The 64,523-nt window shown below is 42.3% G+C and overlaps 3 protein-coding genes across 14 annotated transcripts in view; 2 read left to right on the top strand and 1 right to left on the bottom strand.

Moving 5' to 3' along the window:
• Positions 1–5,357: 5,357 nt before the first annotated feature.
• On the top strand, positions 5,358–7,758 carry myog (myogenin). Its single transcript, XM_047582901.1, has 3 exons — positions 5,358–6,070; positions 6,714–6,813; positions 6,903–7,758. The coding sequence occupies exons 1-3, from the start codon at positions 5,540–5,542 to the stop codon at positions 7,019–7,021; spliced, it is 750 nt and encodes a 249-aa protein (XP_047438857.1). The 5' UTR covers positions 5,358–5,539; the 3' UTR covers positions 7,022–7,758.
• Positions 7,759–7,816: 58 nt separating this feature from the next.
• Positions 7,817–59,670, bottom strand: ppfia4 (PTPRF interacting protein alpha 4). 11 transcript variants are annotated; one of them, XR_007112607.1, is made up of 32 exons: positions 59,027–59,670; positions 58,549–58,844; positions 24,517–24,618; positions 24,239–24,394; positions 23,499–23,573; positions 22,901–22,972; positions 21,583–21,804; positions 20,765–20,899; positions 19,793–19,927; positions 19,542–19,625; positions 18,729–18,860; positions 18,555–18,617; positions 17,947–18,038; positions 17,709–17,838; positions 17,057–17,253; positions 15,403–15,631; positions 15,274–15,309; positions 15,061–15,182; positions 14,808–14,920; positions 14,640–14,721; positions 14,463–14,544; positions 14,068–14,268; positions 13,479–13,541; positions 13,127–13,153; positions 12,278–12,453; positions 12,067–12,164; positions 11,281–11,456; positions 10,655–10,723; positions 10,372–10,558; positions 10,138–10,235; positions 8,899–9,413; positions 7,817–8,657 (listed from the first exon to the last, which is right to left on the bottom strand). XR_007112607.1 is itself a non-coding variant. In XM_047582890.1 (31 exons), the coding sequence occupies exons 2-30, from the start codon at positions 58,804–58,806 to the stop codon at positions 10,177–10,179; spliced, it is 3,573 nt and encodes a 1,190-aa protein (XP_047438846.1). In that variant the 5' UTR covers positions 58,807–58,844; positions 59,027–59,670; the 3' UTR covers positions 7,817–9,413; positions 10,138–10,176. The 11 variants fall into 11 exon arrangements, 10 of the variants coding, with proteins under 10 accessions (XP_047438846.1, XP_047438848.1, XP_047438847.1 ...); XM_047582890.1 differs by having other exon boundaries at positions 7,817–9,413; XM_047582892.1 differs by having other exon boundaries at positions 7,817–9,413; positions 17,057–17,232.
• Positions 59,671–61,128: 1,458 nt separating this feature from the next.
• tmem183a (transmembrane protein 183A) overlaps positions 61,129–64,523 on the top strand; it is a 4,040-nt gene continuing 645 nt past the window's right edge. Inside the window, exons 1-8 of one of the 2 annotated variants that reach the window (XM_047583933.1) lie at positions 61,129–61,339; positions 61,637–61,726; positions 61,852–62,022; positions 62,116–62,275; positions 62,719–62,899; positions 63,141–63,221; positions 63,355–63,507; positions 63,986–64,523. The exon at positions 63,986–64,523 is cut by the window's right edge and continues 645 nt beyond it. In XM_047583933.1, the coding sequence (XP_047439889.1) occupies positions 61,276–61,339; positions 61,637–61,726; positions 61,852–62,022; positions 62,116–62,275; positions 62,719–62,899; positions 63,141–63,221; positions 63,355–63,507; positions 63,986–64,171 (1,086 nt within the window). In that variant the 5' untranslated portion in view covers positions 61,129–61,275 and the 3' untranslated portion in view covers positions 64,172–64,523. Of the gene's footprint in view, positions 61,340–61,636; positions 61,727–61,851; positions 62,023–62,115; positions 62,276–62,718; positions 62,900–63,140; positions 63,222–63,351; positions 63,508–63,985 lie in introns of both variants that reach the window. The other variant, XM_047583932.1, reaches the window with a different exon arrangement.

The raw sequence follows: 64,523 nt of genomic DNA, 5'->3' as shown, positions 1-64,523 counted from the left end.
TCTGTGTCATGTCTCTCTTCCTTTCCTGTGTCCTTCCCGCATACCTCCAGGATGGTGAGCCTCGACCTGCTTACCCTCCTCCACTTTCTTCTGGTTGTGTGTCTGGGCATCTGTAACTGTATCTGTGCGGTCAGGACCTTTGCTTTCTCACCTCCATACTGATACGCACATTCCCTCTGTTGTGTCCGACTATTTGGTCGCTCCAGAAACCAGGCCGCTAAATTTGTCCCACTGCTGACATGGGAGAAGGTCATTGGAGCCAGAGAAAAACAAAGACAGGAATACAGACGGAGGCATGTAGATATAGAGAATTTGAAAATAGGAGTATAAATGGGGGTAACATGGGAAATAATAGAGATGTGACGACGAGGAAAGGAAAGCAGCAGAGGTAGTCCTTCCTGGTGACTGCAGCAGGAAGACTGCTAAAACATGATACAGGGAATAATTTCCACAAGGCCATTCACAGAAATTCTCCACGGATGTATTGTCATTACAAACTGAATTCCACGGGCCATGTCGAAGTGTAAACTGTTCTCAGTTTAACCAGATAAAGTTTATTATTTAAGGTCTACACTGTCAGATTCTTGTAAAGCCTGTGGAGTCTGCTTTCAGCACAATGCAGCCTGTGGCATTAATGGAATATATGTCATGTAAATAATCCAGTGGTTTGCAGCATTGGAGCACAGATTATTTACAGTAAATAACTTTAGGGCTACCATGTGCTGTATGGTATGTTAGTGGGAAGTGGGTTATATACTAGAGTTTGTGTCTGTGAGTGGGGATGCCAGTGAAGGGAAGGGCAGCGGATGGCTCAGAAGCTCAGTCCATTCCTGCGATTTAACATGACACCACTTGCACTAAGACTGCAACAGCTGCATATGCACATGCCGGCCATTCTGTTTGTTGTAGGGGATTACTGTGCGATAAAAGCCCCAGTGAGCAGCAGCGTGGCTGGACTACAGAACTACTGTCCCCCCTCCTCCCTGACTTAGAAAGCTTTCTCCAGGCCTCCAGAGCCTTGTGAAAACACAGGTGGGGCACTTCATTCTGAACAGCAATGAATGGGAGTATTCTCCTGATGATTACCCAGGCCGTAGTAGTGTCACATCACCTTTAGGCATCTGTCAAACGCGACAGCACGGAAGCTTATGTAAGGTTCATTACTCAACAGAAATAGAGCGCACTGGTTCAGTAATCAGTTCTAACAGCTTCCATTCATTTTCCTCCACAACATTTGATTTGTTTGCTTTTATTTTTTTAAACTTACTGATCATTATTATTATTATTACTGAGGACGAGACTGCTTTGTCGTCTTTCACTGAAAATGTTATAAAATCTGTGTAATCTGGACGAGAAGATCTGATATTAAATTGTTCAGTAATGGATGGGCAGTTATCATGGAGACAGGAGAGAAACTGATGACAGATTCTCTTGCCGTCACTATGGTGACCATATCCTCTCCCAAGGGCACTTAACAGCTACATAATGTTGTTGCCCAGGCCTGGATTTCACACAGAGTACTGCTTTCCAATTTCCAGTTTCCAGAGTTTTTGCCTAAAAATTAGACATCATACGTAAAAATGTATTATTTTCCTGCTGCTTTTTCTCCTTAAAAATTCCAAATTGACTCCACACTCCTACCACAACTAATTACTCCTGTCTTGTTATTGAGCACGGTCAGGCTCACCTCAAACATTTATTCACTGTGAAGGATTACTGAGCTAATTACATCCCCGTAAATTGCTTTAAGAGAAAATATGTAAAATAAATAAAATCATCGCAAAAAATTAAGTACAGCTAATTACCCCTCCACCCCCACACACAAAAAGTAAAAAATTGAAAATAAAACATAATCAGAAACGTGTGTTTGAATCGTGTGTCCTGTATCTCATATCTTGCGCCCTCCTCCACTGTTTTGTTATTCTCCTCTTACATATCTGAGATTTCCAGACTGTGTTCAGATGACAGTTCTCCAGGTCAGCGATGATCATGAGACTAACCTGGGCTGAGGAGGACTGATCCCCCACCCCCTCCCTCCCTGCTCCCCCAGGCTCAGCTGTCCCACAATGTGCTGCTGCTTGTCACAGAGGAGAAGTGGACCAGTGTTGCTAGCGACGGGGCAATCCCTGCTGCATTCAGACAAACATGCACACACACTCAAATAGTTTGGCTTCTACATTTTTAAACAGTTATCCCTGATTCAAACTGGGTTTACTGCTGCCTCTGATATGCTCTGTGATGTGTTATTTATTTCCCCAATAGAAGCCATATTTAAAAGTAAATTCAAATCTGTCACAGTTATATATATTAAAATGGGTTTGAAATTTGTGGAGAGTATAGGCAATCATCTGTAAAGATTTAAAGTGAAAAATGTATCTGCTCTGTGTTCAGTTAGTCTCCCTTGAATCTCACACAATATCTGCAAATATTAAGCAAATACTCGATCTCCTCTGTTAAACTGTCTCAAGTGCTCACTTAAATATGCTGAGGGGAGACTTGTTCCTCCAACAAGTGTGTTGTCTGCTGCAAAACACACTCACACACACGCACACACACACACATTTCTCTAGTTCTGCTGACAATGGGTTAAGATGACAGAAGGTTATGAGTGACTCTGACACACTGCGGACCCCCTCCCGGCTGTACCCCTGGGTCCAACACAGGCGTCTTTGTACTCACTCTGCCATCAGTGGCTATCCATCACAGACTAACCTGACAGCCCACCGCAGCCCTGTGCCAAGCTATGGCTGCACACACTTTTGGCCAAACCCCAAAATCAGAGCCCAAACCTGAGGGCTAGACACCGGCGACCAGCCGGGGCCTAAACCCCGCGCTCAGTCTACTGTTTAATTTCATTTAACCATAAGTTACATAATTATGCTAACGTTCTGTTGTTTCTGTATTAAATGTTTCAATTTTAGGAAAAGAATAGGGCATTCTAGGCTCTAGCCAGTAACTCATTGAACCAGTTTGAGCCAGCATCACCCTTAAATGTAAAGCAGCTGCCATTAATGATCTAAATTACATCTGTTCTTTTCAGAGTATGACGCAAGACATGTGTCACTTCAAAATGCACCTATTAATGTGTCCTGTAAAATTGTAGTGCTGGACACCAATAACCATAAACAAGAAAGATTTCTGTTTAACAAGCTGCTTTCTATCTCCTAAAGATCACCTTACTTAAATTTACTGGCAAATTTCATAGTTGTCACAAAATTACATTGTGTTGTGCGGTAGGACTATTCTACCCCTGGCCTGTAGTGTTTATATGGAGCATTTTCATCCGATTTGGGCTTCTAAACTGATTGTAATCGGAATATATGGCTCCATGTAAACCCAGCTAGTGTCACCAGAGATTCAGAGAAGTTATATCTTACTCAATCAAAACAGGAAATGTATGAGTGAACGATGTGAGCAAACAGTACCAACTGTTGAAATTTTCTTACTATTATGTTATAATAAACACAATATATTAATATTTAATGGATGGTTTGGGACTTCACAATTGGGTGAGACTAGGCTTTGGCCTGTTTGACTATTTATAAAGCCTAAAATAAATACATGTGTCCTCAATTCTATGTTTTCTCCACACAACTTCTATTGAAGGTGGTACATTAGTGGTTAGTACTGCAGCTTCTGGGTTCTGTTCTGTGTGGAGTTTGCATGTTCTCCCTGTGTCTACATGGGTTCTCTCCATGTTCTCCCCAGGTATGAGTAACAATGGTTGTTTGTCTATGTGTTAACCCTAAGATGGACTGGCGACCTGTCCAGGATGTACCCCACCACTCACCCAATGACAGCTGTGATAGGCTCCAGCCCCCCTCCTGAGTACAAGTGCTTACAGAAAAAAATTAATGAATGAAGTTTTACTACAATTACTTACATACTTACTTATATTGCAGACTTCTTTTCAGAATCCATGGGCAGTAGGCTATATTTCTTCCGATTATATATTAGTGAGATAAAGAAACATTCAAGATGGTCAAATTCTACAACAAGGGAAGGAGGACAAAGGGAAAGCTAGAAAAAAACACATAATGCAAAATGTTTGTCGCATAATAATAAAAATAATTAACAAAATAACATCATATTTAATATAATTAGAACAAATCATATAATAATACAAAAACTAAGTACAAATATGGCTAGCATTGTACTGGGTCTTTTAGAACAACTAATAGAGTAGTTATAGAAAGGGAAAGGAAAACATGTGCCAAATGTCTGCGCTGACTTGCTGCGTCACTGACAGTGGTATGTACCACACACTAGGACACAGTGCATTTTATAAACTGTGGCCACCAATCAATAATATTTTTGCCACAATGTGCAATAGTGTGATAAACCGATGGTAGTGATACACAGGGATGCAACACATTTCACACTATGGCAATCATTGCAAGCCACCACTCTGCTGACCGAGGTGTGTGTTTTGGCTCCATGTCCATGCCAGCGGAAGCCGGGCCGAATTAGCTGGTGAGCTATGAGGTGAGACATGTCCTGGAAGGATTAACACCCGGTGGCTAGGCTAACACTGCAACTGGCTGGAAGAGGTCAGGACAACGAAGGCTGTACCCTTTGCGTGGTTGTCTCATTATTGTCCCCTTCATTTCCGAAAGTAATGTGAGCTAGTGTCAACTTGGCCCTTGACTCACTGAGCTGTACATTCAGACCTGTTCAGACCTGCCTGGGTCACTTGCGACCCACTGTGCAACCATCTTAGGAAGGAAACACAGTGGACACAAATGCCGTTACATAAAGCCTGGCACAAACTTTTATGTCAAACATTTAAACATTTAGTTTTGACCTAGCTGATCATTATGAATTGCTTTACGGTAGTTACATACATGTACAAGTGTTCATCTGTGACGTAGATTGTAGTAAACAACAATCTCTGGCCTCATGTACTTCCCATCAAATACACAGAGCCCAACAGCTTTGTGTCACTGCATGTCGCTGGCTCCCAGTAGAAGTGACAGCTGTCTCCAGACTGTCCCTACTAGCCCCCCACACCCCTCATAGCGGAGCACTTCATGTATGGTGTCATAGAGAGGGGACGCAAGTCTAGGATTATCTCATTAAGATCCCATGTCTTTGATCTGAGGTTATCTCTCCCATTTCCACGGCAACCCGATCACATCCTGGCCTCTTAAGACACACATCAGCGAACAAACCCAGAGAAGGGCACCAACACATACACACAAATGGTCCTTAAAGCCCTAGAGAGCATGGGCCCAACAGAGATGTGAAGTGTAGATGTGCAGCAACAGCTAAACGTCGTGTCAGATTTCTGGGGCTCGTGCTAAATTTAACCCTGTGATCCTGCAGCAAGCAGAGGGGTTTAAATGCCAGCCTACAGTTGCTCCACACCAGTTGTTCTCCACACGTCTTCCACTCATCACAAACTGAGGCCAGGAAGAAGACAGTCACATACAGTCGAACACACGTTCCAGACATAGGACCGAAGACCACAAAGTGAAGACCAGTTCCAGGGGAAGCAGGGATCTTTGCCCCTTACATTTAGACCACAGCGTTGTCCAGTATGGAGCTTTTCGAGACCAACGCTTACTTCTTTCCTGACCAGCGCTTCTATGAAGGAGGGGACAGCTACTTCCCCTCTCGACTGCCTGGGGCGTATGACCAAACCGGCTACCAGGACAGGAACTCCATGATGGGCTTGTGTGGGAATCTGTCTGGGGGTGTTGGAGTTGGGGTGACAGGTACAGAAGACAAAGCCTCTCCATCCAGCCTGTCCCCTCACTCTGAGCCTCACTGCCCAGGTCAGTGCCTGCCTTGGGCCTGTAAACTGTGTAAAAGGAAGACAGTGACCATGGACCGTCGCAGAGCTGCCACACTGAGGGAGAAGAGACGCCTGAAGAAGGTGAACGAGGCCTTCGATGCTCTGAAGAGGAGCACCCTGATGAACCCCAACCAGAGGCTGCCGAAGGTGGAGATCTTGCGGAGCGCCATTCAGTACATCGAAAGGCTGCAGGCTCTGGTGTCCTCCCTTAACCAGCAGGACACTGAGACGGGACAAGGACTGCACTACCGACCCACTGCAGGCCAGCCTAGAGTGAGTAGGACTTAGGTGGGATAAGGAGAGGTAGAAGGTCACTGAGGGATTAACTGAAAGGCTAACAGAACAGACAGGAAAAAAAATAAGCCCTCAATGGACTATTTAGAAAGTGGCAGCAGATGAAGTTGAATGAATGAAAGATATATATTGCATGTATGTAAAATGTGACTTGAGAGAATGACTGAAGTCTCTACTTGTTCTACTCTAAAACTAGTTTTGGAATAGATTGCTCTGGGTAAGTTGTGAGGTTTTACTTGGGGAAACAAGCTGGTGTATGTGTTTAGTCATCAAATGCACATAAACACATATAATCAGATGTTTTCAGTAGTTCTTAACAATCAACAAAGTTTCAGAATATTCAACAAACTGTTACAGGTGCTAAAACACATCAAGAAACTGACCTGTGTAAATGTCATAGTCCTTATGTTTTTGTTTTATTCCCGTCAATGATTTTTGATGGGAACGTCTTGTTTATGTTTTACATTTGCCTCTGAGGGGTCATATTATGTATAGATGGTGTATGTGTGTGGTATTACCCCGTACTGTAGTGTCAGTTGAGTTTTTTTTATGTGGGGTGGTGCGCTGTATTGTAACAGAGTGACTGACAGCAACTTCTGTGTGTGTTTCTCCATGGTAACAGGTGTCGTCGTCAAGCGAGCCCAGTTCGGGCAGCACCTGCTGCAGTAGCCCAGAGTGGAGCAGCACTCCAGAGCAGTGCACGCAGAGCTACAGCAGCGAGGGTGAGTAGCACCTTGTCTGGTTAGACAGCGAAATAAATCTATTCATGCACCGTCACAGATACTGAGCGTGTGGCTGGGTTTCTCTACAGAGCTCCTGAGTGCTGCTGAATCTCCAGAGCATGGGAACATGCATGCCTTAACCTCCATTGTGGACGGCATCTCTCCGGCTAACGGACCTATGGCCTTTCCTGTGGACATTCCCAAATAGACCCTCCAGTCAGCAGGCCCATAGGTGCACAGAGAGCTCTGAGAGAAAAAACACAATTGGCGATAGTGCGGACAACCAATCCTGAATTTTGTTAATTAACTGACTTTGTGCGTCTATTGACCTGTGTCTTATACTAAATTTTATGATTGAACAGTATTTTAGTATTGATCTAAGGGCTTGCTAACCAAAATGAATTCCTCCTGTTCACAATGAGGCCTTATTCCCTTTGTTAGCTGCCTTATCCCGTGGTCCAGAATGGTCTGTCAAAGACACAGGAGCTTAATCTAACTAGATATTTAAGGACTTTGCTGCATGACCCCAACAACTAGTTTCTAGAGTGGATCTCTATTAGGCTTGCGTCCAGAACGATAGAGCCACAGAGGAAAGACAAAGCCTGTTTTTTTTCCTTACTTAATTTAAGTGTTCCTCTTTTCAAAATCTTTCCCTGATCTTTCATTCTTTTTTGTGTGAGTTTCAATGCTTAAAAACCATGAGTTTATTTGTGGGGCCAATATGTACCGTGGCAGTTTTGACCAAGATCTGCTTAATTTAAACTGGTTATGAAAGCTAGTGATGTAAATACGTTCCCTTTTTCTACAGAGTGGTTTTGCCATTTTATTTTTTATTTCTTTGCTAACTTATTTTTGACTTTTATAACTAAGATTGTTGTGTATTTGTAGATGTTCTGAAAAGTGATATTTTCTGTTTAATTCTTGCAATAAATACCATTTTCGATACACTGTCTAATGTTGCCTTGACCTGACAGTAACTACGAAAGGAACACAACAGCCAAACTTTTTATAAAACAGCTTTACTTATGTCTATATAGTGTCATAAATACAGTACACTTTTTTTCAATAGCCAAATAATAAAATCTTGATTTGTCAGCATTGTTTCACACCTGGAATAAAGACACAGTACTCATAGCTGCCACATAGCACGTTACACCTTTTAGACACCTTGGAAAAACTGTCAAATAAATAAAATAAAAAAAGATTGTACAACCATCCAGCACTTCACTGGTTCATATGCTGTGTTCTCATTGGATGAGGAATTGGTCAGCCATGAGTACTGACTACTCACCGGCAAGTCTCCATGGCAACTAAATGGGAGGTGACAGACGAGAAGACGAGATGAGTCCGTCCCTTTGAGCAGTTTATGTGAATATCATTGGCTGATGTTGAGCAGCAGTTTACAGTTTGATTTGAGAGAAAGTAAGGAACCAAGAAAGAGGAGCTACAGTGTTCACACTACCATCCACAGAGTTAAATCATGGTCACATGGCTGGGGTCGACCTTTCGCACACAACCTCTCTACAAGTCTCGAGCAGACTCATTCGCTCACCATCACATCACACACACACACACACACACACACACAAACACACGCACACACTCAGCTTTCATATTAAAGGATTCTCTCTATTCTAGGCTACATAGTGTCATACAGAAGGCGAGAGAGGTGGAGAGAGGAGAGGTAACAGCTACATCGTGTCCAAAGAGAAGGAGGAGGGAGGAGGAAAGAACGGGAGAAGAGGAAAAGAGAAGAAGTTTGAAATTGGACCCATGAACCTGTGAAGAGTCCTTGTAGAAACGCACACCTCCCTTAGTGAGTCCCCTCCCACCAGCGTCACACACTTACAGCATACAGCAAAAGACACACAAAGGTCCGACACAGAGAGAAAGAGAAAGAAAGAGAAAGAGAGAGAACAGTCACTATCGAATACAGGGCATTGGGTTTCATACAGTAATATCATATTGTTTTTCCATATATATTTCCAATATATATATATATATATATATTTATATATAATATTTCTATAAAAAACATAGGTCATCCATTTTATGTACAGAGACGATAAATGAGTAGCCTAATACCTTGCATAACCGGTAGAGGGGTAATGTGCAGTGGGATCTGCCATTTATACAAGTATTCATCATTCCCAAATCCAAACCAATGACTGGTCACCACCCCCTCCTTCAAATGTTCAACTGTGTGCGAAGGACTTGATGACACAGGAAGATTGGTTTGGACCCGGCCATGTTGAGACTATTAGAACCAGGACAAAAACCCACAGCTGACCAAGGGAGCAGGAACACAACACCACAACAACAAGGCTACTGGGAGCACTGGGGTAAACCGGGAGAGACCGGGACGAGCCTCCTTTACAGCAGCGAGCGCAGCCAATGGGCACTCTCAAGAGTTCAAAGGTCAGAGTTGGCCTCTGTATTGCACGTGTCCGAAGGAGAGGTGAGAGGTGAAAGGTGGGAGGTGAGGCTGGGCAACAAAGGGGTGAAGCTTCCCCCAAAGGCACCCAGGTCTCCCTCTCCAGATTTGGCATATCACTCTCAAAAGGCCGCAAGCATATGTCCGTATAGGTAATGAGAATGCACTGGAAAAGAGACAGAAAAAAAGAGAGAAAATGAGGAAAGTGAGACAAGATACTACAACTATTGGAACTTAGTATAACTGTGGCATAAACAACACTAGCAGATATGACTTCATTTTAAATTAGACCATCTGCTGGAATATACTTTGAATCTTCGTGTAACATCAACTACTGAATCAAAATCTAGAGAAAAGAAGAGATTGTGTTAAATATGAGCCTTGGTATCTTGACGTATTATAGGTTTAATGTGCTCGGACAGCTTGAAACAATTCATGTCTTTTACTATGATTATCAATCAATTTCACCAAAAAGACTAAAACCAGTGGTTGTTCAACATAAAACAGTAGCCTGCCTTCTCTATGGCACTCAGATTAAAGTCAGTTTAAATCATCTGATGATGTAAAGGTTAAAAAGGTTAAGCAACATGCTAACAAATCTGGGCACTGAAGTTTGACCCAATATTGCTGAAACTGGAATAAACAGATCTATGGTGTATGTGGAATTGGCTTAAAACAAACTAAAGCTTTTGGGAGTTGTTGGCAATCAGGGAAAAAATATATTCTATTTAAAGACCATGTTTATATTCAAATGTCACTGTCCTTTTATCTCTGCTTTGGTCTCAACCAGAAGTTAGTGTCACATTCCTGCCACACAGCTGAGCAAAGCTGGTTAAAAGCATACTAACCTGATAGGTTTAGCAGTTTCAAGCAGTATTTTGTTAGCTTACCTGTTAGCATTAGCGCTCCTGTTAGTAAGTAGAGTGTAGTTAGCATGAATAGGTCCGCACTGTTGAGGGGTCGAGTCTCGGGGGCGCTGGGGGAGGAACTTGAGAGCAGGTGGTACAGTGGCACAGCAGGACAGACAGGACAAGGCATGCAGTTAGTCAGTCAGTGCGGTCAGACAGAAGCACACATACATACAGAAAAATACATAGGTCACTTTTGTTAGTGTTGGAACATACCTTCCGGCTGGAGCTGTTTCTTAGATGCTAAATTCATAGAGGGTGGTATGGACATGGAGGGCATTCGGAAGCCAGCAGGCAGCGTTTCCATGGAGCCCGCCATCATCCCCAGACCCGCTCCTCCCTCACGCGCCCGAAACCTCTTGCGCCATGATGGAGACCGTCGAAAAGACTTGTCATCTCCACCCTACAGCAGCAGAGAGAGGGAAAGCAAGTTAGCAGAGGTGGCCTCCCCCCCCCAACAATATCTTATTTGATCAAAGCAGCAGCTTGATGAGGTCACCTCTTCTAGTCGGCGGTCAGTCCCCAAGGCTAACAGGTTGTTGAACTCCCTCTCTAGGACCTGGCGTGCCTGAAAAACAAACACAGCGGCTGTGAGCAGAGACTTCAGTGGAACTGTGAAAAATACATAGAATACATAGACAGTAGCTAATGGCAAATATTCCAAGTTTCTGTCAAGCATCCAGTAATTAGTAGGTAATCTGCACTGAAGCCTGGCAAGGAAATACTGGAACAACAGAGTACTTTTGATCTGAGTGACACAGAAACTGAAGCAGCAGTGAATGTTGGCAGGCAGTGGAAGGAAATGCTGACTGCACACAAACAACTATGTCACCAAAAAGTAAATCAACCAATCCCATTAAAATAACTGACTGCTGGATGATGGACTGGTTACAGATACGCGAAAAGGGCTGATGTCAGCTTACAGTACGAGAACAAGGGCTGTGCCAAATGTGGGGGATGTTATTTAAAAAAAACCAAACACATTTCCCTGCTTTTAATTTGGAGTTTTAGTTAATTTTCTACAATTAATAATAAACAAAATTTTGTTTATTCCATACAACACTTGCTATCTGCCTCTTTGTAGTTTGAGTGTATTGCGAGTTGTGTATGTTCTTCCATCACCACCTGTGTGCTCTGCATAGGGATCTGCAGGATGAGTGCTAGGCTGCTGTAGTCGAAGGTCTCATCCAGAGAGATAAGTGCTCCGTGAACGCCGCTCTCTAACAGGTTGCCGCTATACTCCCTTAAACCAATGGACTGGACCCAGTGGATCACCTGCTCATTCGTCCACACCAAAACATCTAATGCGAAACAAAGAGATTTTAAATATGATTTAACATGGTCAAGAAACCGAGGCAACATAATTTAGAGAACGTGTATGAGAGAGAGGGAGAGAGAGAGAGATAAAGAGATAATGTGCATGTCCACATAGTGTCAACTCAGTGGCACACTCCCTTTGTTCATTTAAAGCGCAGCTGTCAGCCAGCTTTCCATGTTGGAACAGGCGGAGTGTGTGCGTGTGCTCGTGTGTGTGAACAGGACAGGGTTCTGATTTGGGACGACAGCTGAGTCAAGTTCATGTGCTGAACTCAAGGTCAAAAGGGCGAGAGGGCTGGCTAGACCTAAGTGTGTGTGTGCGTGTGTGTGCCTGGACGACTCTTGCCAAGTGGAGCTTTAGATCAAGACTGTAGGCCTGCTTTGGTTGGACTTTTGACAGTCGAGGGAGGAGCAGCTGGTCACTGTGTAGTCCAAATTGAAAATCTCAGATAAGACCACTAGGTGGTACTCTGGCTTGACGAGGCTGCCGATGTGTACATGCATGTGAACCATTGTCTAAACATGTCTTATACGCATGTGATGGCTATTTTCTTTTAATAAGCGTGCATGCATCGTGGTGTGTGCAAAGTGTACCTTTCATGTCATGCTGGCTGTCCTCTCTCCGTCGCTCCAGGTCTTTCCTGTCATAATTGAGTCTCTTCAAGCACATAATCCCATACTGAAGACTAGCCCTGTTTCACACCCGCACACAGACAGGCAAAGGCACATAATCATCATTAGCCTCCTAATATCTTTATCTGTTAATGTATCCAGTTAGTGCTTGGACATCACCATAGCAGCGAACCTATGGAAGCTGTCCACCATCTTGAGATGACTCCTCAGGTCCTTCTTGGTCAAGTGGTCCAGCATGCGTGCGTCCACCAGACACTCCATGAAGTAGGAGCGGTACTGAGGCAGGCCGAGGCTGGGCAGCCATTCGTTCCCTATCCACTCGTGATTCATGTCTCCGTACGCCAACGTCTATAGTGAGAATAGCATGAAAAGTAACTGATGTGTGCAACCAGAAAAAAAGACAGGCTCACAGCTCCTTTTGTACAAATGAATACAATTTAAGATGTGTTTATGTCAAAATGCACTGTGACACATGATTATCAACAATGATAAAACTGAACGGAGATCCAGAGGCATGCCGGCACACTTTCACGGCTTTCTGGGACACTGGGACATTAAAATAGAACAGGGCTGTTTTTAATGATAGGTAACACCTGTGCTTTTAGGTCTATGAAGGTTCTCTGCTTTTACATCAATGACAGGCCGTGTTATACCAGTATCTATAGATTATTGTGCAACTAGTCCCAGGATATTGATGTGTATATTCTGGCTAAACTGTACAGAGCAAACCAAATATTTTGCTTTCCAGTCTTTTAAACGCTCTTCACAGCTGATGATAATGAACATGTTGTTCTAACTGACAGGTATGAGAAAACTAACAAGAGACTGAAGGACAATGAATATTTTGCTTCTACCTAACAACAACTAGCTTTCAGAGTGTAGAAAGCTCAGGTTACGGCTCATCATAATATAAATCTGAAGGTGAGGTTGACCTTATTCAGGTAATTGTGTGTGTGTAGAGAGAGAGCTGGTACACTTTGACTGTGTGTGCCGACAGATGTTCAGAGATTAGCGGCCTCACCTGCGCCCAGCTGCCCTCCTCATTCTCCTGAGTGGCAGCATGGCAGGGACATACATACACAAGGTTAAAGAAACCGGGGTTGATCAAACACACATTCAGAAACCCACACACATATACATACAAGATTTTACTTTGCAACAAACCTCTAGTTAACATTAATTACCCATCAGCACTCATACTAATAGTTGAACTTAGTTGAATCAGCAGAAACAAAAAGCATATTAGTGTGTGACGGATATTTAAAGGGGGTCTTCCGGGAGAGGACATATGTGTATCGCGGCGGGGACGGCGTGAGCGTGAGAAAGTGTTGGGTGGGGGATAACGAGGAGGGGAGCACCCAGATGGTACTGACCGCTTTAGTGGAGGAAGCCAGGTTCTCCATCTCTTCATGAGTCACCCACACATTTCCGGAGGACTGCTCAGAGGACGAGAACACACCCAAACGGAAACATACGTACAAACACACGCACACCCAGGCACGCACCATAAAAAAAAAGAAAAAAAAAGAAAAAACACATCCAAGAATGCACTCATGTGTATATTTTCACACATACCATCCACACACACGCACACACAAACACACATAGACAAACATTGTGTTGAGTGATGCCAAGTGAGGGAGTGTATTTCAGGCAGGTAGCTTGCAGCTATATTTGGCACTATTTGTGTGTTGATTTCCCACAGTAACCCATGCACTATGATGAACTCTGTGGCAGGTGAAAAGGACAAGGCCTGAACAAAGCCTCTAGTGTGGCAGAAGAATAAAACAAAAAAGCAAAATAAGGGCGATAAGGCATCATGTGAGGGTGCAATGTGAAGGTTAATGCTAACAGTGGAACAGTGTGGGGGGTCAGTTGTTCATGTACTTGTTGTTTTTGTATTGTATTTACATGCTCCTGTAAAAACATGTCCATGGAGGTGAATTGGTTGTATCTGTTTACCGTTCTGGACGTGAGTGGCGCCGAGGGGCTGGTGAGGGAGACCATCTCCTGGATGGCCAGGCGGAGTTTGAGTCGGTGGAGAGGGTTGCTGATGCCAATCTCCCTCTGGATCTCTGTGTCGGACAGAGCTGACATGATGGCTCCGCTCTTCACGTTGGCACGACAGGCTGCCACATACCAGGCTGGCATACCGACCCACAGCTGGTGAGAGCAGTCAAGACATTCAGTGTCAGCACCATTGTCGCCATAAATGGTCGTAACGAAGGAGAAGGGGGTGCAGATCAGGCTGTGTGGTCAGTCCGGTATTTGATATTACTGCATTCCTCTGTATGTTATACACAATAACAGGTTTATAGTTTTATAGAAACGTCATGTTGTTAAGTGGAGTTGAATACCTCTAGCCATGAGACGACGGTGGGGCCGTCCCAGTGAGCAAATGCCAGACCTCTTTTTCTTGCATCTTCTAGAAGCTCATGTCTAAAAAGCAGATTTTAAAAAGCAAAGAGTTTAGTTCTAATCAAGGAAAACTGTAATATAAATGTGTAACAACAAGAAAATGTATTTTCTTTTACTTTTTCTTCATCCTGCGGTCCCTCTCAGCCTGCGTTCCCAGCTTTCCCAGAGTCATAGTGTCACCGATGCCCATCTCAAAGTCTAAAATACAACGCATATGCGTCAGTCTCTGCCTCTGTAAATCACAACCACACACAATGTACGGGGTTATGTAGCGTAATGTGTACCTGATAAGGCTGGTAGAGGCTGCCCCTCCCTACCAAGAGTCTGCTCCATTCGTCCCTTCTCTTTCTTCCCAAACAATCGGCCGATAGACGACTTGATTCCTTTCTTCGGTTTACTACAATCAATTAAAGACGACCAACAGAAATGACTCAGAGTTGGTATGGAGCACAGGCTGATACTTGTTAAAATGCAGTTTTTGTCCTATCCACTGTCACCATGTTTGTCACACTCTACTAGTTGTGTGTCTGTATTTACCCTCGTCCATCCTCCAGACTGCCTGTAAATTGGGCAAAATTGGTTTCCAGGCGTAAACTGCGGGGGGAGGAGGGAGGCGATGTCTCACACTTGATGGTAGCTTTGTCCACTTCCACTGGAGACTGAAAGAGGCACAAAATCCATTTAGCTCAGTTATGAAAGTCATGCTTAGACAAAACAAACCAAAAAACCTGTAGGACTTTGCACACTTACAGCTACTTTCCTCCTGTGTTTTCTCAAGTCACTCGGCTGTGAGACAGAAATCAGCACACTGTGATTAACAAACTCTTCCCTTAAAAGCATCACGTTTTTATGACAAAGTTAGTGTGTGTGCTCTCTGACCAGGGTCATGATGCCCAGATGGTGGCTGGCGTTGCGTCCGTGATGTTTCGGTGTGGAGTGGCCACTGGTGGGCGGGGAGGAGGACGATGCCAGGGACTGGGCAGTGGCGGAGGTCGGCAGGGCCCGGGGTCGAAGGGTAACGTTGAGGCCGTCCATGCTGCCGCTGTTCACACGAGACTCGATCTCGTCCGAGCGCAGGTCAGCTGACTCTCTCTCTACCTGGATCATCCTGCAGGCAAAGCCACACACAGTGCACAGCCTAAGCCTGCCGTCCTTCATTTGCATACACTCCCTGGAATTGTTTTAGTTGCTTTGCAACAAGCTTTTCTGTAATATTTTCAGCATCTGTAGAGCCATGACTGTAATGCTTTGACAGAGTCTGACTCCGCTGCAGCATAATCAGCCGCTCTTTTGCATTTTTTTTCCCGAAGCATATTCTGAGGTGCCACAAGAGGACCCTGTTAATGTAAACTGCAATAAACAGCGTCCTCTTCCAGCAGGAAACTGAGCCAATGAATAAAGGTCCACATGTGATAATGTAATATTACCATCAGTTATTTTGTGCAGTTTTCTGCCTGTAATTTCATTCACTGTACATGTACTGTGTACATGGAATGTATACATATGGGTTAGGTTAGAGTTAGAACATTAAACATTCAGATATACAAGAAATAAATAAGAGAGAATATTCGAGATGTGTTGAAAGTTATCTTATAATAATAATGATAATTTTTTTTATAAGCGCTTTTACATGGTACTCAAAGACACTTTACATTTTTTACAAAAATCATAAAATAGAGCAAGTCAAAAATTGTGATTATATATGACATTGTGGCAAAAGGTTTTCACCGTGTGACTGTTCTGTTTTGTTTTTAGAAATTATATTGCAAAATAGTATTTAATTTTTCTTTTATCCAGAAACACCTTAATTGATGTCCTATAAGATCCTTTATTAATAAGCATGTATTCATTTTGTTAGCGTTAAACTTACATCCTGGTATTTCTTCCTCTGTGAACACAAACAAGGACGTAGTTAACACTTTTCTCAAAGCATGTCAAATAAAGGTGCATTTACCCGAGCCTGGGTTTTAGAGACTTTTTATAGAAATAATTATAAAATCAATTTCTACTATCTTGCATTAACCCATAGTAGTTGGTCAAATCCTTCTCTCTATTTGTAGCTAGGTACCTGGTGCTTTCTTAAAAAAAACTTACTTATTCTGATTGTGCTATTTATTTAACCATAACCATAAAAATTAACTTTGGTCAACTTGATGTGTTATGGTATGTGACTTTAATATATTTTTATTGTAAACTGCCAGATTTGTTCTTAGTCGTTTTTGTTATATTGGAAACTGTGTCTGTATGTGTCTTTTTACATCTATTTTAACCAAGTATATTTCTATCTAATGCCACTATCAGTCCTTGTGCATCCTTTCTGGCCACAGGCCTTTATGTATTGCTTTAACAAGATGAAGCAGCAGTTTCTGTAGGATCTTCCAAATGTTCCATTTCTGGTAATTATTTGCGTGTTATCTTCAATATTCTCTCCTTGTATCCGTATCCTGTTTCTTGTTGCTGCACTGACCCAATTTCCCCACAGGGATCATGAAACTGTCATGTGCTGTAATGTAATGTGCCTGTAATATGCCACCTTATCTCTTCATTGATAGCGTCAAGCTGCTTCTGCAGCATGAGAGCGAGAGTCTGAGCGTCCGATTGGCCGCTGGGGGAAAGCATGGCTGAGCTAACGTCATCATCCATGTCGGACTCTGCATCGATGTCGCTGCCGAGGAGGTGGCTGACGCTGCCACGCAGAGATGGATAGTCCTGTTCGAACACCGCACACACCTAAACACATTATATAAACATGAGCTTTATGTTTCAAGTCTTCTTTTAAGAGAAACTGAACCAGAAGGCACAGCATGGATGAATTCTGACTAAATGCCTACATGTATAAAACATGACACTTAAATAAATCGGTGGAGAGTAAATATTTGTTATGAGAAGACATGGATGAACAGGAAACTTACATCACACAGCATGTCCATGGCAGCAGGTGAGAGAGAGACAGGAAGACAGAGAGGTTAGTAGAGAATGGGACGTCAAGCGTGAAGCACCGACACTTACTAGCAAAGCAGACATGAGCCTGGATTTAGCACTGGTAGGAGCTGCATGTGGTTAGAAGAATAGTGGAAATGTCCTCTTGTACATGGTTAGCAATCCTGACCACTGTATGTGTGTGTGAGTGTGTGTGTGTGAGGAACTGTGGAGTTGCTTTGGCCACATAAAAACATTATAAGCACCTTGTTTGGGTCATCTCGTAGCGCTGACAGTCTGCCCTTCTGTGCCCGTCTTATCACTGTTGTGCTGTAGTGGCCGTCTTGGCCCTCCACCATGGAGAAGCGAAGGTCGCTGGAGCTACCTAAGTGAGCCCTTTTTTATAACAAACACAGAACACATGACCATCAACAATGAACATGCTAGGGTGTAAGCAGAAATGTTATTGTTGGTACGCTTGAGCTGAAGAACTTCTGCATGTACCATGGGTGGGTTCCATCTCCAAATGCCCCACTGCGGCGTTTCAAATGGTCAATCTCGTTCCTCAGCTTCTCTATCTCTCCAATCAGCCGTTCCTAAAAGAAAGTAGAGGTGCATTCAGGGCAGTGGTAAAATTAAATTAAAGATGTTTTAATAAAGTAAGGTAAAAGCTATTTGGCACATACTTTCAGCATTGTATTGGTTTGTTAGTGCAGATGCATTGAATGAATAATTAGCCATTTTTGGAAATACTTTTTTTGACTTTCTTGCAGTGGTTTGATGAGAAGCTTGACACCACTGTCAAAAGGTTTTAGGTTTGCACAGCAAACAGACATAGACATTGTGTGAGACTTTCTTCTGTGCCTATTTCCGGTCTTCATGTTAAACTACGGCAACTAGCTGCTTACAGGTCTAAAACACAGCATAGAGATATTTTCCAAATTTTGGACTATATCTTTACGGTGTTACGGTGGCAGTTAGAGTCACAATGAGGCCTCTGTACTTTAGTTTTAGTTTGAAATACTCAATGTAAGGGTAAATGTAAATAATTTCGGTAAATGTATTTGGTTATGGGGGCATGTAAGTTGCACAGGGATCCTTGTCTTACTGACCCTGGTGTGGTGGAATTCCTCAAGCTGTTTCTGGCAGTTCTCGAGGTCTTGAATGAGGGAGTTCTAGACAAAAAAACAAATCATGAACCTGGGTCAAAACAAGTCCAAATACTTTTCATTTGGTCTGTGGGGCAGACCCAGCTGCTAAGATGAATGCATGTGCACAGGCCTTGCCTTGTCCTCCAGGGCGGCCATGCGTTCTTTCAAATGGAGCTGCAGTCTCTCATTGGACTCCGTGAGCAGACGATCCACAGTGTCGGATAAACGTTTGTTGTGTTCCTCGTTCATTTTCTCCCTCTGACGAGCCTGATGAGCAAGGGGTCCAGACAAGGGAATGACATGATCAAGTTTTTTCTTTGCTACACACTCCATGTGGGTGTATTTATGCAGCTAATTAAGCGTCTATACATGGATCAAAGGATGAAGTGTGTATTTAGCCGTGGATCACCAGCTGCCAGATATAGGTTGTCTTGGCCAACAATGGCTCTCGCTGCCAGGATGATTTAATTACAGTGATTTACGGGAGGATGAAAAACAGTTAAACGGCTTCTCTTAAATGGGGATCACTGTGTTTAATATGTGTTCTGCAGTAATTTCATTAAAGTAAATTAAGACCCACACATCTGCATCCTCAGAGAGCACATCCCACCTAAATATAGCAATGAGATCGCAGTGTGAGAGGGAGAAATTAGTCGTGCGTGAATTATTCAGAGTCTAAAGATAGCAGCCAATCAGTTGAACGGGGGATGGGGGATGGGGGTTGCGTTTGTGTATATATGTGGATTTGGTTAGGATTCATGCAACAATGCACTGGGTAAATGAAGAACTCTTCTCGTTTCCTGTGTGTTTGTGTATGTGCATGTATGCATGATGGAGAACAGAGCCAAGAGTCAAGGCGTCCAAATAATGTGCAGCATCAGCCCACACATACACTCATCAGAGGTCACAGAGACCCTGCAGGGCCAGGGCACACTCATGCACACACACCCTTCCCAGCTCCTGGTTCTTCTCCTCCAGTTGCGACTCCAGCTGTCTGAGCCTCTCCTCCACATTGCCATGGCGCTCCTCAGCCTGCAGGGGGAGACACCCACATATGACTTCAACTGCCTCAAAGAGATCTGTGCGTGTTATGCATCTATCTGAATCTGTGTCTTATGTCTGTAAATTAATGACTCCTATTTTATATTCGTCAGTGTTGTTTGCTATAACTTCCGCAGCTGTGTGTACATGCGTGTTACCTTGGAGAGCGCTGCCACTCTCTGTGCCAGTTCAGCTTCCACCTCTGGCAGTGTCTCGGCCTTCCTCATGGTCTGAGCCAGCCTCTGCTCTGCCATCTCCAGCATCTCCTGCAGCTGGCGCACCTTCTCCTCGCTCTGACACACAGACACATTCAAATAAAGAGGAGGGACTTTATTGCAATCACAAGAGAGGCATAATCAGTGTAGTGCAGCCAGCGCGTAGCAAGGACACGACACATGGGCACTCATTGAGGATGTTGCCGTGCATCCCTCGTGAAGCTGAACTCAGATTCACCCTGAACTACACGTGAACCTTTGAGCAGCATGTTCCTGCTCCTCATTCACTGAGTAGAACGACTCCTCAATACCTTAAATACATCAGTGCAGACAGCTGAAGCATGAAATATTAAAACACTGCCGAAGAAAAAGCGCAAAGAGAGCAAACATTAGCCTGAATCCACAAGTCGTATATCACTGTGCATCAAGACAAATGGGATTACTCTGGTATCACTTAACAACACGTTAGCGTTGTCACACAGTCAAAAAAGGTTGAATCTAGAAGAGTGATGAAACAACACATTTGTAAATGCCTTTTTTTAGCAAGTCAGTTTGTTACCATATCAATAAAAATACCAATGTGTTTGCTAGAAAAGCTGTTTTTCCTTCACGTTCTTACAAACACGTTCAAATATGACTTGGGTCATTTTGCTCTTACGTTAAAGAAATACCGTTTTTTGTCACTGATGTGTTGCTTTTCAGATAGTGGGGGCTCATTTATTTTAAATGAAATATGAGGGTGACATTAACTGAGACAGCATCAAAATTGAACAACTCATTCAATTTGTTAAACAGCTGACTTTTGAATGACTGTGAATTTACTATTTAGAATGATAATTACGCGCCCAGCAAGAAGTAAGGCCCATTGCATCCGAAGCGATCCATTTATTCATGTGTAATAATGAGGTGTGTTACCTGTCTGTGCAGGGAGTCCTTGGTGGCCAGTTCATTCTCCAGTTTGTCGTTGAGGTCGTGGATGTGCGTGGTCTCCCGCTGAGCTGCCAGGTAGCGTTTCTCTAATGTCGTTATCCTTTCCTCCATGTCTTCTCTCTGCGGGTGCAGAGACACACCATGAACAAGTCAAAATTATTTATTACAGTGTTAAATGTACTGGATATTTATGAATGCTTAAACCACCGTTTTATGGTTAACATAAAACATACTGTATCTTTATAATGTTTGACTGGCATACAAGACATTTTTTGTCTTTTATTGGTTTTGATGACAGAAAACGAAATGCACATCAAGCATGTTTTTATACTGGGTACAATCACTGTCAATCTGTCAAGTTTTCACCAAAAATATTTAGCCAATTTAAGCTAAAAACTTAACTTGGGTATCACAGTAGGTTGAGACCTTGAAGCTTTACTAAAGAAGGACCTGGTTACTGCTTATACATCTGTCCTGTCATTGCACATCTGTATTATGACTGTTTTTAAGCCCTTAACTTGGTAAATGGCCTTGTTTTTATATAGCACCTTTCTATCTACTGGCACTCAAAGTGCACAGACACATCTACCCATTTGCTCACACAAGCACACATAGCTTGAAATAGATTTATATAGTGCATTGTCAGTCCATCATAGCTCTCTGTTTCTGCCATGGCCATGTGTAATTAAATAAGAGCTAATATAGTGTAGTTCACAAATTTGAAATCTATAATGTTTTAAATTTTTTTTTTTTTTTTTTACCCTCAGAACCATGTTTATTCTGATTCGATCCTCTACTCTTACCTCTCTCTGTTCCCTCTGTTGTTTGATTGACAGCTCCTCGCTGCGGCTCAGCTCTCGGCGTGCATTGGCGAGCTCGGCCTCCAACTCGGCCACACGGGCGTTAACAGTGACAGAGTGCTCGCGGGTCTGAGCCAGCTCCTTATTGGTCCGATCCAGCAGCTCCTGAAGCTCAGAGACCCTGCTGCCATCATCATGGGCATCTATAGAGCCATTGGGCAGTCTCTGTAAGGTGGATGCATCAAATTAACAGACATGTACGCAACATGTATCGCAGGACTGAACTGCATGCTTATGTACACACTATTATTGGCAGAAGATATTGGGAGCTGTAGAATTTTGTGTGCCCCAGATTAAAAAGTGGTGGCTTTTGTGCACACGGGGATGGGTTATGTGAGGTTAGGTGGCCCTTTGTTGTTTTGAACTTGTTTCTCTACTCAACAGAGCTCAAAGTGCAGTTAATTCCAGAGCTCTGATTAAAAAAACCTTCAGGGACACATATTCAGACAGGCAACACAGTGGGCAACCAATGCTAGCAGGACCCCCTCTGCTCCCTCATGTTCTCATTTTGCCTGCTCATGAAGACCTCGCAGAATAATAAACATACTCAATACTGGGGGAAATAGGGCTAAATGGTGCGTGACTGTGTGATAAAACACATGTGGTGATTTGCTCAATTGTGTATATAGCCAGTTTGGCCATACAAACTCATTAAATGACTGTGGAAAGTGGATTATACACTGACAATGTGCAGTAATCTCTGGGTAAGACATGATCCCAAGTTGGTATTGGTAGGAGTTCCTGCCAACAACTGAGTATTTTCATTTGGTGGTGCTTAGGATAAAAATATCCCCAAAGGTTTCTACATCTGGGAGCAATAACTTAACACCGTGGTATCTAAACAACACTTTTCCTCCCAATGGTTCAATTATCTTCTCTGCGGCCATTTTTGATCATTGTGTCACATTTTCGCCCTTTCTTAACAGTAAGTCATTTTAAATGTCTTTTCATGAAAATAGAATGAGACATGACTCTGCTGTCTAATCATGGGGATGTTTGTTACTTGGGACAGACCCCAGCTAAATTTGTACTCGTTTAAAGCCTGCCATTAAACCGTGCAGGACAGAGCTGGAACTAATGCTTTCCTGTGACCTTTAGCTTTTTTACCACCTACTGTGTGTATGTTATATATGTGTGTGTGTGGGTGTGTGTGTGTGTGTAGATGTTAACATATAGGAGGAAGACAGAAAATCCGACAAATACTACAGACAGACATAAAATAAACCACAGAGCAGAAAAACAATCACACAGCCAGGAAGACCTTCCATGTAGGTTTGGATCCATCTGTTCGCTCCATTGAGTCACCGTCCTTCCTCTGCCTCGCCAGGTTCAACTGCAATATAGATTTTAAAAAAAGTACTCACAAAAACTCACAAATTGCCTCCGGTTTCTTTTCTCTTAATCAAACCAAGAAGAAAACCCTGACTCCTAAAATGAAACATGGCTTTCAGGCTGCCGGCATACTTCACAGAGGATGGAGGGATAGTTAGCTCCAGTGAAGGTCTGCTCCTCTTTTAAAACTCTGTGATGAGTGGAACTTAACAAGCTTTGGCTTTAAATCCCATGTTACCTGACTGCTGGTATTCTGCTTCAGTTGAGCCTGCTGTGAATATTTAACCTAAATATATCTTCAGATTTTTTCCCTCGATGACATTTTTATGTGTGAATGTTTTATGTGTGTGAACAGAGGGACTGAGAAGACAGGGCCTCTCACCCAGCGTGGGACTTGAAAGTGTATATGAGATCGGGCAAGAGGCTTCAACAGATGTCGGCTAGGGACTGAGCAGATGTTTCACCTCTGATAAAGCCACACATAAAGAGCGCGCAGTCACATACATGCACATGGCTGCACAGCTCACCTCTTGCGTGGTAGCTGCTAACTGTCCCTCCAGGGTGGCCACCCTCTCCAGAGCCACCCGGAGCCTCTCGCGCACCTGAGGAAGCATATCAAGACACTTGTTTAGTCCCGCAGCTCATTTCCTAGTGAACTCCTGTTACGATTAAGGGCCGCACAGTACAATTTATACTAAAAAAACGCTCAAATAATAACTAAACTACACAGTGTAATATCTTATTCGTGTGTAAACATATTGTCACATCAGATTTAGACTTGGACAGACTTGTCACACACTGCTAGCAAAAAAGAAATCTAGGTTTAAAATTAAAGTTAAATAAATAAAGTGCAATTGTATAAGCAAAATAAATAGATTTACATATATACAAATCTACAAGAAACAGAAGCAGAAGTAGCTATACACTATACATAGGAAGGATAAATATATCATATTGGTGCAATAATATGGAAATAATTGTTGTACTTTCATTTAGGTTGCCGTAAATTGTTACACAATTTCCTTATGTGCCCTACATTTGTCTCAAGTTAAAAGCATTTCAGCAACCATCTCTTCCATTTGATGGAGCGTTTTATTCCTGAGTTCCCTGAGTTCAAAAAGCAAAGAAGACCATTGATTGGAAGAAGTAAGAACTGAAAAGTTTTGGAAATACCAAGTCATGAAGTGAGGCAGTTATTTTATCTTCATTTGTTTTTAAGCACGGACCTCCGTCCTTGTTGAATGGGTGTGTGTGTGTGTGTGTCCACCTTTTCGTCCAGAGCCTTGTGGTGTTCAAACAGTGACTTCAGAGCTTTGAGGACCTCCACCTCACTGGAGACTCCAGGTGGCTGTCTCTTCACCACTGTCATCCTCAGACTGCGTTCGTGACGAGCCACCAGACACTCCAGGTGCTCCAACAGCAGCTACAGCGCACACACACACTTATATGAATTCATGCAGGGCCAAAGAGAATGCTAATTTCCACCTTCGAAACATTGTTTGTTTTCATCAGCATCACCACACACACACACACGCATACACATACCCTGGTGTTGTTCCTTTCAGCTTTCAGCTCCGATATTTCTTCCTCCTTCTCCAGCAGCTGCTCCCGGCATATATTCAGCTCCTTCGTCAGGGTGGCAAACTCCTACACAGCCGACACACGCATAACACACACAGACACAAGTTAGTACTGTTTTCACTGATAAACATAATGGGCACAACTTTTGTGCAACTGAGAATAAATACAGCTGCAGTCTCTCGGTGGAACCATATGTGGGTGTGTCCGGTCGATTTGGTGGCCAGACGCACGCACCAACGCCCAAGGTTTCTGGCACAGAACAGCCCTGCATGAGGAGTCTGCTCACACCTGTGTATCAGCAGGTGATGTTAAGGCAGTCTTAAATAATGTGCAGTCTGGGAAGGCTTCTTCAAGGAGAAAACTGTTCTTGTGAGAAAGATGCTCTCTGACGATAAGGAGGGAGGCTACTCCAAAACAAATTAGGGACCAAAATGGAACCAGGGTATCTGTCTCGCAAAAACTAAATCTGAGCTGTTCTCCCCTGCCTTCTTGTTCTCCATATATGATGCTGACCGATCAGTGCGGCCACTGATAAGATGACAAGCTATCTGATCAAGTGCGGCACCAGAAGTGAGACACACTAGGTGGAGCTGGTTGTCCAGCAGCCAGAGGGTTGGTGGTTCCAACCCCAACACGTGGATCACATGCTGTAATGTCCTTGAGCAAGACACAGAACCCCAAGTGTGAATCTTTGTACGCTTGTGTGAACGTGTGGGTAAATGTGAAATTGTGGGTGTGAAGTATTTTGGATGCAAATGTGAAGAAAAGCAAAAGCTAATACAAGTACATCTGGGATAACTGAGAACAGCAAGTGTCACTTTACTGTGTTTGACAATCAAATACATCCAGTAAATTCAGAAGAGAAAATGCTGTTTCTTTTTATTAATCTAAACAAATTATTCAAAATGAATTCCAACCACTGTTGGAAAAGTCTGTTTCCCTTGTGTGACAACTGGTTTATTGATGTTCATTCGTCACACTCCTATAGTTTTGACAGAAGGCAGTGCACTTTACCAAAGCTTTTAAGCTCTTGCAGCTCCACAGATGACAGAAAAACAAGACCAATGACTATGAGTGACTTGAAGTTGACCTGCAATGTTTTCTACTTGGTCTCTCAGTCTCTCAGAGAAAAAATACTGGAAGCACAACATACCAGAGAAAAAGCTTGGAATTTAAGGAAATGATTTGCTTTCTTGACAATAGTTTAACGAGAGGATTTATAAAACTGTCATTCATTCATTTTCTTGTCGCTTGTCCTCCGGAGGGTTACGGGGGAGCTGGAGTCTATCCCAGGGCTAACACAGAGAGACAGACAACCATTCACACTCACACCTACAAACAATTTAGAAACACCAGTTAACCTAACGATCGTGTCTTTGTGGGAGGAAGCAGGAGTACACAGAGAGAACCTACACAAGGAGAACATGCAAACTCTGTGTGGAGTTCTTCTTGTTGTGTGGCATCAGTGCTGCGCTCTACGCCACCCATCAAACTCTCATAGAAGTTTAAATTTGAATTAATACTAGAAACGGGCTTAACTGTCTGTGTCCAGTTTGCATCACTAACTCTGTTTAACCTGTCATGGCCTGTTTAATTAGTGCACTTTACTACTAGAATATGCTGTAGGTGTTTTAAGCTTTGCACACAGCATGGTTGTTTCCTACTATTCTCAGCATTTATGCTAAGCTAAGCTCATTAGTTTCTGGCTGCATCATTAGTGAATTTAAGAATCAAATTACCATTTAAATCTTGGCAGTGAAGTGAATCTTAAAACAAGAAAACATGTGTGTCTTACTTCATGTAGTTTCATCATCTCTCACACTACTAAAGAGAGCAGCACCCTGTTTTTACACCCCACCAGCAAAGCCTTATTTCAAACTTGATGGACATTTATGCTTCTTTGGAACTGTAAATAGATGGCTCCATTAATTTTAATAGTTTGAGAGAAGACTGAAATGGAGCTACAGCGTTTTTTTACGCTATATAAACTTTAAAGGCGTTTCATTTAGCAGTTTCTCATTTTGAGGTGAACTAGTCCTTTAAATGACAGTAGTAACTGACTACAAACTGATAACAGAGAACACAGTAATATGTTTGTTGACATAACTGACCATTTACTGCACCTCAACCTAATACAGTCAAATATTTTCTCTACGCTGATTACACTGGAGCAAAGATGGGGTGGCTGTTTGAGTACTCAAGTCCATGCATCTGTGTGAATGTGTATTTGTGTGAGTGACTTTGTGTGTGTGTGTGTGTGTGTGTGTGTGTGTGTGTGTGTGTGTGTTGTTTGAACATCTTTGGTGCTATGTTGGCATTTTTGTGTCGACTGGGCTTTTGTCCAAACCAATACACAAAGGCTTATGCTCTTTCTCACACACACACACACACACACACACACACACACACACACACACACACACACACACACACACACACACACATATTTTAAAGTCGTGGGGCTCCCTGCAGCTATGGCAATGTACGATGTAGTCTGACTGACTAAGAGATTCTTCCTTGAAGTTGAAATATTAAACATGTGTCTAATTGTAGAATAAGTGTAGCAACATATGAGAGGTGTTTGGACATATGTAATCTTAAGGTTGTTAAGAGTAGTAATAGCTAATAATGTAGTGATCTTAAGAGAATGTCTCATTTGCATTTTCCCACTGTGCTGAGTGGGCTGTGGTCATCCTGATGGGTGGGTGTGCTATGTATCTATGGTTGCACCATAGACTGTATCAAGATGGACAATAGAACAGCTCCTCAAAATAGCAGGAAAAATATCTCATCTCATCTTCTACTACCGCTTATCCTCACTAGGGTCGCAGGGGTTGCTGGAGCCTATCCCAGCTGGCATCAGGCGAGAGGGGGGGTACACCCTGGACAGGTCACCAGTCTATCACAGGGCTAACACAAAGACAAACAACCATTCACACTCACACCTAGGGTCAATTTAGAGTCATTATTAGCCTAATGAGCATGTCTTTGGAGGTGAGAAGAAACCCGGAGAAAACCCACGCAGACACAGGCACAACATGCAAACTCCACCCAGAAAGGCCAGAGCTGGACTCAAACATCTCGATCTGTGCTGGCTCCAAAGTCACAAGATGGTGCTGCCCATATCCTCGGGACAATAGTATCAGTTTAACAGTCTGTGGTTTGCACTGATATCAAAACAGAAAAGTCAGTGTTAGTTACAAGACAAATGTGTTATGTGTGACAATAAACTACAAGGCAAAGATGGATTATGTCACAGGGCATGAAAGTAGGATTGATAAATACCATGAGTTGCTATATAAATAATTTAAAATGACATTAATGTTGGAAATCTTATAAAAAATGTAAAGCATGTTAATATTGAAGTAAGCACGTATCATTCAACTGTGCTGAACAAGATACATAGAATATTTCCCGCAGCTTTCTTGACACAGCAGCATAATTAATAACATTGTTCTCATTAATCATGGTAGTATCAGTAGATACGTACTGATATCCACTTACGGAGCTAAGTTGCTGAAAATTCATTCATTCATTCATTCAATCATTCATTCATTCCATTTTTTGTAACCGCGAGAGGTGGGGTACACTCTGGACAACCATTCACACTAACACCTACGACCAATTTAGAATCACCAATTAACCTAATCAGCATGTGTTTAGATGGTGGGAGGAAGTCTGATTACCTGGAGAGAACCCATGCAGACACAAGGAGAACATGCAAACACCACACAGAAAGAGCCCAGTTGCTCAATTAACTGCACTTCAGATCCAAGAAAAGTGGCCACACGCAAATACTAAACTTGTGCAAACTCTTTGGATTTCTTTACTTTATTATTTACTCTGTGGCTATCAGCATCATCAAAAAAAAAAAAAAAAAAAAGGAGCAACCAGGAGGGAGCAACCACACAGGAAAGAGGGAGGAAAGGAGTGACAGGAGGAAGCAGGAAAATGGGTCAGCTTGTTCATTTTACTTTCTCTTATTCCAAAGGGGTGCACCAATAGACAGGAGCTCAGCCCAAATCCACCAACAGATGTTAGAGCTCACTGTCTCTTTCAATCAGGGCGAAAAGGCTCAACATGGGCCACCTCTCACGTTTCCTAGTTCCCATCTCTTCATCCCTTCATCCTTCTGCCTCTTAAAAGCTCTCAGCATATCCAAGGCTTCACTTAACGCTCAGAAAGCAGCAACCAAAAAACAAATGGGAAAGATGCGCTGACAAACAAATAAGATCAGCTAAAAGTATGAATACAAAACTAAGTGTTATATAACGGAACAGAGTGTTATATATAAAATATAACACATCACCGTTGAGACAAAAAGAACCATTCTACTTAATTTCTCATGAAGGCCTGTCCAATGTCTTCCCTCTGTGAGCCTCTACTGCATCTGTTCTCCAAGCACAGTATGCAATCCTAACCCTCCCACAAAACAACAACAACAAAAAAAAACATGTTTGCTCTGAAAAATCCCAGGCTTTTCTTTTTCAACTTCACACAAAAGTCAGACACAGACGTGGCTCATTGACAACAACGTCGACATCTGTCACAGAGTATCTCATACAGAGCTGGGAGAAGGTTCTGGGCGTATGGAGGAGCGCCCCGCTGCCTCCAACCACTACGTGAGATAGCAAGTGGTTACCAAACGCTGCTGAGCCTAGATATTGTAAAGGGATTTCTCTCCTCCCTTCCTTAAGCAGTTTGGGATTAAAGGATGGAAAAAATGCTGTGTGTGTGCACAGAGACAGGGAGGAGGAGAGAGATTGGAGTGCAGTCATATAAAAAAGAGCTAAAAATTGTGCATTCAGTCTCTCTCCCAAGCACAATCCAAAAAATATATAAGGTTTACAGTGAGTGTGGTTATACTTCTGTGTGTGTATGTGTCTTTGGCTGCATGATTGCAATGTGCTTTGAGGTCGGCACTATGGAGAATTAACCTACACCACACACCGAAGCTGTAAAATGATATGTATCATCCCAGGAGTAAAGGCAAAGCATTGCTACGTGGGCCAGATTTAATAAAAACATTTTCTTTCCCTTGTGGGGACTTTTAATAAACATAATATACGTGCAGTATGCTCCGCTGAAAACTCATATGCATGTACAACTCATGTTGATGTGAGAGTTTCTCAGTTATTTTCTTTTTGTTATTCAGCAGTAAAGCTGTGGCTGACGAGACTGTCTGTGAAGGCAGAGGATCTGCTTAGCACATTACCATCAATCAAACACATTACTTTTCCTCCATTCCTCCATTTCTAACACGCAGCAGTGGAATTTTCTCTTTTGTTTTAAATAGCTCTCAAGCATTCTAGTGAATGGAACAGTGGCTTTGCTCATTTCTAGGAGTCAATGTGCAATTGAAAACCCTTGTGCACCTTGATTCCACTTGGGAACTTAACCCAAGGCCCCTGATATACACCAATCAGGCATAACATTATGACCACCTTCCTAATATCATGTAGGTCTCCCTTGTGTCTCCAAAACAGTTGGGACTTGTCAGAGAATGGACATGGGTCTTCTGAGGGTGTCCTGTCTGTCTGGAAATGGAATGGTCAAGATGGTCAATGTTATTTACTTCTCCTGTCAGTGTTCATAATATTGTGCCTCATAAGTGTACATATACACTGTTAGCCTGGATTTTATATCTAATTAAAGATTTAATTGCAATACGCTTAAAAATCTAAGTTTGATGCCATAACTGTAAAATCTTGAGTGAATTCTACTATTTAATAGTAATTGGTGAATGTACAAATAATTTCAAGTCAAATGACCTTACATTTATAAGTTTTTGTCAGACCACACCTCTATTTAAAATCCACTGAGTTATGAGAGACCCCTGTAGTTGCAGAGTACTGGACCATCTGCTTTAAAAACTATAGGTAAGTTGTCCTTTTTTTTTTTTACTTTCTACATGGCTACACATACCAGTTCATACACATGTACATTCAGATACATAATACAATAATAAATAAATAAGTACTGCAAGAATTTTGGGAAATGATCATTTTTCATCACTCAGCTTTGCCTGCTTCCTAGTTTTCTCACTCTCGTAGCATTATGTGAGCAATACCATATCACTGTAACAGCTTTCACCGTCTTAGATCCCACACCGGGATCTCGACTGAGAGGCGACGGGGTTCAGTAAGGCAGGGTCTATGCCTGCCAGGATAGAGACGCCTTCCAGATGATTTTCTTCGCTTTTTTTTCTTCGAATTTGAAGCTAAAACTTATAAAATAAAACACAAAAGCAATGTCACTTTGTTTTTTCTTTTTCTTTTCCCCACTATTTAAAGGTTCACACAACACCTTATAGATATTAACTGGACTAACTGGGGAAATAACTGAATATTTCAAGTGAGTTTGAATTAAGTCAACCTGGACTTAAGTGCATTGAACTTAAAGATATTAAGTGTAATAATTGTACAAAACAATTGACCTTGTAAACTATTTATAGTTAAGTCAACTTGGAATTTATTTAGCTTAAAGATGTTGAGTGCAATAGTTGACCTTGCATAGAAAATTAAGCTGAGACAACTTGGCATTTAGTACCTTCCAGTTAGATGTACTTAAGTTTTCATTATATATTACTTAAAGTTTTTGCGGCAACTGCTTTCCTCAAATGTTTTAAGTAAATTCAACTTATCTGGGCTTAGAGTGTAGATTCATTTATCACAAAACTGTATTATTATCCATATATCAACTGTCTGTCTGCTGCATCTCATATACAATATTTACCTTTCTGCTTCTACAGAGACAATTGAAATGTCAGGAAGCTCACTTTGCTTCTCTGCAGCTTGTTGGAGAAATTCACTAACAAGTAGACACATAAGAGAGAGAAGGATGGAGAAGGAAGCTGCAAAACTGCACATTCCTACACTTTACTGTGTTGCCAAACAACTCCTGGATCTTTGAAATAATTCATTAAGTATAAATCGATGACAGCCAAAGTGAGGTCAAGCAGTGAGCGTCAGCTGGTGGGAGGAAAGGAAAAGTGGAAAATACATGACTAAGCATGAAAGGAAGGAGAGTGGAACTGCCATTAACTTGTTCACACATCGTATGATTCACGGGCTGGTGTTGGGTTATGTGATTTTGTTAATGCTAATAAGATAGTTTTGCATAATTGCACATCAGCAGCTCACAGCTTGTATTTTGCCAAACTAAAAACGGAAACGCACCCTAAGTAAAAATTTAATTCAGCATTTAAAAGGTGCCCGTTAGTAGGACATATGGATTTAATTTTTTTTAAGTTTAGAAATAATTAGTGGAACAAGAAATCCTCTGACAATGTAGCACAAACTGAGGAATTCATCAGATTTCAAGAACTCAAATGTGGCTGTGACTTCCCTTATTACAGTCACTAAACTCACTTAATCAGTATCGCTTTTTCTTTTTTTCCATCAGGAAGTACAGTCCACTCAAGTATCACAGAAAGGTATGACTGAATTCCTGCAAATAGAGCCAGAAGCCAAAAAAAGAAAGCGTCTACTCTGTAGAAATATGATACACATTCTATGAAGCGACTGCAAAATAAGAATCGATATTCACTGATGGAGTTTCATCTTTTCTGATTAAAACCACAAACGTGTCCATTTGCAGTGGGGAAGCAGAAACAAAAGATATTTTATTTTCATTTCACCTGGACGCACCAAAAGACACTAAATGTGCTCTGATGTGAAGCCCAGTCATTCACTAAGGAGCGCCACGGCAAAGATGAATGCGGGTTCAGGGATTGGAGAATGAGTGAGTCCCTGGGGAGATTCAGATATCACAGCTCTGTAACTCTTCACCACTGCAGAGGTGGCAAACAGCAGAGAGGTGGACTCGACCTTCCTCCGTCAGACATCTCACACACACACAAACACAGGCGCACACACACACACACACACACACACACACACACACACAAACACATACAAAAGGACTGAGGCACACGTCAACACACAACACCTTGCCTGGGTGTTGGCCCCATAAGTAAGCTGTGAGTAATCGGTTGCCATGACGCCACCTTTCACACTCCTGCAGATGCTATGGCAACGGCTCATTAGGAAAGAGTTGGAGCAGCAGACAAACTTTGCATGAACATTTCATCAGGCGAATGCAGATGTACTGAGCTGCACATCCACGCAGATGAAAACAATAAAACACAAAGATGAGAAGCAGCTCACAGATATGCACCCTGACAGAACTGAAAATTTTCCTGAAAGTTGTTTGATTTCTGGGCCAGTTAGTGTCAAATTAGTTTGAACAAACTGGCGCATAAAGGATAATGCCAAAGACGTGCCGGTTCTAGACATCTCTAAAACACTGGTAACAGAAGTATAAATATAACTCAGCAAATCCCACTTTGAACACCATGAAAGGGGGGATTTCTTTCTTAAATAGAAAGCACAACGTGTAGGCCAGAGCCCAGAATAGCATCCATTCATGTATCCAAGTTTCCTTCATCAAAACAAAACAAAACCTGCACCAGAAAAAAGGGACAAAAGCAAGAGAGGAAGGATGGGATGGGAATACTTCCTCTCTTTGGATGAAAGGAGCCGCACAAAGAGTTTTTGTTGTGCATCACTGGAGTCTGTCTCTCACACATGTGCTGTAATAAGCATATGGTGAGTCAAGTATGCACGACAGTCTCAGAAAAAGAGAGAATTCCCCAATCACTTGCATGACGGATATTTATCTCCATTATTTCCTTTCAACAATGGAAGTTGAAAACATGCAACTAACCGCATCAACCAGTGAAGAGCCTCATTGGAGGGGGTGTGCCTGCACTTCTAAACCGACAAGCTGTTTGCATCATTGAAAGGTATTAATCACTGTTTTCAGCTTGATTGAGGCACAGTGGTATGAAAGAAGGAGGAGGGAGAGAGAGGTGGAGAGGAGGCCGTATCTCAGTCCTGGAAAAGAGTCATCAGCACTGAAATCAATACTCAGGCAAGGACATGTGGAGACCGCAGAGAGAGCTATTTGAGCTGGAGGCAATCCTTCACTGGCAATATCCACAAACTGTACGGGTGCCGAGTCCCTACCTGATACATGTAGGTGTTAAAGTGGGTCCCATTCTGAAGGTGGATCTTGACAGTTGGGTTCATGTTGAATGCTAAACATATCAGATCCTTCAAATGGACACCCCATAAAAAGAGAGACAGACACAGGTGGCAGGTAAAGAAGGTGAGGACGGTGGAGAGAGGGGTAACTCCTCAGGATCCTGGCCGACAGTGACTGTAGCGGGGCTTGATGAGACTCCTGCACTGCTCCCTCTGAACCTTCGCTGGGACAACAGCACTCCAGGCTAGTCAGCCTACTCTAACTACAGCACGGGATGGGAGAGCAGGGAGAGGAAGGGTGAGGAGAGAGAGGGAGAAAGGGAAAAGGGTCGAGGGATGGATAAACACGGCCAGGCAGAAAAAAAGAGCGGGAGAGCCGGACTGAGGTAAACATGCATCATTTTGATGAGCGAGAAAGACAGAATGAGAAAGGGAGGACGAGGATGGAGGGAGGAGGAGTCAGAGCAGCTTGTTGGGATCAGCTGATGAAGGAAGGAAGAGGTTGGGTTATGAAAAGGACTTGGGGCTCTGGCCACCTGTTCTTGCACTTACACGCGGACGTGAAAATCCCGGCACTCAGAGCTTTAAAGTCATATTTAGTTCTAATGCCAAGAAATTAGCATGAAATTAAATGCTCTATTTCCTCCTAATAAAACTCCAGTCAGTGCTTACTCAACACAATTTCAAGAGACCCATTTTCCTCCAGCGTGACATTGTGCGTGCTGATTCTTTCTATTTATAAACGGTAGCCTGCTTCGTCCTGCTCTTGGTAGAATTCCACAGAGCATGCACTTCAGTCTGAAACCCCGTCTAGTTCTTTTATACAGTAAGAAATATGACTTATCATCACAGTGCTGGTTTGTTTTCTGCAAATACTGATGTCATTTGTTTGTCATTACGAATTGCTTTGAGCTCAGTGGTCTAATAAAAAACATACCTCATGAGTGTGGTACTTTTTTGGTGATCACTATATCTTTTTGCTATCTGCAGCATGAGACTAGAGACAGTGGCTTTGAGGACAGGAGGAAGAGCTGGAGGTGAAGATGTTGAGGTTTTCTCTGGGCGTGACCAAGATGGATAAGATCAGGATTGAGCATGTTAGAGGGATGGCTCATGTGAGGTGTGTTGGAGATGAGGTTAGAGAGGCCAGGTTGAGATGGCTTGGACATGTTCAGATGAGGGATAGTGAATATACTGGTGGAAGGATGCTGAGGTTAGAGCTGCCTGGTAGGAGGTCTAGAGGATGACAAGAGAGGAGGTTTAAGGAGGACATGAAGCTAGCTGGTGTAACAGAAGAGGATAAAGAGGACAGAGCAAGTTCCCAGCAGATAGGATGTATTGTCACAAGATGGTCAATGTCTCTTAACTTCTCCTGTCAGTGGTTTTAATGTTTATCTCACCCATCTAAGTTACACTGAGGCTTAAAGTTATGTATAATTAAAGGCGAGGCTGCTTTCAGTGCCAGGTGGATACTTCTAGCTACTTTCCTCTGTGTCACCTCCTTCCTTCAAGTCCACTCAGGCTGTAAGTCTTTGCCCACCTCTAAATTAAAAGGGGGTTAGGAGGAGTCAGGCATGGCCAAACCATTTGATAGGTTAACCTCCACTTCTGTAGCTGTACGGCCTTGTACATTTGTATTATATAAGCATAATGACAGCAACGACTTTGATCCTGACACCTATTCCACTAAGATGCATCTCTGTTAAAAAGGTTTGTGTTTCATTATTCACAGAGCTCACACAAAAACTGACTCTACACTTCACTCAGTAAAAAATATTAAAAAATGCGCCTTTGACATCATAACCACTGGGAGTAGCGGTGCATAAATGTAGAAAAAGACTGGAAAATGGTCCTTGTCTACTACTACTTGCTCTCACCTGGTTGTCAAGGAAACAGGGGTTCACAGGGGAAGAGAAATGGAGAGAGCAGAAGGTGACTGTGTGCAAAAAACAGGTCTCCTAACGTCAAAACATCTTTTAATGACTGTGGTTCCAGCACTAAGGGACAGCAGCTGACTGCAGGTTTAGGCCTCAGCATCTTTTTTTGAGTGGCCAAACACACTGGTCACCACTGATGTCTAGGTGAGTGGAGAGACAGAGACCCCTGCTGGCAGAGGAGGGTACACAACTAGTAGCAAACCAAACAAACTTACACACATGATCAGGACAAATAAGCACTTGACAGAAAACCAGCTTTCAGCAGTAGGCTTCCCTGAGTGAAAAAAGTCAAGTACTGCACATGTAATTCTTCAGGTCCTTAACTGAGAAGGAGATGCAGGAAAAGCAGTGTGACAACAAAAGCTGGTAATAATTTCTCCTTGACATCACTTCGAGACACACCAGGCAGAACCTGGGATTTATTGTCAGAGACAGAAACTCAAGGCAAATCAACACGCAAACACTAGCAACCAGCAGCAAGGAAAAACGACATATTTGAAAGAGCATTTTCTGCAGCATAGTTCCCAGAAGTGGGAGACCTCAGATTTCTTTTTTTTTTTAATCTGACAGCCTCTCACAATGTTCTCTTTTTCTCCTTTTACCTCTGCCTCCCCTCCCCTTGCTGCTGCATAACTGCACTTGATTGCTTCTTTCACACCCTCTCCTTCCAACGGCTTGCTTTCTCTCATCTCTTCTTTCTTCTCATGCTCTTCCTCTCCTCCTACCTCTCTTCCCTAATTTTTTTTTTTCCTCAAGCGTGGCTGATCTCAGCTGAACCTTCCCTCGACAGAGAGCAGCCATTTTACACTGTAACATACTGTAACATGGAGCAGAGGGCACCATCACATGTCACCACCTCTATATACACATTCAGTGCACTCCACAAAATAAATTCACAAGTAGGGACAAAAAGCAGGGTTAGGTTTTAGCGCCATCACACTGAATTTCAACTCCACACAAAACATGTTATAATGAAAAGAGACTTTCTTTCTTTCTCTAAAAATATAATGCTGTGAACATTAGCCTTAGTTTCTAGTCTACTCCAATCCTGAATCCGTAACAGTAAATATGATTTAACGCACAGACTGATCCTAAAAACCCTTGTTTCTAGTCTTTATGATGAGATAAGTGTTTTTGCACCACATTCCAAAGTTTTCACCCAAATTGCATGTAAATCAAAACATTCACATGATGAGGAACTGCACAAGGCTACTTTTTCTTTTTAATAAAGAAGACAACTACATTGACTTGAATGAAACAAGGTGCGTTCAACCAAAGCCATAATTTCTTCCCCTTTGTTGCCTAATCACAACCACAGAGAGTCAAACACTTTGCACACCTGCCATCCACCCTCCTCAGCCTCCTCAAGTCGAAGACGGAAACTGGAATTGGATAGGGAGGGAAATAGTCTGAGAGGCACAATAATGAGCATCTGGATTATGAAAACTGAATATTAGAAAGTTACAGCATAACTGTAGTAGTGTGGAAGTGATGGGTTGACATCTTTTCTATTCAGAATTAGGTGCTTGTATTCCCACACTGCCGTTTAACCCGCAGATATCACACACAAGATTTATCCGTCCCGTTTCATCGTCACCTTCCTCACCGCCCCATTCTCTTGCTCCTCCTATTCCCCTCATTTATTTTTTTTTCAGTCTCTTCCATCACCTCCTCCCTTCCGCCTCAGTCTAAAGCACCCGTGTCAGCTCTGCCTCTCTCTCCTCTGCTGTCCTCATCATTCAGTCGGAGCGTGTGGCTTAGCTCTCTCCGCCTCTCCTTCACCTTGCTCCCTTTAAGCTCCCGGCCAGCCCAGAGGGAAGCCCATTACTACCACAGTGCACACAATCATTGCAAACAGCACCGTTTGTTTATACGGTCCCTTCTGAACACTCCATGCAGCACCAACTATTCTGTCCCAGAAACACAAAATACAGCAGTTCTACCCTGTTTATTCAGAACAAAAATGTAAACTCTAATGAACTTAACTAGTTAGTCGGAGAAAATGCAAAGCTTTGGTCAAGTTTGACTTATTATTTTAATATATACACTCCTACTCCACACAAACACACTGACTAATTTGCTGAAAAATGCACAAACTAACACACACGTACTCCAGAGACCACGCAAACACACACACTGACTCCGTCCCAGCTGCTCTGTTTCTGCAGATGAAAGTGTATCATGGTTCTGGAGGAAAGCAGGAGATTCATCAAACACAGCTGTATTAATATTAATCTTCGCGCTCTGAGTAAATAAACTGCTCCAAGGGTACGTCCAGCATAATTTTCAATAATCTCCCCTCTTCCAGATCCCTCGTGCAGCTAAAAATGGCTGTGAGTAATGAGCAGCCTAGGTGCGTTGGTGCATGTTTGTGGAGGTCAGGAACGCTGCTCTTGCCCTTCACAGAGCGCAAACTGCAGTGGCAGGGTGTAACCCTACACCGCTGAGAATGTAAGTGTATGCACGTGTGTGTGTGTGTGTGTTTTTTAGGAACTGTAACTGTAATGACAGGGGCACAACAATCGCTTCTCCCGGTGTCTGAGAGTAAGGCACCACATTGCTGTCCTGTCTTCTGCCCTTCTTACTGGAAACACATGAATGGAGGCATATTATGGAATTGAATTAAAGAAAATGAAAAGATATGGACAGATTACAATGTACACCGATCAAGCATAACATTATGACCACCTTCCTAATATTGTGTAGGTCTTCCTTGTGCCTCTGAAACTGTAATAACTCATCAGAGAATGGACATGGGTCTTCTGAGGGTGTCTTGCGGTGTCTGGATGTTGATAACAGTATGATAACAGTAACGCTAACAGAATGTTGTCGGTGGGGTCCTATGGGTTGAGGGGAGGGATTACCAATTTTTATAAAGAGAAAAGTGAAAGAATCAAGATCAGAAGCAAGCACTGCGTTTTTCATGAAAACAGAATGTGGGATTTAGTGACATATAGACATGAGCAGTGTTGAGGATCAAAGGGTTACCTGGCCGTACATAATCAAATTAGAAAAAGTCTTGAGTGGTGGTAACTCAGAAAAATACGGATGCAGGGGTTCTTCAAGGAACTGTCTCTATGTCTATAAAACCTTTATTTAATTCTGAGCTTGCACTGCTTCTGATCTTCCAATCAAATTGAGGTGCATTGCACTGAACATTGTTGCATATGGGATATAATCCTGTGAAAATGTTGATCTTAAGCTACATTCTGTGTTAGAGACCGAAGCTTTCAGTGAACGTTTGTCCTCCTGATTCTGCAGAGATCCGGACATCAGGACATATAAGACTCACACACACACATACAGAAGAAGAGGCAGCAGAACACAGCTCTTTAAAAATGATTCGCCTCTAATCTGGTCTGTCCTAGGATGGCCATGGTATGAAGCATTACAGCACTGTGTGTGTGTGTGTGTGTGTGTGTGTGTGTGTGTGTGTGTGTGTGTGTGTGTTAGTGTGTGCACATCCATCACAAGGCGCTGGATGATTTATTTATGAAATGTGATTTTTCTTTCTGGAGCTCTTCAGCCTTGTAACTCAAGCTCACACACAAACACACACACACACACACACACACACACACACACACACACACACACACACACACACACACACACACACACACTGGTCACTCTCAATCATACTTTACTGTTACACTGATGTACAGTATTTGCTCTACCAAGAAATTATTTTGTTTATTTTGGGACATGAGGATTTAAACCCTCTGTGTGTGCATGCGTGTGTGTGTCTGTGTGTGTGTGTCACACATATTTTTTTTGATGGGAAGCAGACCGTTTGTGCCTCCTTTGTGTTTATATGTGCAGTTACTGTAGCAGTTCCTTATTTCCCCACCAGTTTAATCCTCCACATTCACCCCTTTCCTTAATGACTCACGCTGGCAGCTCATTTACACTGATGCTTTTTATGTCACAGTGTGTATGCACGCTCATATATTTCCAAACTAACCATAATCCTGAACTGCCTCAGGGTCATTCTAACACGGTCAAATAATTGCTTCGGTGTGATCAAGTTGTATGTGTTACACTCTTCAAGCACAATGGGTGAAAAAATGGAGGAGAGAGGACATATTAGGTGGGTGTGGCACATATTGCGTGAGTAACTTCTTGTGCCACTTTCTTTGCTTTGTGTGTGTGTGTGCGTGAAGTGAAGTGAAGTGAAGTGAAGTCAGCCACACTGAGTGACTGAGTGAGCTCATCTGTTCTGGGGGTCTATAAATATTGTAGATGCCATGTGCCTGCAGTAGACCTTCTCAGCAAGCTACTGTATGATGTCATCCTGGCACACCTCTAACCAACACACACCCACACAAAGATGTGCTGCAAAAGCCCAATATCCATGGCAATGCTGGGGTGTGGCAGATAGGGATGCACAGCTGTTTAATGACACCAACTGCTCAAACTTCTCATTGCTGCGTTCTTCTTCTCCTCCGGCCATTACTTCCTCCAATAAATTCCTTTTGATTGATTTTTACTTTTTTTTATTGTATTTGCTTTGTCTCGACCACCCCAAGAGTTGAAATTGTTGGTCAATTAAATAATAATCAGCAATAAAGAATGTTGATCATTGTTTAGTGATTGTAATGTGTTATTACTGAGTGTCACAGTCCTGAGTTCTGAAATATTAACAAAGTCTTATACAGCAATAAGTATGCAGACATTAGAAACCTGTGAAAATGAGAAGTCATTTTTCCGAACTGCCTGACATTTTAATAATGAATCAAGAAAATAACAGATAAAATACGTAGTGGTTACTGTCAGACCATTGAATATATGCACATCACAAATCAAGAGCTTCAGTGGTGTGTTTTTTTTTTTTTTGTCTTATCAAGGTCCGAAAGGAAAGATATGTAATTCTCTACGAAAGCCCGCTCACATATGAGCAATAAGAGCTCTTTTTTTTTCCCTCAAAGTGCAGTGTTGTCACCTCAGATTAGGAGGGTTCTGGATTCTGACCCATTGACCGACTAGGGCCTCTCTGTGTGGACTTTGCATTCTCTCCTTGTGCCTGTGGTGCTCCAGCTTCCATTTACATTACAGAGATGTGCTTGTAAGGTGTGAATGTCAATGGTCCCCCTGCATTAACCCTGTGATGTACTGGCGAACCCTGCTCCTGCTGGAACTGCCCATCCCCAGCTAGAACAAACTCCAGCCTCCTGCAGCCTGATAAGGTTATTAGGTAATAGATGAATGGATGAATTCTTAAATTAGTTTCTAATCAATGATTAATCAAATGTTTTTATATAGTTTGAAAGCTGTCAGTTTAAACTCCAGCCAAGTTTCATTTCCTGCGGAATGATTCCCACAGATGACACAACAAGGGGTTAGAAGATTTGCTGATGTACTTTTGAGTGCAACACAGGAGTGCTCCACAAAGTATACCCTGTCTGAAAGAATTAATTTGCCTGCCAAACCAACATGACTTGAAATAGAAATAGAAATAGCTCAGTGAAAGATTCACGGCAGGGGAAAGTAGATTAAAGGGTATCAGGATCCAAAGTAGCTTCTGCTGTTTGTTCTGTTACGATTTATCATTCATCCTCCAGCCCAATGAATGGGGGGACCGCCCCCCCCCCACAACTCACAAGAAAACTCACAACCCTACTCATAGGAAAGACACAGAAACAACAGCGGTAATGATTTTAAGCTCAGGCCGTCATGCTAATGACTTGAGGAAAATATGCACACGCATACACGTAAACACACACATATAGAGTCACTGATAGTTGGTGTCCTTTGGGACAGAAGGTGTGAGGAAGTAAGCATTATCCCCTCCCTAACCTACCCTATTTCCATGGAGACGAAATTTGAAGAGCTTTGGGAGGTGAGAAGGAGAGAGAAAACCCTGAGTCTGCACATGAACACCCACACACAAACCTTATTTGGAGTCAGACTGACCGATGTTTATTAGGTACAAGGACAGACAGGAACAGTGGGGATCTATATCAGGAACCCTTCATTTACATATATGCTTAAATGTATATGGGTAACTGTGGTGCCGTGAAGCACGTATTCGGTTAGGTCAGCATTAAACAAGCGCCAACTAGATAGTGGGTGAATTCCCACAGGGCAGTTGTGTGTACCACATGTTAGTTTGTGTGTGTAAGAGTGCACCTGTAAATGTGATAACAACAATCCACCATAGGGATGAAACACCATTTACACTGGGGAGGGAAGAAGAAGTGATATTTGCCAAATGACAGGAATACAGATAATGCAACGAAGACGGTGGCTGACGGATCAGCTGACATGGCACACATTACACACATTGTTTTTTTGCTAATATCCAGATACAAAAATAGTGTGTGTGCAGTAGTTATGGTAAGAAATTCAGGTAAAGAATAAAATCTTGCTTGCATAGCTGAGTTAAATTCCCCAGGCCGTGTCAGCTCAGATGCTCTAAATCAGCCTGCCTGGAAGGATTTAAGCAGTTGTTTATGGAGTTTTGCCAGTCAAGAGCAAGTGCACGTCTGCTGCATTAATTGATAACCTGTAACTGAGTGTTAAGACGGATGACTTGATGAAACAGCAGGAATATTAACCCTTACAGCTGACCAAAACTCCACAGCGCTGCAAAGAGAGTACATGCCTGACAGATGATGTCGACATGGCACATTCACAACAACATACTACAACATTATTATGTTTGTAGAAGATGAAGATGGAGAATAGGAAAGAAATATTTCTGTCTTTCATCTCTCTCTCTCTCTCTCTCTCTCTCTCTATTTGTGTGTGTGTGTGTGTGTGTGTGTGTGTGTGTAGGGCATGCTACAATTCGCCCACCACCCTGGAAGAAAGTCCACAGTCAATCTGGACCAATTAAAGCACAGATCTGTGGGTGCCTGTGTGTTTGAGTTAGTGTGAGCTCCCTCCAGGGTGCCCCCTCCATCACTCAGCTCACGCAACATGGCGAAGAGAAGAGAAGAGAAGAGAAGAGAAGAGAAGAGAAGAGAAGAGAAGAGAAGAGAAGAGAAGAGAAGAGAAGAGAAGAGAAGAGAAGAGAAGAGAAGAGAAGAGAAGAGCTTGTCATTCAATTCGGCTGACACAAGATGCTGGCGTCTGAGAGGACTGAGAGATACGGAAAGAGGGAACATGGGATCAGATAGGAGAAGCCGTAAATGAACAGATTGCAATGACAAAAAGATGCGACTGAAACAGGAGAAGGAGAGGCTGGAAATGTAACTCAACTACAAGCACTTCCTCTCTTTCAGTCTTTATCTCTCATTCACACTTTTCTTCACTGACATAGGACTGACATACTCAGCCAGTAAACCTTCACTTACTAACATTATTGTACATGGGGTTGCAATTTAAAAATGGAAGTTAATTTTATGCTGCCCTTTTGAAATTTCAAAAGGTACTGGGCCACAACTGTTACCCCTGGAAGCTTCAAGTAATTCATTATTTTGCCAAGTTCACGCATTCAGCGCTGTTTGACTTTGAGTTTTCGTAGCTGAAAAATACTATGCCATTGAGGCGTGATTGATGCAACAGTCAGAAGAGCTGAGCTACCGACCAAATGAAACAGTTTCAAATATCAAACTACTTACCTAGAACTCTGGGATATTCTTGGATCATTATGGTTAGAAACACTAAATTATGCTATTGGCAAAGGTGCCAGAGATTTGAACACAGTCCTGATCATGTTTGTGCATAAGCCAGGGAAGGCCCCTCTGTGTATACCAACCATGCTTGATTTCCTTGATAAATGCTGATCTTAAAAAATTCTCCAAAGTCTTAATTAGGAGACTTATGGTGGTTGGAAAGACAGGTTTTATGCACATACTGAGTGCTACTCACAAAATCCCGTGTGATTATGACCTGCTATTCCTTGATGCTGAAAAGGAGTTCAGTCATTTGGAATGCCTGTGCCTGGGGAGGGTTTTGGAGGAGTTTAGGTTCGGCAATAATTTTAGCAAAACACTTTAGTTGTTTTTCAGGGTATAAAGTCAATCTCTCGTTGGTTTGTGTTGAAGTTGATCAGTACAGGTTCAAGTAAGATTTCCTGACGTACTCACATCGGTGTCCTAATGGAGGTATTAAATTTGGCACCTCTGTCAATGGTAACAAAGACAAATTACTGACTAACTCTGACAAAAAAAAAATAGAAGATGATATTGGAGTTTGCCAAAACAAATGGTGCCAAAACATCTACGACAAATTGAACACAGAAATATGTACCCACATCCGGAATGAAGGCCTGGGACAGAGATATGACTGAAGTGGAGTGGGATTTGGACTGCAAAACAATATCCCATGATGTTTTTAGAGTTTTGAAAAACCCAAACCATCATCAACCATCGTATACCTCTAAACTTTTGTCATAAAGCACATTCAACACCGAAAATTAGACACCTAATGGGACTGGCTTCTGACCCATATTGTTCATTCTGCCCTCCTGGAACCATTGGCTCTTTTGCACATCTTGTTTGGGAATATCTGGGGATTGTTGAATTCTGTGTGTTGAATCTAGATCAGTGCTGACAGTTTCCAATGATCTGCAATATCTTTTAAATGATGACTCTCAGCTGTCACTTGTAAACATGTAAAATCTGGCTGACTGGCTTAACTGCAGCCAAAAAGATTATAGCTAATGACCCCCTAATGACACTTCCAGGACATTAGGACATTTCATATTTGAGTGAGTGTGAATGGTTGTCTGTCTGTGTGATAGCTCTGAGATAGACCGGAGAGTATACTCTGCAGGCTCTAGCTATTCCTCTAACAGAAAATGTTTGTGTTGCATGAAGGACCATCAGTATGCAAGGTCAGAACTCAACTATATCTCCCGTGGACAAGTCAGTGAAAAACATAATTTACAAATGGTGAGTGGAAGCTGAAGGTCTTTCACTTCCAACTTGAAAATCTTGGGTACTTGAACCTCTCTCAGTTCAGTTTTACGTACATTTAGCAACTGTAGGGGGTTGTTTTGTTACAGAAACAGCATGTGAAGGTGCTAAGAGTCTGACTGAAATCTTATCCTTGAAACAGCAGTCATGACTTAGTTGAATCATCACAGCAGTCAGAGCCATCCTTACTGCACTAACTGACTGAGAGACACAGGACCAAGGCTGAAAAAAACAATTATTGATAGTACTGGTTTATTCAGACTCTATTCAGTGTGTATTGACTTATAACAATAAAAAAAATGTTAAACTCCCCTTAAACACCTCTACTGGTACATTAGACAGTAGCCACAGGTAGCAGACAGCACACTGCGTAACCTGGCCTTATAATTGATAAAAGCATTTCACAAATGAGTTGCTCACCCTGTCCATTTAACAAAGCACTAACTGAGAGCCCCTTTACAGTTTTTCTCAATTGGTAAAACACTAAAAGCCATTGGCTGAACAAAGTTCGCAGTTGCCTGAACTCGTTTAGCTAATTGTGCCGTCTGTTCCGTCTGTTGTGCAGTCAATTTGCAGATCTCACTTAGACTTTTCAGCAGAACTCTGAACACATTGTCATTCTCAAAACACATTGTGCACTCTAATGCACATGTCATCCATACTGGGAAACACAAGTGGCAACAACCAAAACGTCATTGATTAAACACAACCACTCAAAATTGATTTCACTTGTTTCAAATCATGTGACACAACCAATATAAGCCAGGTCAGAGAGAAAACAGGTTGTTGAAGGTGGGAAGGAGAAAGCCTCAGAATGGATAAAGAAACAACGTGAGAGGACGAGGACGAGTGCGTATGCCAGGTGGCAAGAGGAAGAGGAAGACAAATAGTACTTGAAGCTGAGGTTTTGTGTTTAATGCTTTCAGAAAATGGAGCAAGGTTTCAGAAATTGTGTTTTAGCAACTGAAGCAATTAAATCGTGGCACCTTCATGATGGGAGCAGGATTTTCTCAGCAGGAAATTAAACAGAAACAGAAAATTACGTTTAATGTGCATACATTCTTACGACCTACATAAAAATGTGATTTCTTGATAAAGGAATAGTAATGATAATTATAATAGTTGCAGTCCAACTTAAAACCCAGTTTAAGTATGTTCATAGAATAATTCAGCAGTTATTGCGTGTGTCGTACACAAAAGAAGTCTCTTACAGTTTTCCTCAATTGCTTCAACAGCTTCAAGCACTATTTACAAAACAGTTTTACCTGTGCTCAAAACCAAACACTGCTCTCAAATCATAAACAAAGTGATCAAAATGATACACACTATCAAGCAGTCAGTACACAATGCACCAAAAAATAAAAATCGAATTGTTCAAAACATGTAGTTCTTAGGGAGTAAGTAAGTAAATTTTTAATCTCAAAACAAATGTCATATTTGTCCGTCATTGAAAACATGTTCTATCATAGTAGCTCAAAACTGACCACAAATTACTACTCTGCTTTGCAATTTTTGTTCTTCCTCCTTGTACCCCTATTTTTACAGTACTTTACCTTGCATCTCACAAAGCCGGCCTTTGTTTCTGTGATACTAGTCAATTAATGTTGCTCCAATTTCATCAAATATTTCTACTATTTGTCTCCTCGTCGCCGACCTCCTCTTCCTCCTCGTCGCCCACCTCGCATACGCACCTGTCCTCATCCTCTCACATTGTTCAGCTGAAAAGTCTAAGTGAGACATCTGCAAATTGTGTTTTACCATGTGAAATGGTTTAAGGTATTGGCAACAGACTGCACAATTAGCTAAACGAGTTCAGGCAACAGCGAACTTTGTTCAGCCAATGGCTTTTAGTGTTTTAGCAATTGAGAAAAACTGTAATTAGACAGGTATCTAATTCAGCCAGATTTAGGGCATCTGCAAATGAAACATACAGGAAAAGATTCCAGTCACAGTCAGTGTCTAAGTTCTTTCCATACTTGTTGCCTGTCTACAGTGAGACACGGATGCTGTTTGAAGATTTCCAAGAGGCTTGTGAAGGTACTGTCGATGAGTCTATGTTTGATCAATTTAAGTCTGATTTTATGTGCGTGGAAGAGAGATGGAGTGGGGGTGAGACAGCGTTAGTAAATGAAAGGGCTATTGAAGTGTGGAATTGAGGGCAAGAGGAGACATTGTGGGGCATACGGCGATGGGGGGGGGGCAGCTAAGTGTGAATGATTTTCTTTTGCACTGGGGCAGACCACGCCACAGCCCCTATTATTCTAATAGGGCATCACAATGTTTACTGACCTTCATCGTCGATAGACAGATCTGGCTATGGCAATGGTAGTGGATTAGTATGTATGTGTGCGTGCATGAGTGTGTATTATTCAGACAATTACAATATGGTATGGAGGGGTGCACTTCGGGCTACCCCTCATTGTAATTATATGTATCACACTGACTTTACAATGCATTTACAGAACAAATGGCGCCATTCAATTGCAATACATGACTGCACATCCATACATGCATATGTAGAAATACCCTATAATATGCATAATGTAATGTTTTCAGGCTACTATGTGAAGCGTCATTGGACTTCCTAGCTTAATGAGCAGATTTAGGTCAATTCAGCGCACACAAGCCATTGCTAGCGGACATGTGCACACATGCACTTCCACTCGATATGTTGTGCTTAACAAGCCCCCATAATAATACAAAATTTCATCCATCCAGCTTTGCCTCACTAACATGACGCCAGGTCGTGAATTCAATCACATCTAAAAACGCTGTGCATGAAGAATGTGCAGGTTTGAGAGCCCCAGTAATAACATCCGAGCAGCGGTGCTCCCATCTCGTGGCGTCAGAGCAAAGCTGTAAGTACAAAGAGGTAGCTGAGAGATATGAAGCATTATCTGACAGAACGATAGCTAACTAATAGACCTCTCAGCACACACGCTTAAAGCCATCACCGCTGATAAGACAGAGAGCAAGGGAGCACGAGCCCTTTGAAGAGAGAGAAAACATCAGTCTGTTGGTAATGTTAATAAACATATTGAATCTTCTCTGAGTCAGCTCAAATGGATTCACAGATACAGTGGCTGACTTAAAACAACAGGTTCTTGCGCTTCATGGAAATCAACGAGATTCACAAATCAATTAAACCGAAGGTGAAAGAAAAGAAGCAAGAGAACAGCCCAAATGCCAGTGAGAGTCTCTCCCAACCCAAGTGTCTGTGAATGGAGCTGGAACTAAATGAATAACAGCTGAGAACCGAAGCATGGTGTAGGTGGCTCTTTAAAAAAAATTGTCTTGATTTAATACAGAGACAAGAGGATCTAAGAGCTTTCTGTGGATGTACACGCACCAAAAATGTCTCATTAATTCTTCCAGTATGTACTATGAGCTCTCCTGCTGTTACAATCGGCTTTGGGGGAGGTCTGTTCTGTAGAGTAACGTCAGTGTATGTCAAAATGTGTGCTTTAATTTCTGGCCAGTACTCATGGTAGCTTTCTGAGCACGTGCATCTGTCTGTGAGCCACGACAAGTCTGAGTATATTGTTTGAGTTTTCATACTGTATGTGTTTGTGCATGACTGTGATGTACTGTATCAGCCCAGGAACAACGCTTCATCACTGGAACCATTTCCTTACAGCATTGCATTCATGGAACCATGGTAAACATGGCTAACTAACTCAGTGCTAGTGCAATTGCCATATTCTGTGTTTTACAGCCCGGGTCTCATTTTCTTCCACGTCTGCTGTGTTATTTATGCCATGGACGTTTTATGCACACACCTTATCGGGCAGGTAGATGGCAAGATGGCTCCAAATACATTTAAGATTATATATAAATCAATCTCTATGAGTTTAAGATCTTTGTTGCTAACTTCAAGTCTTCCTCAATACAGCATGGTGCTCATTTAGTAAATTATGGCCCATTTAGAGTCAAATAGATTCTAAACACAGCATGGCTACTTTGTGGGTCATACTTGAAATTCAAACCAACACATATCACTTGATGTAATTGGCATTTACAGTTGTGTTTAGAGCTTGGTGTGATGTCAGAAAATCAGTTAATTCCGGTATAAATATGTTTGTGAAACTTCTCATATTGATTTGCTATAAATCTCTGTCACATGTCACCAGACCTTACATCAACGACTTCTTTATAATAAATGGAAATTATGGTTATTTCTGTATAGATCTGCTTCCAGTTCAGTTCTGCTGCTCGCTTGTGGCACTTCATAAAGCCAGCCATTGTAGACATATCTGCGGTATCAAAATGTTTCCAGCAAGGATAAATGTCACTCAAAGATGATCATTTATTATGATTCATATCCTGAAACTGATACAGCACATATGATGAGCACGCATTATGAGGCAGGATGTTAGGTGTGGCCTGTTCATATAGCACGCAAATGCACACAGACAAATCCTTGACAGGAGCCATTAGCTTTAAATATACAGCAATGTTTGTCCTACCACTGTGTCCTTCTCCCAAATCCTGCATTTCACTTTCACTGCCATGCTCTCAGATCTGTGTGTGTGTGTGTGTGTGTGTGTGTGTGTGTGTTATTGACAGTCAGCAGCAGGGGGTATGTGCTGTGTTGCGAGACTCTGACAAGCTCTATTTCATGGAGCAGAAGAAGCATTTTGAAGTTCTTTAAATCCCTTTAAGGGTCCAGGCGGGGACTTAGCATCTGACGCCACAGCCTCTGCTGCTGCTTAAGTCTTTTGCTGGGAAAAACTGGGGTCTAGAAGATGGCCCCCCACACCCCACACCACCTACTGTGCATGTGTGTTTGAGCGTTTGTCTTTGGAATAAATTTGGTCTTCTCTCCTGCATCTTTGCTCATGCTGTATGTGCATAATTTTTTAGAGGGTATAACCTTGAAGTTTATAACCTCTGGTATCTTGACCCTCCCAGATTTTTTAAAACACACATACTCCACCACCCTTACACCCCAACCCCAGTTCGATGCTCATAACCCTTCCTGTTCACCGATGCCTTATCTTCTATTCTGAGGGAGTTGCAGGAAAGAAAGCGAACTGACAGAGTTCCAATAGTGTAGTTGTTAGACATGGTGGGGCCGCTGTGGGCTTAACTGCTTAACTGCTGCCTGGAAAACTTCATCTCACATCCCCCTTGCTCCTCCTCCACTTTCTCATTCTTTCTTCCCTTCCTCCCTCCTTCATTACTCTCGCCTTCCCCTCTGGTGGTCCTGCATCTCCAATCACTCTGCTCTTATTACCAGGGACAGGGAACTCACACACTCATACACAGACACACACAGAAATACACAGTGGGTTTTCATTCTTTCCATTACCAGAGCATGTCCCTCTCTGTTTGGGACCACCAGGTACATTTGATTCAGCTTTCCTTTACTCCCTTGCTGTCTGTCTTTGCTGAATCTTACTCTGTCTTTGTATATCTGTCCCTCCTTCTCACCTTTCCTCTTTCTTCACTCACTTTCCTTCTCTCTTCCATGCAGCCAGGGGGACAAATTGGCGCCCGGCTGAGCTAAATGTGCCTGGTGCTGAGAGCCAGATGGTACTGGCAGAGGGATGGAGGGAGCAAAGGATGGATGCTACTGAGAGATGGAGCGTCTAAGTCGTGGCGTGGCACAGCAGCGTGGGGGAGCTAGCTCTGCACACTAACAATCTATTAGAGCTCAGGGGCCTGAAAGCTGTGCACCGGCTCTTGCCAGGGGCCAGTGTGACTTGTCCACAGGAGGGACATGAGTCAAAACTGGACACCGTACGGGTTTGTGGAATCACCTGCCGAGGAGTGGAGGAAAATAGAGTGACAGATGATGCCAAGATGCAGCAGGAAAGGAAGAGAGGATAAGAAAAAGACAGAGAGAGAGGAGAGGAGTGATGCCAGTCAGCTGCTGGGGAGAGATATGGACTCCTCACTTCTAATTTGTTTCACTTTCTTTACAGATCTGACCACAGTAATGAGGAGCAGCAGCTCTCTGACTGTTCTCCCAGAACAGTTAGGCCAAAGCATGCAGTTAAAGCCTTTTTGGAACCAATTTGGATATGTTTTTTGCGCTTTAGTCCATCTATTAAATCAGTAATAAAGAATTGTACTGGCCAAGTTAATTGCTTAGATCTGGAAATGCATCAAAACTCATAAAACATCTAATAAGGCAGTGAGATGCTCGACAGTTTAAAACAGTTTAAATTAGATAGGCTGACAGGGAATATAGGCAAAGCATGTTTTCAAAGATAGAGTTTCATCATAGTAATTTATGCAGTGTACTAAGTTGGGCAATATTATTTAAGGACTTTAAGGATTAGGTTCATCAGATAATTTCTTTTTCAGCGCCTGCACTTTATGATGTGTAGCATTTCAGTAGTGGTCAAGGTTGGAGGAGGTTGTAGAGGTGAGGAACCAAGTGCAGGACAATAGACGAGGAAGGAACTCCAAACAAAAAGGTATTTAATAATTGACCAAAGGCGCTGCCTATGGCAGTCAAACCAAAATATAAAAATCAAAAAGGAATCCTGGACACGGCATGGAAATACATCAAACCTGGCATGGAGACATTAACAACGACTAGGAAAAAAAGGGAAGGGCAGGGCCATATATACACAAGGTACAGGGGCGACGCATGAGGACAATCAGCACAGGTGAGACAAATTAACAATCAAGAGACAAGGCGGAGGAAAATCTACAAGACAGGAAATCTACAACTTAACAAAATAAAACAGGAAACACAACATGACATAGACAGACATGACAAAACTACAAGGAGACATGACAGACAGGAAACTAAGAAACTAAAATAAAACAAAATAAAGCAAAAGCAAAGCAAAATAAAACAGGAAACTCTAAAACATGGTTCACAAAATAAAAGACAGACAACCCATGACAGTAGTTATCTATGTCCCCCCACAGAACACAAAAAAAAGTTTCACAAGAAATACCAAAATGTTTCTTGAATGAAATTCAAAAAATGAAATTAAATTCTCTACATATTAAGTTTAGAGAGGTTATTTTAATTTAGTTAAGACAGTGGGTGTCCATACCTTTAACCTCAGAGTTAAGACCATGAGGCACATCAGACTATCTCAGGTCGACTGTTCTGGAGATGGATCTGGCACCTTTTAAACTTCTAGTCTTGAGTGTGAATCTTTCAAGAGATATGTCATTGCTCCACTGTCTGTACTTATAATACTTATAATATAAATAAAGATGAGTAATGATAGGTCAGAGATAATAAAACATTTTGTGTAGTGTAAGGAGTGGATAGAACATTCACCTTGGCTTAGTAGGTAAGAACGTCCTATCTTTCAGTCTCATACCTCCCTCTCTCTCTCTTATTCTTTCTCCTCCTCTTTTCTCTCTCTCACAGCGTTTCTTGGTGACATTCAGCTGCTCACTTCATGCTCCATTTTCCTCCACATCAACCCAAATTCCACTATTTGGGCCTTACGTAACACAACAGCACAAGATTTCGGTTTCAGTAGCAGACCAATGGGATGTGGTAATTCTTCATCTGACTTTACCCACCGTCCTCAATATTCTCCTATCATGGTGCAAAAGGCTGCATCAGTCACCCATGCACAAGCAACAGTAGCCAGAGGCATGATCGCTCACACACATAGAAACTCACACACACGCACACAAGAAAAAAAAATACAAATACAAATAAAAATGTTTTATTATTTGTTGGTGGGTGAGTGCAAATGTGTACGACTGTTGCTCATTGTTATTAAGGACTCATCTACCGTTTACTTTCTTGTAGAATAAATTACTGAAATACCAAAGTAGATGTCCTTCGATGTGTTGTTTTGCTCATCCAAGTCCAAAATTATGAAGTTTTTGATTTTACTATCAGACAAAGGAAAATCCCAAGACACTTTGGGCATTTTTTCTATATAAACACATTTTAAAGCAACTGATTATCAAAACAGTTGATCAGTTTCTTTCAAATGACAAATAATTATTCTATAAATGTGAATAGGTGCCTGTATCTTGCTGTAACTGTGTATGGAAAGCTTAGGTTATTTCCAAATAGTGCACAAGAAGACCACAGACTTCCCTCATATTTTCTCTGCAGTCTAATGTATATTAACTTTGACACTCATTCCCTCTCATACTGTATCTGTAAGTATAACACACCTCTAGTAGAGTAACAATGATGGCACAGTACCAAGCCTGCAAGGCTCACTTCTACTGGCTTTGGTTCAAGTAGCAAACGCCCTTTTCTGTATTAGTTGATACATCTATCACCACTGGAACTGAAATATAAATCTATATATTTAGTCACTGCAAAAGTCTCATTGAATAAGGCCAGCAATCAGGTACTTTGTCCTTGACAACAGTGATACATTTAAATACATTAGAGATAACTAGTTTACATAAATAGGATGATCAGGCATAACATTATGACCACCTTCCTAATATTGTGCCTCCAAAACAGTTGTGACTCATCAGAGAATGGACATGGGTCTTCTGAGGGTGTCCTGTGGTGTCTGGAAACATAATGTTGTTAGTGTGTTAGAGTCTTTGGGTTCTATGGGTTGAGGGGAGGGGCCTCTGTGGATCATCCCAGAGTTTACTGTGTAAACTGCTGTTCTTCATGTTTTTTGAGTTGTTCTTAAAGCATTTGTGGTTGTGTGTGTGTGTGTGTGTGTGTGTGTGTGTGTGTGTGTGTGTGTCAGGCTGCATCCTGCTGGGGATGGCTGCTGCCATCTAGGAGTGTCATTGCTATAAGGTGGGGGTGTCTGGTCTGGTCTAGGTGGATGACACATGTCTAAGTAACATCCACATTAATGCCACATCCAAAGGTTTCCCAGCAGAACAATGAATTGTCACAAGATAGTCTTAGACTTTAATGATCCATGAAGGAAATTACTTTGTCACCATAGCTTTGTTGCCAATAAAAGTAAACACTCATAAAACCACAAGAAAGAAAAATAAAAAAAATTAAATTAAATTAAAGAAAAAGAAAAATGAGCATTCTAATCACAAAATGTACAGAATTAGCATTATGAAAATATGCAAAAGTAGTTGGTAAAAAAGTGTCCAAGGTGATATGGATGTTTGGTCAGTTGCATAGCAACAGTGGTGTGGATCTTGTCGTCATGGTGTTTATCATCAATGGTGTTTCCTTCGGCTGAGGGTGGATGTAAATTCAAATGGAGTATGTCTACCCGTAGAGTCCCAAAGCTGGGCACAGACGTACTGTGGTCCTATGAATCAGGTCTCCAAAGCACCTCACACAACATGCTCCCTCTGGGTCCCATCAAGCGCACACAGTCCATCGATCCTTCTGCCAAAGACCGCACGTTCCCCGTGAGTACAGATGGCACCGCCAACCCAAAGCTCTTTCTCCACTCCACCACCGCCAACTCCAGCCTGGATGGATGCCCAAATCACTTCTTCTAAAGTTTAGCAGGAATCTCAGGCCTCACTCCGGGCAGCTCAGGGTACAACGCTAGCAGTCAATAGCAGGAACACATCAACAGACACAACGGCCAAACTCCACAGCCAACGACCAACGACACAGCCAAAAACAAAAAGTAGAGAAAAAACAAAACGTTCAAGGTACAAAAAAAACAAAATAAAGGTTATTCTACATGGAGCTACTGGCGACATGCAGACACTCTTTGAGGTGCATTTAAAAAAAATCAAAGTTATTTACTTCTCCTGTCAGTTTTAATGTTGTGGCTGATCGATGTTAAGTCTACAGCTTAAAAAGCAGTTATAGTCAAAATCCATGTAATCAAAAGTAACGACTTATATAAAGGTATATAAAGGTCTCAAAGTTGCGGTCCTAGAACTCCAACCAAAATGAATAACCTAGCAAAATAAATGCCTCAATGAGGAAGGTGTCCATGAACCCATCTGACAGAAGCAAGAAGAGTACAGCAACTCCTCATCAATCAAGCCTCTGTGATAGAACACTTCATCAGTCACTCTTGAATAAAAGATATGCGCTTGTCTACTTGGAGTTCACCAAACTAAAATTATATTTGTGAAAGTGCAAGAGAATACCATCCCTAGGCTAAAATATGGTGGGTGCAGCATCATGCATTGGGAGGTTCGACTCAGCAGTAGGGACAGGGAGACTGGTCAGAGTTGACGAGAGGGAAGGACAAACCTTCTTCAGGGTGCAGCATGATTCAACCTTTAGCACAACGGATGACGCAACAAATACAAACCATGACAATACCAAAGGGGCTTCAGTACAATTCTCTGCCTGAGGGGACAGACTTCAACCTTGTAAGACATCTGTGGAGAGATCTAAAGATGGCAGTTGCCAAGCGCCTCCTATCAAATCTGACAGGGCTTGAGAAACTGTCCAAATCCAGGTGTGCAAAGCAGACTGAAACTGCAGTTGCTGTTAAAGAATCCAAATACATTCGCAAATGACAGTTTTTGGGTTTTAACTAATATGTATATGTAATATTTAATTTATTAAAAAAAAAAACTGAAACCATGGTTTGTCTTTGTAATAGCGGCTTACTGAAAAGCATAAGTGAGGGCTGTGTCTCCTTCCCTTCCAAATAGACTTTCTGCAGAAGTACTGATGTGTTAGATAAACAGAGACAGTGTTAAAAGAAGAGACACCTCAGTTGAGATGCATTCAGGAAATGAAAGAGATAAGTATCGATAAATGAAACGATGTGACAGTCTAAATCTAATTATTAATCTAATAACTATGAGATTATAATATTAATATAACTATTAATCTAACAGTTGTCACACCTAGATTTCGATGTAGAAGGCACAGCAATCTTGTAACACTGATCCTTGAGGCTGAGTAGGGATTCATCAAGATCAACACTTACACACACAGACTGGTCTGTGCTTTTGAATAGCAGCACAAGGCTGTGTGTGTCCATGTGTCTGCACAAGGGTTAACAGCAATCACTCCTATATAGAAGTCAAAGGGCAGGTCAGTGGTATATGTCAGGTCAAGTAAACAACATGACACAAAAAACCTACACATACACGTGTACAGTAGGCGTGTTGTAATGTGAAGTGAGAAGGTGGAAGTCTGACACAAGGACAATTGTTTTGGAAGGGCAGTGGAGTGTGTGTGTGTGTGTGTGTGTGTGTGTGTGTGTGTGTGTGTGTGTGTGTGTGTGTGTGTGTGTGTCTTTATCTCTGTGTATTTGTATGTTCGCAAAAATAGCTAGCGTTGTGTCTGACTGGAACAGGTGTCCAGCACGCACACTCACACACTCACATTCCACTATGAACCAACAAACCACTTTGAAAAGCTGAGTTTGACAAGCTTCAGATATGAAGTAATCTCACAGAAAGAAAGAAAGAAAGAAAGAAAGAAAGAAAGAAAGAAAGAAAGAAAGAAAGAAAGAAAATGATACATTTTAACAAACTCTGCTTTTAGTATGGAAATAAAATATAGACAGTATCAAACTCAAGAAAGGTGACATCCATCAAAGTGAATCATTTTACTATTTTCCAAAATGTCAAACTACTTTATGAAGCCATTACTTTCTAAAAAATAAATGGCTTTTTGTGTTGAAAAAAAGGTAAAAGGGGTATATCAATTTCTAAAGGAGTACCTTTCAAAATAATTGAACAGTGACCTGCTTTGTTTGGACAGAGTGTTCACCCACTATCTGCCACCTCTATGTCTCACACAAACACACACACACACATATGTACACACGCCTGCTTTACAACACATTTCCTTTGACAGCGTCAGAACAGTTTTCTTCACACGGATGAGGAACAACGTGTGTGTGTGAGCGTGTCTAATATAAGCACCAGTGCACAGCCAAGCATGCGTGTGTGTGTTTAAAACCTAATTTGTCTATGGGCCAGCCCATCTCTGAGGGCTGTATTAGAAGCATTATGTACTGTAATGGGCTGACATGTTAATCTGAAACTCTATTCTCTGTAGCTAATGAACATATCCATCCCATTCAGTGTGTGTGTGTGTGTGGGTGTGACTATGTATGTGTGGCAAAATGGCAATGTTGGCAAACATAAATTTGAATACTGACGCCAAGAGGATGGGGTTTTATGTTCTTTTTAACACTGACATCGCTGAAGAGCGCTGAATTTTGAACTGCTCGCACAGTGTGTTTGTACATGTGTGCACGTTTGAGTGTGCATCTTTGGAGGAGAGACACAGATCTGACATTTCTGGGTCAGACCAGTCCCATGGAGTCAGGAAACCAACAGAAGACATAGCAAAACACACACACACAGGCACACACATTTACACACACAAGTGATCGCAGAGTGGGTGAAGATGACAAATGTTTGTTAGGCAAAGAGAAAAAGAAGAGTGCTTACATTTGGGCAGGAAAAAAGGAGGCAGCTCCACCATGCCAACACCCATTCATCACCCTGCACCACAGGAGCAGAGTGGACTGAACACACACGCAGAAGGAAACTCACATACAGCACACATGTAGGCACCAAGAACTGGGGGACTACACAGCAGAGGCGGCAAGAGCGAACGCAAAACTGATGTTGGCACCAGCTATAGCCATGCTGAGCCACAAATCAGCCTAATTACCACGGACACATATAGGATCACGGGGTCAGGAACGTCTCAAACCACTACAATACTGCTGTCATATATTCATCAAATCCAAACTTCAGCATCAGACACAGTGTGTAATTTTTTCCCACACTTGCCCCTCGTCATCACAAAATGCACACTGCAGTTTCCAACAATGCATCAGGCAATCCTATTCCCTCCTTGAGCCGAGCAAAAACTCAGAAGGAGAAATCCATCGCATCTGAGATCACATCCACATCCACTCTATGGGAATGGTGTTCAAATGACCACTGGTGCGTTGTCCGTGCGTGTGTGCATGCAGTGCTGGAGTCTTGTTGGGAGGGAGAAATAGCTTATGCATGTGCAGGCCAGCCATAGGGTCTGCATAACATCTCTGAGGTCTGTGGCTGGATAACTAATACTTGTATTAATGCTAGAATAAAACATTACACTGAACCAAAGTGAGATTAGAAATACAGCATACAGCACCTTCCCACTCTCTCATCTCTCCCTCTACTGACACACACACACATTCACACACAGACATGCGTGTGTGGAAGGAAGCAAGCAGCCCAGGGCCATGTACACTAGCGAGCAGCCATGTTCCTTTCACAAGAGGCTGCAGCGAGCCTGTCATCGTCAGCATGCTACTCTTTCTCTCTCTCTCTCTTCCTCCCTCACGCACACCCCGTACTATGACATCATGCCACGCATTTAGAGCAGAGGGTCAGAGGGTAGCACAGCTCTGTGTGCTGAGGCTTCATAGTCGTCATGCTCGGTGACTGCAGCAGCCCTTTTTCAGCTCTCTTTCTTCCAAATACACGCTTAATCACACACATACTCACACACTCACACACACACACAAATGTCAAGGATATCCCGATTTAAAATCAGCTCCTTTCACCTCCATTGCCACTTACAGGCAGGTCGCCACATACAGAGGTGAGTTTGTTTCCACTCAGATAATTACAGGCCTAAGCTCTGCTGTCGTCACCTGCCAGCAACATCTGGCTCAGATCTCCAGAGTCAACAATCTTTTAGTGGGTAAAATCCTCCATCTATTTCCTACAGCCACCTTTCAAACATTACCTTTAAGCCTACTAGACATTTAGATCCTCCTTTTTGGCATGCCGCCAGTTACAAGCTTGTGAAGCTGTATGGGCCCTGTACAGCCCCATCATCTTCACAGCTGTCCTCACGGTGATATCTGAGGACATGGGGGGCTGATAGGGTTTCCCCAGCAGAGGCATCTGACGTTTTTTACTCAGGGGCGATTTCAAGATCGGACCTCACCAATTTGGCGCACGCTTAGTAAAACAAGATTAAGTTCTTAATTTGTGCTTTTATCAAATTTTACTTTGAATTTACACAGCCTGCTTGATACAGGCCATAGTACGCCCTGGTCTTATGGGGCCAATGAGCTCTGGGGGCCCATAACTTTGTCACTATTTTCAGTTGGTGATGATCACCACCTATAGTCTGATCTTCTCACATACCCTGCAGTGTCTAAAACAACGTCATACACTACCAAAAGAGAAACTTCAACACAAACTATGGTACTATGGTACATACTATGGTATGGTTTACTCCCCCTTGGAGTAAATCGTCACTAGCCCCACACTACATCCAAAACCCTCCCACTTCCTCGGCCGGCTTCTCCTCCTCACCTGAGGCAGCGCGGCGTTGATCTGCCGCTGGAGCACGTCCCTCTCGTGCAGCGCCCCCTGCAGCTTGGTCTGAGACTGAATGAGGGTCTCTTGTGTCTCCCTGAGGGATTCCAGCAGTTTGTCCCTCTCGTCCAGCATGTTGACCATCAGCTGCTCGAAGTTGGCCTCCTGGTCCGAGCCGTTCGGGACGCTGCCTGTGCCTCTCGGAGGACCAGCCGAGTCTCCTTCGCTGATGGTCGGCATCACTTCGCACATCATCTTCCCTGCTCTATGTTCTGGGCAACGCTACAGTGTCTCTGTCGGGGATTAAGAAGGGAAACGTGTGGGCAACACTCCCGATAGACAGACTTAACGATAACTGATAATAGGGCCTATTAACGCCTCCAAAGAAAAGACGAGCACCTTATTCCCATCAGGTTAGCCTACATTGTATTTCTCATGGATCAAGCGTGCATTCTCAAGGTTTACATCCTCATACCTGATCAGAGTGACTGAAATGATGAGATGGCGGTTGACCTTTCATCCATATTAACCGGCGTTCGTTCACCCAGTGAGCAGATCCGCCCTGCCCGGCGCGCCATGCACTCACATGTAGAAATCCCGGCGTGATATGATTGACAGCTCAGGGACGGACGGGTACGTTTGAAGGGGTGTTGCCCGCGAGCACGATGGAGATCATAACACATTGGCAGAAAAAAATAAATAAATAAATAAAAAGAAGAGAAAAAATATCCGAGTTGAGATCTGCGTCTTTATTCCCGTGGATAGCTAGAGCGAGTCTTATCTGCATCCGCCTCCTTCGCTGCCATCTCTCCACACCGCCACCGAACCGACTCTCACTCCTCCTCCCACACACACACGGTCGCTCTGTCACACACACACACACACACACACACACACACACACACACACACACACACACACACACACACACACACACAAGCGAATCTGCAGTTGTCACTACGCGGTTACAGTTCTTGAAATAAGGGACCAACTCTCCACGACTGACCTATAATAAGCCTCTGCGCGACACGTGCCCGCAAACTCTGAAATTTAGATGGCCATTTATGCCATTTAGTATAATCATAATCATGTTAGCACAGACTTGAACCTTGGCTGATAAAATCTAATCAACTTTTCACATCAGTACCACTAAGCTTGTCCCTGACCTGACGTCTCCTGGGACGTCCATCTGCAGCAGTTTGACCAACAGTGGTGCCTCTGACTGTGTAGCGCACCCTGCAGGATGTGAAATGAAGGCCGTGAGCAAGGGGCTAGGAAATAGGCGTCACCCTGAATCGTGTGGTTAGCTGAACAACTGATACTGAGTCACACTCCATTAAATTGTCTGGTTGTTGCAATTTAACTACACCAAGGCCCTGAGGTGTATCAGCTCTGTCAGTAAACAAGATCTACATCTGGCCAGGGGTATGTTTGCTCTAAGGTGTTGGGCACAGCTCCATCTCTCTCTCTCTCTCTCTCTCTCTCTCTCTCTCTCTCTCTCTCTCTCTATCTATCTATCTATCTATCTAGAGAGATAGATTTCACCACTTGGCAGACACAGAAACTCGCCCAAATCATGTTGTGTTTTCAGATCTCCGTTTATATATTGCAAGTCAGCTATAATCTGTGATCTGCACAGATACATGATGGTCTTGTTTTTATAGTGTATGGAGATAGAGATTAGCAGCCTAAAGAGATGACCAAAAAGAACACATTTATGACTGATTATTCCATAATCAGACCAGGATTTAAATGTACATAGGACTTTCTGTTGCTATTAGGCAAATTGATTGGATGTTACAGAGATAAAATCATTGGGGATTTATGGATTCTTTTTTAAGGAAACTGTTTTAGAGCAAATTCAAGTAAGAGTTCAGAATCAAATGCGTTCTGTAACCTATTTCCACCACACAGAGTAAAAAAAAAAAAAAAAGAGAGAGAGAGAGAGAGAGAGAGAAAGAGAGAGATCAGAACCCTTAAAAATATGTATATGAAACTGGTGGACTTTAGAGGCAGTTTTATTTCCCCAACCATTATAATTTGCCTTGATAGTTTTGGGTCCACATTTAAATGATACAGATACAGATACAGATCTGATCTGATCTGTTTCCTACAGAGTTTCAGAAATGTTAACCTTCTATGGACCAATATGGTGGGTTTTTGTTAAGAAAGTTTAAATTCACATGGTGTATATATGTACACATTTGCATATTTGCAAAGCGTCGGCTCTCAGTCTCGGTCACATTTCTGCCTTAATATGATTACAAAATTCAGTGGGATGGTAAAAAAAAAAAGTGACGGTTATTTGTCGCCATCTAGTGGTAGAATATGTTCACAAGTCATGCAGCCCGACAAAAACATTCGACCTTACCAAATAAAACCAGTACAAGTTAAATTTTAGCTCAGAATTTAATACTCTTTGACAGCAAAGTGTCAAATTAATGTCCTTTATTTCTTTATGTCTGGACTAAGTTTGTGTCCGCATGCGCCGGAAGGGGGCAGGGAAGCATATGTGCAGCAGCAGAAGAGGAAGAAGAAGAAGAAGAACACCAACAACTCTCGCGTTACCTTCAGCACTACGTCATTCCATGATGGCTGAAGATCCTGGTGGAACACTTTTCATTTTCTCTGTCATTTTTCTTTTTTTTTCTTTACCTCAGCTTGCCATAGAGACATGGCAGAAACCACAGCCCCGTTAAGTGTCCGCAGATCGTTGGTGTCGAAATGCCCAAGAAAGGGAACCGAAAACGGCTGAAGTTCAAGGCCGGGGACGTTTGTTCGGAATCCGGTAGGCTACGTCTACTAGCCATTAAGCTAGCTGGTCCGCTGTAGCGCTTCATAGTCGAGGGAAGTAGTTGCTACTTTTCACCAAATTTACGAAGTCAAAGTTAACTCTGTTACACAGATGTAATGACACAGGTATTAAAATGTCAGCACAGGCTGCGGGCATTTTAATCTGTAGTTGGATAAAAAATAATTTGGAGTTATGTCACAGATAAGCAGGTTTCGCAAGTGTTGTCATAATAGTGTGGCCCCGCCCCAAGCTATAGGAGCTATTGAGAAGTCTGGACGTTTTCCCCCCTAGTTACTGTTGCTGATTACGCTGATGCCGATCCAGCCGTTGTGAAGTCGGGGAGAGTGAAAAAGGCCGTGGCAAATGCGATTGAAAAAGAAGGTAAATCTATGACGGTGTTCACTCAGACTTATGCGAAACGGTTAAGATCGCAGTGTCATTTTGTTTTTCTTGTCGTAAAAAAAAAATATCCATTAGCTTAACTGGTTCATTGTTATGTATTTCAGTGAAATTACTCTGTGGCCTGGAAGCATCTCAGGGTGCTGTAGAAGAGGTCCTCTCGTCTGCCATAAGTGTCAATCCAGACACTTTGGGAAGCAGTGATGACCTAGACCCTGAGGAAGATGGTGAAAGTGAAACTAAAGCTGTCAGCAAAAAGAAAAACAAGCGCAGAAAGGGTATTGTTTTTTAATTTATGGGTAGATTGTGTTTTAGATTAAGTTTCCAGACAGCAAAACTTATGGTGGACGTTTGCTTGTTGTTTTCCACAGAAAGCATTGAGAGCAGTGATGGTGGGATATATCCTGTGGACATTTGGTTAGTGCTCTCCTCCTATATTCGGCCTGAGGACGTTTGCAGATTTTCTCTAATCTGCAGAAATGCCTGGACTGTCACTTGCACTGCAGCTTTCTGGACTAGACTCTACAGAAGGTAAGACATTTTTATTGACCATTTGTTTACAAGTTATTGATGAAAGTGTTGGTGCTGAAGATTAAAGTGTTATTTGGAGTACTTGGACCTTGGTGTAAAACACTCAATTGCACGTAGTGACATCATTAAATTTCTACAGTCATTGGTTGAAGGTACAAATGTACACAGATGATTCAATCAAGAAGCTTAAGGAAATGCCAAACTCAGAGGCTCCTGCCATGTATTGCACAAGTTAAACAGTATTTCATAGGTTAGAATTTTTTTGCACAGTTTGGAATGAATTTGGACAGATGAAAAGAAATGGGAAGTGATATAATTATAATATTGATATTGGAACTATATAAAATATGTGTCTTGGAGTAATATTGCATATATATTGCATGTGATCATTTATACCATGCAGTAAAAAAACATTAACACATTGTATGTCTCACTTTTTAAAGGCACTACCGGATCGATGTTGATCTGCCGTTTAGGCTCCAGCCCAACTGCATCGATAGGATGCGCTGTCTACGGGCCTGTGTGATTCGTTCCCTTTTCATTTTGTATGAGCCGTTCGTCTTGCGTGTGTCAAAGGTTCCTGCACTGCCAGAATCCACGCCCACAACTTTGATCAATTCCAAGGTAAATAATTGTTGTTCCAGAGAGCTAAATATGCCAATTAATAACCAGCTCTACCCTCAATAGCAGTTGGTTTGTTACATAACGGTTCAAAAGAAAATGGATATTTCTCAGTGAGATCTGTAAATTTTACTTGAAGGAAAATCAAAAAGATGGAAGCAAAGATTGCATTGTTTGTAAAGAAGCAAAACTGACCTTACAAATAGCCTTTCACTATGAACATGCTTATAATTTTTTATTGCAGTGTTTACTGTTCTGGGTCAAAAAGGTCTCAGGGACTCGGCCAGAGTCCTTGTGGGAGTTCAGCTTCAAATTTATTAAGCAGGTAAAATTGCTTTTTGAAATGTATAAATGTATTTTCATTATGCTGACTTAACAGCTCTAAAATAACCTACTGTGGCTTCTACTATCATATTTTTTTATCTTAAATGTTTCTCTGTTCATCTCCATTCCAGCAGGGACACAGTAAGAATGGTTGTGCCAAGTCCTTGCGCATGCCTAGGCAGTATGAAGATGTTCATTTGAATCCAGACTCTGACTGCTATATGCTTCAGGTCACCACTCTCAACTTCATCTTCACTCCTGTGGTCATGGGCATGACGTTGACCCTGGCAAGTAACTCATGGTTTTTGGACTTAAACCCCTTAACTATGTGCTTGTGTTGCTCTGATTGTAATAGACAATCAAAATTTCATCTCAAAGCCACCTCTGCAACCTCACCACTAGATGGCACCAAATCTTATGCAGAAGTCCTTTAAGGCACCATATTAGGGTTTTGTTTGATCGTACAGTCTCATAACTAATCTGTCAGTTAAGCTAAAAGGAAGGTAAATCTTGTCATATTGGTAGAAGACAGTTTTATGACAAATGTGATAAACTGTTAACAAGAACAGTGATTGATTTACACGTAGTCTTTTAAAAGTTTTATTTATTGCTTTTAAATAGACCTGTTTGGACAGGTCTATTGACACAAAGGTTTACATATCAGGAAAGGTGCCACTTCCACTCTTATTGAAACACCAGCCTAGAAGACTTCAAAACAAACAGGATCCTCTAATCTGCACTTGTTTCCTTCTGCCTTCCTCATAGTTTACAATCAATGTAAGCACAGATATGCGTCACCACCGCGTCCGTCTAGTCTTCCAGGATTCGCCCCTCCATCGGGGAAAGAAGAGAGGAGATCAAGGTGGCATCCAGGTGGTGTTGGACCCTGTACAGAGTGTGAAGCTCATGGACTGGTGGCATCCACAGTACCCCTCCTTACCCTACACATAAGACTTCAGTTCCTGTCACAACAGAGGATCACATCGAAAAGCCCTGCTGTAAAACCAAACAAAACAAAAAAACATGCAGGGTCATGTTCAGTGACAGATATTTTGCACATACACACTTTGATTGTTAGATGTTAAAATAATAAAATAAGACTAAATAAGCCGAGATTGACTGTCCCGAAATAAGTCCTTTGTCGGTCCCATCTGAGTGGAGCGTGTGTATTTGGTACAACCACCCACAGCCCACCAGTATTTTACACAGGCAACATTATTGCATGTCGAACATACACATATCACACATTTTCCGGACGAGCTCAATGAGTGATTGGATTGACAGGATAGGAAATGTGAATTGT

Source organism: Mugil cephalus, chromosome 4, assembly GCF_022458985.1.
Source record: "Mugil cephalus isolate CIBA_MC_2020 chromosome 4, CIBA_Mcephalus_1.1, whole genome shotgun sequence".
Classification (NCBI taxonomy): domain Eukaryota; kingdom Metazoa; phylum Chordata; class Actinopteri; order Mugiliformes; family Mugilidae; genus Mugil; species Mugil cephalus.
Note: the sequence above shows the minus strand (reverse complement) of the source record. Positions and strands in the feature narration are given on the sequence as shown.

What these genes read in the sequence shown, in the direction of transcription:
- myog (XM_047582901.1), top strand. Translation starts at nt 5,540, where the DNA reads ATGGAGCTTTTCGAGACCAACGCTTACTTCTTTCCTGACCAGCGCTTC. An exon ending in CCACTGCAGGCCAGCCTAGA is followed by an intron (nt 6,071 to 6,713) that starts GTGAGTAGGACT and finishes CCATGGTAACAG; the next exon opens with GTGTCGTCGTCAAGCGAGCC. An exon ending in GCAGAGCTACAGCAGCGAGG is followed by an intron (nt 6,814 to 6,902) that starts GTGAGTAGCACC and finishes GTTTCTCTACAG; the next exon opens with AGCTCCTGAGTGCTGCTGAA.
- ppfia4 (XM_047582890.1), bottom strand. Translation starts at nt 58,806, where the DNA reads ATGATGTGCGAAGTGATGCCGACCATCAGCGAAGGAGACTCGGCTGGT. An exon ending in AGAACCAGGAGCTGGGAAGG is followed by an intron (nt 18,861 to 19,541) that starts GTGTGTGTGCAT and finishes CTTGCTCATCAG; the next exon opens with GCTCGTCAGAGGGAGAAAAT. An exon ending in GGAGATGGAACCCACCCATG is followed by an intron (nt 17,839 to 17,946) that starts GTACATGCAGAA and finishes GTTATAAAAAAG; the next exon opens with GGCTCACTTAGGTAGCTCCA.